At 42.0% G+C, this 72,089-nt stretch overlaps 3 protein-coding genes across 4 annotated transcripts in view; 1 reads left to right on the top strand and 2 right to left on the bottom strand.

Annotated features, from left to right (window-relative positions):
• Positions 1–24,979, top strand: part of gxylt1b (glucoside xylosyltransferase 1b) — a 108,359-nt gene extending 83,380 nt beyond the window's left edge. The window contains exon 8 of the mRNA XM_056425110.1: positions 24,933–24,979. Within this exon, the coding sequence (XP_056281085.1) occupies positions 24,933–24,946 (14 nt within the window). The 3' untranslated portion in view covers positions 24,947–24,979. The remainder of the gene's footprint in view (positions 1–24,932) is intronic.
• Positions 24,980–29,622: 4,643 nt separating this feature from the next.
• Positions 29,623–41,515, bottom strand: cntn1b (contactin 1b). The gene is made up of 24 exons (XM_056424834.1): positions 41,450–41,515; positions 37,804–37,957; positions 37,660–37,695; positions 37,423–37,549; positions 37,114–37,295; positions 36,883–36,978; positions 36,591–36,794; positions 35,825–35,924; positions 35,558–35,742; positions 34,406–34,530; positions 34,181–34,298; positions 33,892–34,042; positions 33,684–33,811; positions 33,432–33,604; positions 33,184–33,307; positions 32,844–33,011; positions 32,526–32,675; positions 32,366–32,436; positions 32,005–32,257; positions 31,761–31,882; positions 31,216–31,405; positions 31,005–31,126; positions 30,719–30,875; positions 29,623–30,640 (listed from the first exon to the last, which is right to left on the bottom strand). The coding sequence occupies exons 2-24, from the start codon at positions 37,856–37,858 to the stop codon at positions 30,558–30,560; spliced, it is 3,120 nt and encodes a 1,039-aa protein (XP_056280809.1). The 5' UTR covers positions 37,859–37,957; positions 41,450–41,515; the 3' UTR covers positions 29,623–30,557.
• Positions 41,516–42,371: 856 nt separating this feature from the next.
• nrcama (neuronal cell adhesion molecule a) lies at positions 42,372–60,322 on the bottom strand. 2 transcript variants are annotated; one of them, XM_056425104.1, is made up of 29 exons: positions 60,257–60,322; positions 59,561–59,754; positions 59,300–59,422; positions 58,997–59,167; positions 58,378–58,434; positions 57,375–57,486; positions 57,015–57,199; positions 56,622–56,753; positions 56,205–56,348; positions 55,973–56,084; positions 55,557–55,723; positions 55,165–55,309; positions 54,918–55,042; positions 54,497–54,526; positions 53,692–53,793; positions 53,280–53,477; positions 53,127–53,197; positions 52,776–53,001; positions 52,453–52,568; positions 51,317–51,521; positions 50,867–50,989; positions 50,556–50,732; positions 50,284–50,316; positions 49,279–49,344; positions 48,503–48,625; positions 48,156–48,311; positions 47,526–47,657; positions 47,354–47,432; positions 42,372–45,905 (listed from the first exon to the last, which is right to left on the bottom strand). In XM_056425104.1, the coding sequence occupies exons 2-29, from the start codon at positions 59,694–59,696 to the stop codon at positions 45,671–45,673; spliced, it is 3,681 nt and encodes a 1,226-aa protein (XP_056281079.1). In that variant the 5' UTR covers positions 59,697–59,754; positions 60,257–60,322; the 3' UTR covers positions 42,372–45,670. The 2 variants fall into 2 exon arrangements, with proteins under 2 accessions (XP_056281079.1, XP_056281078.1); XM_056425103.1 differs by lacking the exons at positions 48,156–48,311; positions 48,503–48,625; positions 49,279–49,344; positions 50,284–50,316.
• Between the last annotated feature and the right edge of the window lie 11,767 nt (positions 60,323–72,089).

Genomic DNA, 72,089 nt, shown 5'->3' with positions numbered 1-72,089 from the left:
TTCTCTCTCTCTCTCTCTGCCGGCAGTGACACAAGGGCACAGGAAGAAACACAGGCCGGTATTGATTGGCTTCAAATTAGCTTCCAGCCCAACTGGCTCCTCTCCACTGGGGGTGAGTGGACAGAGGGGGGAAGACTCTGGTGCTGAGAGCATATATGTATTGCATCCCTGTTACACTATCAATTATAGTCATTTGACATGGCAAATGTTGTTTGACAGAAATGTAATGCTGCCCAGATTACTTTTATATCAGCATAATGAGCGTTATGCTTACGTTGAGGCACTGGCATGCAGCACTTGGTTAAAGTTAGGTCAAAAGACTTGAATAATAGGACACAATGTGTTCACTTCATTAACATTCATTGTTTAAATTTTCCACCCTGATACTGCATCTATTGTATAATGCTGCATTCTTGGCGAGATAAAATAAAATATCTTTTGAACATATTTGTGGAAAAGAGGGAGGCATTTGAAAAACATGCATTGGGGCTGGTTATGCACCATTCATTATTTAAAACGTCTTGTCTTTTCCAAATTTAAAGATGTTGTAGTGCTGTTTAGTTTGTGTTTCACCGTTTACGCAAGCCAGGCGTACTCTTTCCCACGCATAAAGGACCTTTTGTCAACATGAGAACATCCTGATCTCACAAAACACATGAAATGATGAGCAATATATGTGTTTGTGTTCTAAAAATATGTCATATTCAATTCAGTCTATTTGTATAGCCCAATTTCACAAATTACAAATTTGTCTCGGAGTGCTTTACAATCTGTACACATAGACATCCCTGCCCCAAAACCTCACATCGGATCAGGAAAAACTTCCAAATAACCCTTCAGGGGGAAAAAAAAGGGAAGAAACCTTCAGGAGAGCAACAGAGGAGGATCCCTCTGCAGGATGGACAGGTGCAATAGATGTCATGTGTACAGAAGGACAGATTTAGAGTTAAAATACATTCAATGAATGACAGAGTGTATGAATAGTTCATAGTAGGCATATTCCACAATGGAGACCTCCACGATCCATCAGGCAGATGGAGGTAGAGAGGAGGAGTGGGCGGAGTCTCAACAGGGCAGTGGCGTGGTCGGTAGCATGAAAATATGAAAATGTCAGAATGAATTTTACAAAACAACATGTTTTGTCCTGACGGGAGTTCAATTTGCGAGTGCGGCCTTCGACGTCCGTCACAAAGAGAAGCATGGGCGTCGCTTGCTCAATGCTCACCGTGCGTTTTATCAACTCAAGTGTTTATGTTCCATGTCTAAATGTGAGTCATCCGATCTTGACAAGAGGTTAGTGGTTCACACTTTAGTATCATGTTACGATGAAATGCATACATTTTACTGACTAACGGTACTAAATCGAACTTCCAACTGGGCTGCATGACGAATAGCCGTTACCGTTAAGACGATGAGCAGAGAGCACAGATGCGTCATCCTGCTTATCACCAGTCATGCAGGTACAAGGGCCACAGTGGTTCAGTCAAGGACGTCAGAGCAGACCCCGATACAGCCCCCCAGATAACACTTAACCCTTTCTCTCCGCCCACTCTTGTCCCTTTCTGATGAGGTCACCGCTTTCTCTGTCGACCTCTGAAGGCAGCTTCTCAGGGGTGACATCATCAAAAATTAATTTAGGGTTCTCCGATTATTTTCTTTAGTCGCTCCCACTCTTTTTTCAGTGCTGCGTATTGCATTCTGAGTATAGGATTAGATATAACTCTGGACACTGTGATCGTCCATAATCTTGGATTTGCTGTCGGACACAGAGAGCTAAATGTGTCTCCAGAACACACAAAAATATGCACTCTCACCCTCATATACGCGTCAAAAACGTGAAATGTTCCATCATATTCTTTGGACTTTTCGACGAAACGAAAGGAAATCTGGGATGCGAGGCTATTTTTTTTTACAGAAGGTGACATCATTGTGGTCATTTATGGCCTATCACCATTCTTTTTATTATGGTTTATATCACCTACTTTCCATCAACTCGACAATGTCTCCTTCATTTCATCATCCTGTTCTATTGCCTTCGCATGCATGAGACAGCGGACAGATGTCTGGCTTATGTTTTCATATAAAATTGGAGAGACTCGTAGAACTTTAAGAGATGTGGGATTTGAAACCTGCAGAAATTGTGTGGAGAACATTGCACAAACAAAATGCATTTCATCGTCTTTGATGTCTGACAACTGGACTGGCAATGCAGCAGCAGAGTGCTGTCATACCTGTATGCTGAATTAATTCTTTGACAGGTAGTTAACTTTAGGGTGAGGGGCGATGAGGTGGGTTCAAACAGCTGTACCGGTCATTTCATATTTTATGGTAAAGTTCGTCATCTTCCGTCAGTGAAAGGTTAACCAAAAATAGCTTGCTGCAGGGGGAAAGTGTTGCAAAGGAAGCCTGAAACACGGCATTAGCATAATGTCCTATATGGCTGTGATTGAAAGAAAATCGGCCACTCTGCACGTTCCTCTCTGAAAATAGAAACTTGTTACGGAAGCTCTGAGCCATTTCAGTCTTGAATCTACAATAAATCTGAGGAGAAAGTTTGAAAAAGAAAACTCTGAAAAAAGTGAGCGTTTTTGACATTTGGTAATTACGGCTGCGTGAATACCTCAGCGAGATGTTCAAAGGCCACAGTACCCTTGATGACAGGCAGAGCGGTGCGTCATGGGTAGAGAGTGGATCTAATCTTGAACAATGATCACGCATTCGGCCTGAGCTCTGAGGTCTGCCCTGCAGAATACCAACAAACTGCTCTTAAATAAGTTACCAGTGGAAACTTTTCTCTCACGAAGTTGCCTCGAAGCCCCGGACACAGAGCAATGGAAGCACAGGCCGACTGAAAACACCTGCAGGACTCATAAATCTCGGTGTAAAGGCAATCTGATGCAGTGTCCTTTACGATTCGTTTGATCTTGGTTCTTGATGTTAAAAACAGCACCACATTCTACTGCGGAAAAGTCAGAAACAGGACAAGAAGCACATTGTGTACGGTCGTATAAATAGTTTCTGACGTTAACCTTCATTTAGTTGATGCTGAAAAATGATAGACAGCTTTGTCTAGTCCAATGATGGTTTCACTTGCGTCCGTGAAATGGCTATTGTCGTACGATTACACTAATTTCAACCACCTGTGGTGATAAAGTTAGCTCCTAGAGTGACTTTTAGATGTCACGTCATGTCTGGAAAGAGCAATACAAAAGAGCAGCGATTCTGCTGACAGCTGGGCGTCTCAAAGTCAATGGTGTGAGAAGAGCCTGAGGGCGACTCAATAGCCATAACCCATACATTATTTAACACTCTGAACCATTCATCTGGGTAAAACATGATTAGAGTGCTACTTACAGAACACAGCTAAAGGCCGAGGGGAAACGATGCTACGTGATGGTAATTGAAAAGCGGCATCCTTTTCTGTTTTTGGTTCTAGTAATTACATTGTAACTATTCATTACTGTCTAATTACGTTGCAGGAGGCCAGCGTTCAGATCCAATCCTCATAATGACTGTCTGTCCTCCACTCATTGTCTCCTGATCCCAATTGTCGAAAGCGAAACGACTGACTGGGAAAAAAGAAGAGCCCGAGTGACTCCAGTCATTTAATTATCAAATAATGAGGCGAGTTAAAAGAGAAAACAAAAGGCGGTCAAGCCCACGGAAGTAAAGAAAAGACATTCAACAAAACACAGAGGGACCTTTTGTTCATAATGTTCAGACTGCTAGTTGGGCAAAAATCATTCATTAGTGTGTTGTCGTAGAAACAATGTGTTGTAATGTCCAATCTTAGTTATGTCCCCTTTGAGCAGTCGGGCAAAGTGAGGTAGACACATGCACACAAATTCACACATACAGGATACACACAAACAGACAAAGTGTGCGATAATGAAACCGCTCAGAGCGTGGCATCAGACGAACCGGGGCAGCCATTAACACAAGTCCAATCACTGTTGAATCAGTCGCGAACACTTTCTTTGTCACTGCTTCATTGAACACGGCTATTTAGAAAAGCGAATGGAAACATTTCTTGAACCGCTGTGACCGCACACCCAGAGGCTGCGTTTCCCCCTTCCTTGCTCACTATTCAATACAGCAACTTAACCACCACAGTACAGCATGACCGGAGGCAATAAGAGACCCCGACGCTCTCTTTACTCAATAAGCTCGCAGCCAAACTGGCGTCTGACCAGCTGACCTCACACCACGCTCCACGCTGAGCAGGGTCAAGTAGCCCATAAGGATGGAGTTGTCCTCAGGCACTGGGACACAAGTTCAGATTTCTCTCCACAGCTTTTCTTTGACTATTGAGCAGCTTGAATGCACTCGTAAATTCGTAATTAGATTGCGAAGCATGGTAGAGCTTTGTTCAAGTGGAAGGCATTTTACCTTTTTGAAAGAAGCTGCCAATATGATATGAAAACATGATTTCTACGATTAACTTGTGTGAAGTGTAGAACCGGATGTTTTTGTATCTAAAGGTTGTATCTGAATACAAGTACCTGGGAGTACTTTTTGATTCTAATTTGTCTTTCAAATCACAGGTGAAAAAAGTTTGTAATCGGGTAAAATACAATCTATCCAATTTCCGATTCTCGCGCAACTACATGTCAACAGAGGCAGCTAAAACATTCATGCATTCAATGGTTATTTCCCACATGACCTACTGTTTAACAACCTGGTCACATGCTAGTGCCACTACGCTCAAACCATTACAATCATTATACAAGCGGACGCTCAAAACTCTTGATAAAAAAAAAGGTTCTGTCACATCATTGTCCTATACTAAAAAAATACAACTTGCTTAGTTGGGATAACTTGATTAAATATGTGCACGTCTGTCTGATGTTCAAAATCAAACATGGATTGACCTCTCCTCCTCTCAAACAATTTGTCACCACACGAACTGGATATCGGCTCACAAGAGGTGCAGTGAGAGGGGATTGTATCGTCCCTCTCAGGAAAAGTGCTTTCAGTCATGCTGCATTCTCAGTACAAGCAGCAGTTGACTGGAACTACATTCCAGTATCTATCAGAGAGCTACAATCATTCAACTCTTTTAAAGCAGAAACAAAGAAATGGTTCATTACTACCCAGCTCTGTCAGCACTAGACTGTAACGGCTCCTACCTCCTCCATCTGCCCAGGTTGGACTTTCATTTTTTTCTGTCTGTCAGTTGTTGTCTATCTGTCTGTTGTCCGGTCTCTGTATGTCTTGACTTGCTGGTCGGCCGTTTTACTCCACCTGCGTGTCTTCTCTTGTCATTCACCTGTTTGCAGTTATATATCACATTTAGTCTGTAAGCTTTTACGTTGTATCTCTGACATTATGTTTTTATTCTGTCCATTTTAACATTGTTCTCCCTTATTTTATTTGCTTTATCTGTAGATTGTATTTGTAATCTTATGTTTTTAGGTTTGTTCTTAACATCAGCAACATTGGGACTACAGATGAAAAATAGCCTCTTGGCTAACTCTGGCACATTTACTGCAATGTTTTTATCAATGTGCACTGTCCCTTATTAAATAAACCATTAAAAAAAAAAAAAAAAAAAAAAAAACTGGTTCGTACCATATCTACTTTTGGGTGTGGCTCAAGAGCTTTCCCACACTTGGGTTCACCCTGAAGTATACAACAACTATTTGATGGATTACCATGACATTTAGTACAGACATCCAAGGTAACCAGAGGATGAATCGTAACAACTTTCTTGACCCTCTGACTTTTCTTCAAACTTTTCACTAATCCATTGAAATTGCTCATCTGCTTGTTTAACAAAATGCTGTCTAGTGTCATGGTCCCCAGGGGATGAATGCTACTGATTTTAATGACCCACTATCTTCTTCTGGATCATAAACGTGTGTTTATATTTTGGAAGGATTGACTCGAAATTTGGTACAGATGTTGATGAATTTTGGTTAGGAAATATATACTTTGGCCCGTCATTGGCTTTAAGTAATATGACTAAATCCAATAAGCCTCAAATGTAGTGTGTGTTTTGTGCTAATAACGTAATAAACATTAGTATACGAACATTGTCATTTTGAGCATGTTTGCATGCAAATGTTAGCATTCAGCTGGAGCACCGCTGTGCTTAAGTGCATCTTCACAGAGCCGCTACAGCGTGTGTGACTCTTAGTCAACTTAGTAAACTCCTTGTAAACTTGTTGTAAGTCGCTTTGAATAAAAGTGTCTGCAAAATGACATGTAATGTAGTCGTGTTGTGTCTCATTCATTTATACCATGGTTATCATCCATTCCAACAAAAAAAGTGTATCAGAGTTGTTATAACTTAATTACAACATCTAAACCAACTGGAGTTCATCTGTCACACAGCTGAGTCTCAGGTTCCACCCATGAACATCTCATGTGTGCATAAAGGACAGAGAGACATTATCCGTGCCTAGCCTTAGGGTGTAAAAATACACGGATACCCCTTCTGTGCACACACACATTTACACAAGAGTGTTGCCGGACTCGGGGCCTGACCCTGATGTGTTAACCCAATAGCAGAGCTCCAATAAAACTGATTAAAGAAGTCTTCCCCTGCTGCTCCCAGGTCCTGCTTCTGGACTAATGGCACAAGTGGGCCTCTTAATCTTTCCACAACATCTGTGCCAGTATTGAACCATGAGAATGGATGGAGCACCAGGGCTGAGAGTGAGCACCACCAACAACTCCCAGGAGGGAGCAAGATAGACAGAAGAGATAGGTAGATGGACGCAAAGGATATAGACCAATAAATACTTGAGTCTGTCCGTCATATTCTTGTTTTCATTCTTCATCCCATTCATCATCTGAATGCGGTGCACATCATCCTCTCCTCCACTCGATGCAGAGCGATGGAAGAACAAGCCAGCTGTTCCTCCATTGTCCAGTATAGCTTAACAGGATTACAAGTGGGCACAAGGCCAGCCTTACACACACACACACACACACACACACATGTAGACACTTCCATATGAAGACTTAACCTCAAACTTCAAAGAATGATCAAGAAGCACAAGGACGCGCCATACCTCGGCTTAACGGATAAAGGATGGAGCCATGCTTGGCCGAGCATGCAGATATTGTGTCATTGGGGTTTTCAGTGTTAAAAAAAAGAAGGTGTAAATAAAAGAAATACCACATACAAAAAAATGCATTGAATTTTGTTTTTCAACCTTGGTTTCAGTATCATCGCTGCATAATATTGAAGAAGTAAAAGGAAACCTGGGATTTACTAAGTAGCTTGTGCCACCTTGATATTTCTGTCTCTCTTGTAAAGGTAAAGAAACTGCCATTTGGTTTAACACAATATATTATAGTCACAAACAGCACTTACAGGGTTACAAAAAAGGGTATATATAACGTGCTTCAAAGGAAAGGGCCATGTTAACACGTTGATGTTTATGTTTACAATGCTTACGATGTTCACCATTCAGGCTGTTTTCAGTCTAACATTAGCTAATTACCTCTAAACACTAAGTGCAGCTGAGGCTGATGGTCGTTTATAATGCAGGTATTTTGGTCGTGAAATGAAAAAAAACACATTTCGACAGGAGTGTGAGTCTAGATGAGAATTCAGAGCATCATCAAAGTTATTACAATTCATCCTGAGTGGGATATGAGTGTCTGAACCAAATGTCATGGCAATCCATCCATTAGTTGGCGAGACGTTTCACTAAAAAAAAGCATGAATGTCAGTGCCTGAGGAAGAGTCAGTGGATTACCCCGTCATTAGGAATGAATCCTAATGACTTTGAGTACCATGTATATCTTTTCAAAAGTCTTTGTCAAATCATCGAATAGATAAACTCTAGTCAAAATGTAATGTATAGTTACGAGCATTTCTTAGGAGTAATACAGGCGTCTCATTAATTTAGTGTGAATGAGATTAATGTACAATTTAATGGTTATCTCTGATATTAATGCACAAACCTCTTTCATTCACCCCTTTTCTTTCTCTTTGTTCTTTGTTTTGATCTGTATCACTCGCTCAGTTTGGTTTTGAAAAGACCCATTATGCTCTTAATATTGAATAAATACATTAAATTCTGCCTGAAAGGGTCACGTTAAACTTCTTGTCAACCAAGACCTTGACGTGTTAAGCAAAAATAATGTACCCGAATACATTTTTTTATCACTGGGTGGCAAAATATTTCAGTCGTACTCTCTTTCTGTCTCCCACTACTCCTCCTTTTTCATCTTTTGCATGCACATCCTCGGAGAATAACCCTTCCGATTCTTATCAGCGGTGCGGCTGGGTTTAAAAGGGCTTCCCTGTTGTGCACTAATGTGGCCTTAATCTGGCCCCCCACACACAGTGATCAAGTGATGTAAGAGACAGAGCATGTTCGGTCAGAGGACACAAGATTAGTCATAAACCACTGAGCTCGAAGTGGACCCGAGATGTCGCGTGCGTCTCACTTCCTGCTTACAACAGCTGGTTCCCCCTTTCCTGTCTAATCCGAACGGAGGACAAGCTACTGCCTGCCAGGAAGATAAGGAAGTGTTCATTGTCTCCCTGATCCTCCTTGTGTCTGTATATTACGGGGCTTCTTGAGTCAATGTGCCAACTCGAGGTGTGGTCACAGCTAAAGAACACTGGGAACAATGGCTCCTTCTGCACCAGAAACAACAACAAACTCTCTCTCTCTCTCTCTTTTTTCAGTTTGCCTTTTCTTGGTTTCTGGAGAAATGCTCAGATTGAGGCTTACTTTCATTTACTTACACACAAATGTTGAGTCGAGCGCTCTACATGGGGGTCGGAGCCCACATCGAGTTTGTATTTGAATACGATGTGCAGCGAATAAGCACGCGGTATTGATCCAGGGCTCTCTGTGGCTAAGGGTGTGGCCGGCTAACTGGCAGCGGTTGGCCTTACAGTCAATATGCTCAATAAAGTGCAGATCGGAGAACATACGGTCATTTGGCAAATTCCAAGTAACAGATCTATATTGTGTAAATCTATACAGCATGTCTGCAGGGGATTTCTATTACGCAGACATAAATGTTATGTGGACAAATCATTTGTTGAGGTCTTAAATCGCCAGTAATGTGCATTGTTTTAGTTGACATTACAGCTATTTAATTTATTCTGACCTGCGGAATCATTATAATCTTGCCATTCTTCCTTTAGGTGCAATATCTGACCATATTTAGATTTCTTATTCTGAATGCTGTATGTTTGGAAGGTTAACATGTGAAATGTCAATGACGGTAAAAGGTCAAGTGTATTGTATCTTCAGATGGTACGATGGTGTTGTTGGTGAACGAAGCCTTTCAGAAAAGGACAAGCAAAAATGTCTGCATGGTTATTACTGCATCATAACTGTAATAAAATGCCCAGACAAACAAATATAAAGCAGCCCCGCATCACACTGATCTGTTACCTGATCCACAACGCTTTTTATGTTATGTGTTACATCTGTTAGAGAGCCACAGGGCGACTGGGTCGACAAATGTTCCCCCTTGCTGTTGCTTTCTTTTTAGTGCTCACGATATTGCCAGATATTTTGAGTCAGCATGTCTCCAAAAGGATCCACACACAAATAAATGTGATTGGTTGCTTGATTGACTGGGCGTGCTTTGAGCACCCTGCTGGTCCCAATCTTTGCCAAAAGTGACCAATAAAAAATGTACTGTCCCCACGACGGCCATATAACAGAGGGAAAAAATGTTTTATGAGGAGAATTGAATGGGTTCCTTTCATTATGCAAAATATAGTATTTACGTGTGAAAAGAAAACATTTAGATCTTAAAAGCCCAAAATTACCAACATTAGCACTACGCATTCAGTTACAGTTCATGCCTGAAAAGTGATGTTTTATATTTTTGCTTCAGGAGGAATGTCCCATATTTCACAAGACATGCAGTAAAAGCCAAAAATAAAAAAAGACAAAAAACATTGCATAAAAAAGCAAGGTCTTTGTTTTTTAAGTAAGAAATATAATAACATCTGTTTAGCATTGACAGTTAATTTCAAACAATATAGACTTCATGGTTCAAAGCAGACTGAACATAGACACACACTCATAGCACACCCACGCACACAGACACACACACACACACACACAAAGCTCTGACACCAGCTCTGTTATGACCCCAGAGGTCAAAGGGATGCAAGTATCAGATGGCCTGGGTCTTTACAGTGCTAATGAGAATTTGACCCCTTTTTCATAGTTGGTTATTGGGTATTACACACACACACACACACACACAATTATGTTGATCAGTGAGAATATTTTATTGTCTACATTTATTCCATGCCCCCTAACCCTGAATCCAACTCCAACCTGAACCGAAGCCCTAACTTAAAGTCATAATTTAAAGTGAAAGTCTTTAATTTTGCTTCTTAGGCAGAACACCCCCCAGAGCAGGGGAGATGTGCGTCTTGCTGCCATAACTTGTCCACGGGGAGCTGCGGCAGCTGCTCCTCCGACCCGAGCGAGCTGCTGCTGCTTGATTCTGCGGCACAGTGTGACGAAACTAGAGTCAAGGCAGCTCGCTATCGGCAGGCTAAAACTCCCAGGGTTCACGGCTACTGTGACCAGGTCATAACACTATACTTCTCACAAGGATAGAGAAACAATAACATTCACGCGTGAAGTTTACAGCTCTCTTTTAACCTTATAAATCTCTTTGTTTTTTCTAATCCTGCAGCAGCCTTGTCAGTTGTTTATGATCCAATATCAAGCCATTCTTTTTACAACCACCGTGGACAGGGGGAAAGCACAGAAGGTCAGTGTAGGTTTTTATTGGTACATACCAATAGTCAAAGGCATAATGTTGCCAAAAGCAGTCCATAGGACATTAACGGCGTGTTAAAGACATATCAACCTGTCAGGCGACCGATGATTGGTCACATATTTGGGCATTAACACGTGCACAAGATGTGCCATACGTTTTAATCAAATCAATCTAACTTAAAAGTCGGAGGCTGCCTGGCTCTGTTGGGCCGTATTTGTTGCCTCCATCGCTTTGACTTGACACCGTGCTGTGGTTGCCATAGCAACCGTGCAATATGACAGAGCTGATGACAGAGGAGCACTAAGCAAAGATCTGTCACTGAAATAGCCTCATATGGTGCAGCCGTGCCATGATGATGTGTGTACCTGTCTGTGGGTGCACGGGTGAAACAACACACTTCTTCTTCTTCTTCTGCTGCGTCCACAGAAAAGCCAAATCATTTTGGTTTGATTTGACCGGGGAGTTCTCCGAAACCACAAACATGACAAAGAGGCAACGTCAAGTGTGTTTGGACAGTGTGTCATATATTGATGGCAGGCGAATACGGTTCCTCCGTGGAGTGGTACATGACTGAAAGTAACCTGCACGTCTGACATCATGTTTGGGATGCGTCGCGAGTTATTCTTTCACCTTCGCAGAATGGAGAAGGCATTTCTTCATTTCAGAGTTTAAATCTTTACATGTCGCTGATGTCTTTGCGACTGCAACCCTTTATGATTTGGGGAGAACGTCAGAGAAATGAAATCTTGTAATGATGTCCCCCTTTAAATATGCAGCGTAACACAAAAGGCTTTAACTTCAGCTCCTCCAGCAGCGGGCTCCGTCCATCTGGTCCTCTGCATGCCCCGTTGACTTGTCGGTGAGCTTTGCTTTCGTTGTTCTCTGTGCCAGCGGACACAAACAAGAATAGTGAGCAATACTTACCAAATAATCAGGAAAGCAAACAAAATAAGAAAGGAAGTAATTTTTAATTGGCATCATAGATGGAAGAATCATTGATAAATGTTACACAGTAACAGACGGCATGAACGAGCCTCTGTATGTGACGCCCTGGGAATGACAACGAGCCGCATTAGGCATTACGCATTATGTATTAGGCATTAGGGGTTGTTTTCAAATTTCTTTGAACAAATGACATGTGAGTTAAACATTTTTTAAATTCACACCTCATTAAGCATCGTGAACGGATCCTAAGACAGGAGATAGGGATGCATCAGATCCTGTGTTTGTGAAATGCTTTCTGATTCGTCAGTTCAATCTGCGGCTCTCTTGTCATGAAGTAGCACTCTCTTCTCTGTTAACCTTTGCGGGGTCAATTCATCAGAGCGGAGCATAAGGGCATGTTGGGGTCACCCCGTGTCTCAGCGGGGGTCCTCTTCGGTCAAAAAGATCAAAAGGCTTAAAAGGCTTAATCTCATGAGAGGGAAGCTTGTTCAGTGGATCCACGATGGCACAAGGTCAGTAACGTGTCAGAGTTCAGAAGGCACCACTCAACCCTTCATCCTTTCTTTTTCTTCTTCTTCTAAGAGCTGATCAAATCTCACCACGGTTGTCCTCACACATTAGCTTGGGTAAAACTACCAGAATGGTAAGGAGCTGCTGGTCGCAACCCACAGCCATCAATCATACTATTAATAAGACTGTTACTCTACTGTGTTGGTGTGTAAACAATGGTGTGATGCAACACGCTTTCCATACAGTTCCATTATAGCAACTCTGGAAGTGCTCCAAACATATTTCACTTCATCTTTTGACAGTGCAGCTGCAGCACTGTGTGAAGGAATAGCTCTGACTCGCCCCTTTCACTGCTGATATTAACACTATATATATACTACTATATTATTGCAGTGAGAAAAAAGGCTTTTGATTGATTTAGATTATCATGCTTTTTATATGAGGTTTAAAACAGATTGTAAAGAAAAAATTGGAATATCTATGTGAGCAATATGATGCAGGTAATGGAAGAAGAAGAAAAAGGTTTGGCATGTTTTGAAGCAACCAGATAAGAAATTAGTCCAATCACATTGCTGATTATATATGTTATTTGGGTGGTTACTTGATCTGAAAGGCCATGTTTGGGTTTCATGAGAAGTTCAGCTCGGTCTGGGCTCGCAGCATCCATGAGTGTCTTCAAGTGCTGCAGTGGCAACCAAGACCACTCAAAGATTTTAGAGCATAGGATATAAATATGGAGAGCTCTATTAAAGGTACCTGCAGCCAATCATGCCCAACATAGTTATAGCTTGATGTAACAGCCCTTAATGGCTAGGTGCATTCAACAGGCCACTTCTATGGCCTGGTCTCTTCCCCAGCCATTACAACCTCTAATTTTCCAAACATTATGCCTCCATCCATGTCTTTCTCAGGAAAATGTTGCAGCATCATAATGCAACCAAATTGAGAGAGAGAGAGAGAGAGAGAGAGAGAGAGAGAGAGAGAGAGAGAGAGAGAGAGAGGCCGCACATCAAACTGATTTATTTATTATTTATATATGATTATTTATTACTGAAATTGAAAGCCAGTAAATGAAAAGCGATATTTTGTGAAGTGACAATGACAGCAAAAATAATGGAATGCCCGGGCTATTCAATCAAGCAATCAATCAAACTTTATTATAGACTCAAGGTCCAGATACTACAAAACAATTAAATATAATAAAATACTTACAAAAGCACAAAGACCTACCGATGTCATATAAAGAGATAGATGTGCCAATGTCTCCACAGCTGGGACTGGTAGCGTGTAGTACTAAACTTTATGTTTGATCAAATCACGATGATTTCATTTTCTGAGTCATTAACCCGGCAAATATGGCCCTTGATTAAATATGATGTCGTTCACACAATGATTTGAGTACGAGTTGCATCACAGATCTGAGAGCAAACACTTCCAACCAAACAACAGGGCGCGTCGGAGTGGGAATATAATTTAAAGAGACACATGATAGTGGCAGCTGTGGATGTGTCGTTGGTGAAACCTAAAGTACACTCACTGAATCAAAGCGTGATCCCAGACCCGGATCTCCAATAACCTTCAAACCACTTATCTGAATAGTTATAACTTGAAGCAGCCTGTGGACATGGTAACTCCAACCAACTAAAGGTCACTAACCTCAACTTCCTGTTGCAACGTTTCAACAGAAAATACACCATGAGGTTAAAACATATTTTAATAATGACTCGTGGCCATGCTTCAAGTAAACACCCTTCTTAGGTCATGATCAGACAGAGAGCGTTTTGATCATTTGTTTTTCAGGTCACATTTTTTATTATTGTTGCTAGGCAACCACCAAATGAGTGCTAACATTATGCTCTCACAAACATGGGTTGTTCTCCGATGCATTCTGTGGTATTACAGATTGCATTATGTTCTACAATTATATGTTGTTTAGAATTAACAGGGCAGATGCCAAGACTGTAACTTTGAATGTCGTATACTGTATATATTGTATTTGCCCAAAATGCATTTCGAATAACCGGAGTAAATGTACTTATGTGATGAAACACCTATTGGTAACAAATCTATGAAACACAATCATTTCATTTCCGCTCTGTAAGACTGTATAGATATCATCCCATGTTCTGCTTTGAGGTGCTTGAATGATATCTGAACAAAGGATTAGTGCAATAGCAAATGGCTTGACCATTAAAATCATGATTTAGAAGGTTATATGATGTGCTTTAACCTTACTGACCACCATGGCTCACATAATAGCCCGTCTAGGGCGGGTGTGCATGGAAACTATAAAAGAAAAAGTATTGCAGAAAAAGAGAGAAGAGATAGACATAAAGGAGGAGGAGACATAGATATAAAAACAGAGATGGTAAGAAAGAAAGATGGACGGATGAAAAATCCATTGATCAAAAGACAGGGTTGGCTTGTCCCGCTCTGGGTGAGACGAATAGCAGGGACTCTGTCAGTATCAAGTACAGCGTATATATATGGTGTGCCCGTGTCTGCCCGTCATGCTCCCCGGCTTCCAATGCATGACAATTATCTTGCTCCAGACTTTGTAGACAAGAAATAAACAAGGCAACATGAAATGACACCCTGCCAGTGTTGTAGAGAAAAACTTTAGCTGTCAGCTAGCGATTCATGCCAGCAACACTTCTCGAGATTTCCGGATAATTTTATTTAAAAGTTGTAATGTAGGCATCCTACTTGTGCATATTATCTTTTTATAACTAACATCTGAAAATATATATGAGAGCTGTGTGAAAGGTGTTCGGGACTATTTAGCACAATTGTGTTGCCGGGTTCAAAACCACTGAAATGTCGTTTTCAAATCGAAAGAAGTGCTCTATAAAATGTAATAGTCATCATGACTAAATAAGTGACGAGAGTAAATATGTTGAATTCCATTATACAAAACGCTTATTCTATTCAGGGTTGCATGAAGGCTGGAGTCGATCCCAGCTGACAGGGTACGAAGGCAGGGTACATCCAGGATGGGTCGCCATGTTTATCCCATGGCACACATGGAAAAACAACCATTCACACTCACGGGCAAATTCAGAGTCTCCCAATGCACCGAAGCTGCACGTCTTTGAGCTGGAGATCGAGCGCTGGCCCCTCGTGCTGTGAGGTGACGGCGCTGGCCACTCCACCCACGTGCAGCCCTAAAAAAACATCTTTACTGTCATGATTGTTAAGAGTTTAAAAGGGCCATCCACACCGTTTCATTGTCATTAAGTATAATGACAATGAAGGACTAAAAGGGATCTGATTTTTCCTCTCTCCTTTGTAAACCCCAAAAATACATCAGCAACTTTGTTGGCTCGAATCAATAGAATCTCTGTCTCTCTCTCTCTCTCTCTGCACAGCTGGCGAGAGAGAGCCCGCTGTGCAGCGCAGCACGCTTGTGTATTGTTCTTATTCATGTTCTTAATAATAGGAGTACGATAAAAAGCTAAATCCAGTACTTTCTAAATGTTGCATCTGCTGTTTCTGATGAGGATAACTATCAACGTTTTTTCACGTTGGTGCAACCCAAATTGGCTCGTGTTCCCGGTACTCGCCCGATGCAAGATATGAATAATCTGTATTAATTGGTTATCGATCATAAGGGTGCAAAACAGTTTGGTCTTTCTGCAATTCATTTGCCATGTAAAAGGCGACGACTTGTACATTTGGACGGATTTCTATTGGTTGTTAGTGTTTCTATTGTTCCGAAAGTGATATGAACAATATCATATTCAGGGTCTTTACACCACCACGGTCAATGCAAAACCTTTTTGTCCTGCACATGAAGCAGCTGTCAAATATAAAATGTAGCATCTAAAAAAAACCTCAATAACGAATAATAGGGTTGCTCCAATTATTTCCTTCACATGTGTCTAATTTGGATTTATGCCTTTGGTCCGGAGCCTTTGTATCCGTTCACAGGTCATAAACTGGGAGGTCAGATGAACACTGAGGTCACCTCAAAAACACATCACACCCACCCTTTGTGTTCATTATCATCTTTATATGCATAATGTTGCAGGATGTTTTCTTTAAAGTCATACTTTGAAACCTATTTTAATGAACAAACAATTGCAGAGGTCGCATAAGGGAAACCTCTGCGTTGAAAACTCTTCAAAGCTGTAAAAGACTTGGACTGTTTTGCAATTACAAAAGCTTCAAAGGCCACACAGCAGGATATGAGAAATTAGATATTGGATTTTCTGCACCAATAAAAAACAGAAGAGCATAATAAATGGATTTGCTGTAATATTTAATATGTGTTTCTGCTTCACTATATAGGATTTTATATTTTTCCCTTTTAAACTTAGAGCACCCATTTATTCCTCTTATTAGCCAAATAAAAATTGGAGAGGGTAATTTAAGTGGCAACATACATTTCAATTACTGATTCTAATTATCTGCATTTGGTTTCTCCTCCATCTTACAAATAATAAAACAATAAAACAGGCTTCATTACCTTCCTCACATCAGCACCCACCCCCATTTGAATTACACACACTTGTACATGCAGAGACATACCGCATAAATGATATAATCTTACAAATTAATGTAATTATTACAAATATTAAATAAATGAAAGCCATTTGTAAAGAATTATGAGATGCTTCGGCCAATTAAATGACACAGTGGGATTCAGAGGGTTTTTCTCAGTCTCTGATGAGAAGGTAAACTTCACAAACACCATTAAAGAGCTGCCATTGACATTACAGTTTGACAATGTGTTCAAGAAATAGGGCGACATTTTGGGAAATGTGCATATTCACTCTCAATATTTATACTGCTCTGATTTCCCAATTAGCCTATTAGCCCGGCTTAGCCCGAAGACCGGAAATGGGACAAGAGCAAGCCTGGCTCTGTTTCAACGCAGAGTAACAGTGTTCAATTTGTTCTAAACTAAGACTTTTATAATTATATTTTGAGAGTTGAGGTAATAGTTTGACATTCTGGGAACTACATTAGCTTTCCTGCAGTGTTAGATGAGACTCTGTTATCTTAGTTCGGGACAAAGGCTAAAGACAGACTAACACAATTCAGCTGCCAGAAAACTTCTAAAGTTGTTTATATCATTTTAATCTCACATTATTTGTTTTCTATACTTATTAAAAATGTATACAAGTTGCTAGCTTAAGCGGGCGCTTTAAGTGGTGATTTTGTTTTGGTGCTAAGCTAACCAGCTGCTTGCTGTAGCTTAATATTTGGAATGCATATTTCCCAAAATATCAAATTTTTACATTGAACTGCAGTGACTGTCTGCAGAGTATTGTGTGTAAGAGTGTATTAGGATTTTTAAGAGTAATACTATATCTCATTAAAACTCCATTGAGAGATACCAGCATGTCTGATTGTATTGGTTACATATTCCCTATACGTCGGCTGTAATGACTCAAAGTATTAAATAATGTAGCCAAGCACAGTGCACACATATAACTCAAAGGGCAAAATTAATAATGAGTGAACCAAAATACAGATTTCTTTTAACAACATGGCTTTAATGTATTCTCTTGAATAATGTTCCAATATTTGGTCCTCAAGTTAATCTTAAAAGCAATTTCTGGATGTGTTATTCCCTTCACCACATTTTGACAGCACTTAGTAACCTTCAGTCTTTTCCTTAATAATATTGGGATACACTGCAGAAGCACAGTAGACGTGTATTCTTCCTGCATTTATAAGTGTTAGAGTGAACCGTGTTCTGTAAACTCTCATATTCAAATCAATGCTTTACATATCGGGTACGCAGGGTAACTGTTGGTACACAAACACTCAGTGATCGATACCACATCCGGCTGCTGTGTTCAGGGTCTGCAGGTTTGAAGGTTACCTTGTTTGAAGATTCAGCTCTGGAGGTGTGGACGGTGATAGTGATTTGTGTTATATGTTTCGCTGCATCGTTGCAGTGAAGACCTGTTGACCCTTCCGTTCAGCTGCTGATTATCTTTTCTCTGGCAGAGAAAAATATGTTTCTCATTACAAGCATTGGAGATTGATTGGGGTCTTCTTGCTCCAGCGCAGTGTGTCTGATTGGCCTGCGGTGGAGATAATTGCAAGTCTCGTTGTCTGAGGAGCTGGTTCGCAGGCTTGTGAGGCTGGCTGCCCACACTGCAGCCCGGTACTTTCATCCATCTCGGGGTCTTCGGGTCACCGTTTTATTGCTCACTGCACATGCAAATATGCTCCTCTGAAAATCACTTTCTATGTTTTGTTGAGGCAAGGGTTTCAAAAATAACATAATTATAGAATGAAAGGCTGCTTCAATGGCGTGATCGACAACCGCTGTCCGCCCTTTTTCTATTTTAATGCCCACACACTTGCACTTATCTATTCTGTTACTCAATATCATATTATACTTGCCTCTTTTTGTTTTAGAAACAATCTTGACGTAGTGTAGTTTCACTATATTGGTGCACTATAATGGTGCACTATAATGGTGCACTATAATGTCGGACCTGGTCGAGGGATCCGTCTGTTGCTTTTCCTGCGTGCCTTCCTTTGTTTCCACGAAGGACTAAGGAAGAGGGTGTTGTATATTGTACGGATTGTTCAGCCCCTTGGGGCAAATTTGTGATTTGTCGTATTGGACTCCATAAATGAAATTGACTGGACTTGTTTTTGTTCAACATCAGCGAACCCATAACAAGGCATCTGTCTGAATTCCGTCATGTAAGGGAAGCTTTCTCAGAAAATGCCACAGCTTCCTGACGTTTCATTTTTTTCCCCAGGCTTTTTAATCCAGATGCTTCCTCTAATTAAGAACTGTTTCAAAAAGCTCCAGATGCACAACAACGGCTTTGTACCGATCAGCAGCCAAAATGTGATGCATCAGCCATGTGCCATGTAAGATTTTCAGTGACAAGCTCCGCGCAGACAATTTCACAGATTACCCCATTATCTGCAAACAGAAATCTCCAAATTGTGTGACAATGCGTTGGGAAGCAGCAAGATAAAGCAATCTGTGAAGAGTGAAAGATTGTGTTTGCGACACTGTAAATGGGATAAATAACGCCTCTTGTGTATTCTACCGTCTTTTCTCTAAAGCTTTTAACCTTTCAAATATATGGATGAAAGCTGGATCATTCGGCCCAGTCTCTACCGACTGCTAACAACCATAATTACTTTTGGTGACTTGTACCACAAACTCAGATGTGATTGGGGTCATTCTAAAAGGTTAAAGGTCACTAAATAATCACGATGTTCGGCTGGTATTTCTGCATCCTTTTCACTCCAGAAGAGTATTAAAGTCAGTGATAAATAATCAACATTTAGTTCAAATTCAAATTTGATTGCATTACTGCACAACCCAAAAATAAATCAATCAACAAAGCAATCTGTCAAAAGCTTATTGACCATTGGCTTCTATTTATTTTTTAAAGCATACAAATAGGGGTTTAACAGATATGATGTGCTCAACAATTCTATGTCAATGTTAAGTCTTAGATTATAATATCCCAAAACTTCAAGAAGATGAGCACGTTTTGGAAGGCAACATGACTCTAAAAGTGGAAGCTAATGGGGTTTCAAATAAAGAATGAAGATTAGAAAACCGCCAACACCATTGCAACGCTGTACTACTAACTGCCGATGCAACGGGATCTCACGGGGAAACGTAGAAATAACACAACAACCTTTCAGGGCTATTTTGCATGTTGTGCCACGTTCTCCTTGTCGAAACACGTGGTTATAACCGTGAATGAAGAAATCTGTGTGTTATTTATGCCATTTGGTGACATCAGGATGGTGAATATTGACCGAACTTAACAAGTATGTACAGTGTATTAATGAAGTGAATGATAAACAGGTCATAGGTCCGAAGGAAAAACCTTTAAGATCACATGTTTAGATCACTGAGCATACCAATATTAGAGTCTTTTGCATTAAGGCGACAGTAATGTATCACTGTCTGACCCCATTACCCTAAAGACCCTGTGCCACTGCCCTCTGACCTTTCATCATATCCTGACGTTCCTGCACACTGAGGTCACGCCCTCTGTCCATGATTGTCACTCAGCTATTGCATGGAAAGTAAACCATGTACTGGTCACAACCTTCATTCTTTTAGGTTGTTTTGTTATGGTTAAAAGTTGTTGTGAGCGATTGAGAGTTTTTTTTTTGTCCGTATATTTTATTTCTTTTCTTTTCTTTCTGTGGTCATCAGTTCATCCCTTCGAATGCACAGTGTGGTGCCCTGTACATTTTACAGAGAGTGAAAAATGGGCTCAGAAATCAAATCTGACCAAAGGTAGTCTGGACTCGACGGGTGAAGCCTCACTGTGCAAAGGGTTAATGGTTTTTTGAGACAAGGCATTGTACATTTCTGGTTTGTGGGATTTACTCGTCCAGCTCGAGCTGGACAGCAGACAGAGGCGAAAGAGAGGAGACAACAACACGGTGTCGTGTGAACCCAATCATAGAACACGCTCAGAACTTTGAAGCACAGCACACAGTTGGTGGCTTTGTGAGGTGACCCATGAGTGGTCTGGTGTGTTTGAAGAGATTTGTTCCAAAACAAGACATTTTAGTGGAGCTACAATCTCCAAACTACCTGATAGCACAGTATTGAGACAACTCATGGTCAACTCAAGGTCAGGTTGAACATCGGCTTTTGTTTGACAGAAACAGAACACACATGTACACTATGGATAGAGACATTTAGATGGAAATATTGCCAAACTTAAACGGCTTCAACTCAAGTTCTGCATTTCAGAATCAGAATCAGAAACATGTATGAGCTACGTGTGTGCGACACACGAAGAATTTGACTTGGCGGCTGGTCTGTACACACTAGACAGACCAACAAAACAACAACAATCAAAAACAATCAGCAGTCAACATATAAGATCAAATAAATCTGTTTTTCCATTTTATTTCAAGTTACATGGAAAACAAATGTGTCCTTGTGAAGTGTCCAAAATACATTAAATCTCTACTACACTTCACAGATCTAAAAAAGTCTTTGACAATTTGCTTCATACAATCTTTTATACAAACAAATTGATACAAAGTAGAACTGTATATCACTCGTCAAAGAAAAGGCTTATTTAAAGGCTTACCCCTTCAAACAGATATCAGCAACTAATCTGCTCCCACACAGGAGCTCTGGTGACATTAGCAGGGAGCGAGCTAATTTGAGTCATGTTGGGGAACAAAGGAAAGAGGGCCTTCGCTGTGTCATCCGTCAACGACTAATGCAAGCCTGTGAAATAATTTCTACTGGGAATTGACAGGACATGGTTCTTTACATTAAGGTGATGTCATGCTCGTCAAACCCGTCAGAGCGTTTCCTCTATTCATCCGTCTTCTCCATCTTCTCCAATAGTAATGGAGCGCTGGCAATCTCGCACGTTTTTTTTTCAACGTGGCTAAATTTGAGAAGTTTGGGGATAACATTTAAATAAAAGCTGCTTTAGTTCATATTTCTCTATCAGCAGTGGGTAGAATGACTGTGTACAATGTTCAAAGAGTTGCTCCTCCTGAGAAGAGCATTATCATCCCATCAGCATCGTTTCGCTCATTGTTTTGGTTTTACTGGTTCACAACTTACTCCCTTAAACTAATGCTTTGGTTCACTTTAACCAATCTCATCAACCTTGTTTCCAGACACAGTTGGCAGTGAGTGTTGGACTTCAATCTTTATCAGCTGACCAGAAACATAACTCTAAATCAATGCTATTGAAGCTGTATGCGTGTAAAAGGCAACTCTTAGCTACTTTATTAACCACTTTGGTTTTCGAGGTGTGACCTGGAAATCACTTCCAATGTCGCCCTTCTCCTTCGTCTGTACCAGAAATTACATTTTCACTTCTCTGGATTTTAAATAAATAAGACAAAAATAAATAATCGTATTCCAGTCATTTTACTTGTTAAGAAAATATACTGTACTGAGAGTGATTACAAGAAGAGCGACGACTCATTTTGCCAAGGTGCTTTTAACCTTATCGACTTGATCATTGTGAATACTGGAGGCTTTGTTGTAATGTTGTGACATTATGCTAATTGTGTTGTTTCCAAATAGCCACATTTTAATAATAATTACAAGAATACTTTGTATTTATTGTTGTTTTAAAATAACATCAAGTTTTGAGACAACCATAGTTTTTGTAGTGTATAAAGCAACATTTAGTCAGACCCCCCCCCCCCCCCACCGCCTTCCGCTGAGTTCTCTTCTATAGGTCGTGATTTAACTTTCTTCACCTTATGCAGCCCATCCCTCACAACGACAAGCATAAACAGAGCACAGATGTTTCTACAACCAGTTTGCGGGGGTGTCATTAAATCAGTGACATTATTGCATGGTGGGAGCACAGTAAGCATCCTCATGTGGAGTGAAACTGGCAGTCCCATCTTGGAGGCTGGTATAGGAACTTACTAAAAAGCAAACCGAGCATCTGCTATGGTGTTCATTTTAGCACCCAACTGTGGCACCGTCTGCAGCCGAACTCCCCTGAGGCTCCTACAACTGACAGATGGCAGCAAAGGAATCACTCCATTTCCGCGTGTGTGTGTTTATGTGCCCGCCTGTGTGTGTGTACCGTGTTGTCTGCACATGCGTGTAAACAAATGTGTGTACTTGCGTTTCTATCCCTATGTTGTCTATTTGACAAACGGTCCCTGTGAAGCTGAAATGTCTCTGCTTTGATGAGCGCCTGATTTTCTCCAGGTGTTCACAGAGTTAAAATGCCACCTCAGGAGTGCAGACTGAGCTGAAGCTCGGAGATAAACACCATTGAACTGTGACTGGAAACAGATGTTTGCTTTGATGGTTTGGGAGTATTATCATGGATTGTGAAGCCATGAACATTGCATATTTACGAAATGCTTTTGTGTCAAAAGAACATGCAACATATATGAAATATATATTTTTTATTTCAATTCAATATTATTTTCACATTCAGTTCGAATGATAAACTACACCAGCTTCCTCTCAGTGGCAGGTGGACCGTTTTTCAGATTTCACCAAGGAGAAAGGACATTAGTAAAACTGCAAATTGTGTCTTTCAGCAGCGACCTAGAGCCATAATCATCAGCATTTTTCACTTACATGACATAATTTGATTCCTTTCTTGCTCTTGCCAAGGACCGGTCATTAAAAATGCATCTATCTCAATTAAAGTACACATTAACTCTTCACAACACAAGACATTTACTCCTTTAGTATTTAGTACGTGTGTGGGTGAGGCTTCACAAATGTTCATCACAGGTGTCTTACATGTTGTTTTTATGAGGTTGTATGTGAACTAAGACACTAAACTGATTGCAGGCTAATGTTAAGGTCAATTTACTAGTCATAGGGAATACTACACAGCCTGTGGAAACAATGTATAATATCATTTTAATTTGTCCATTACTTTGTTTTTTGTCTAAATACCAGAACAACAAATGACTAATTTCCCATCAGCTTCAGCTTTATAATTTATGTTTCGTGCTTATTTGTAAAAGTTTACTTGCTCACACACACAAAACTAAGATAATAAACGACATGGCTGCTAAACATTTGCATGTTAGCTTCGTCCCTGTGAGTGTGTTAGCATATTGATGATAGTATTTGGCATTAGCGGTATAGCCTCACATAACTGCTTGCATAGACTGTAGAGAGCACCTTGTATGTGTGGGACTATAGGACATTAGTCTCGTAAGGAAGTACAGAAGTTTAATAAAATCCTGTGAAATGATGCCCAATACCTTCAAAAGGACTTGGCCCTCCGGAGGCATTGCCATATGTGTTCTGTTCGATTTTGCAGAACCTTTACAATACAACCATAATACTTGCACATTACATTTATCAGCCTAAGCAGGGCATCACAACTGTTTGTTATCAGTGTCACAGACTCACACAAACAAGGGGGACCATTGTTAAAGCTCACAATGTCAAACGTTTGTTACAATGTGGCCCGCTCAGCGAAGTCATCATTTAAACGGGGCTGACATATTTACTGCGGTGTTGTTTTTTCATTGCAAATAACATTTTATGACTGACAAAGGATAAAATGTCTTGTTAAGATGGGCAGTGTCTGCTGCGTGCAGATTTGTGTCATCCTGGATCTGCGACCTTACTCAACAGCACGCCACCAGTGACTGTTTGTGTGAGAGCTGTATTGACGATATAGAGTCTCACACCAGCCTCTGTGTGAGTATTTTCATGTGCTATATAGTTTGTTGTAAGAGAAAAAAGGCAAAATTCCCCCAAATAATTGCCTTTAATCCGACAAAGGACTGTGCAACACACTCAGATACAGATGCAAAGACAAAACGCAGACACGCACCACAGCGGGCCCATATTGCTCTACATCTGTTCCCACTTCAGATTCTGATAAAAACAAATGTTGTTTGACAAAGACATATGAAGTTGACATTTTCACAGTAGCTCACAGACAGACGTTTTTTTCAGCATAACAAGGAGGATTTGAACAGGGTATTTTTATGGGGTGTAGCTCAGCCATCGTACTTTAATTCTATAGAGGTTTTTCAGAACTTTAACTTTAAGTTGACTTTCATGTCATCTCCTCCCTGTTGGAGAAATCTTCCCTGTGAATAGGGAATGTGTGATGAGTCCCACCGTTATTCTGAGGGTGTGTGGAGGGATGAAGGAGGCGATTGTTGCCTCAAGGGCACTGAGTGATGCCGCACCATTTTCGCGGTGTCTGTCTTCTTTCCCTCTCTCAGTATCTATATTAAGTTGTTTTCTTTTTTTCTTAACAGCTTGTTGTTTCTTGCCTCTCTCTCTGCTTCCCTCTCTCCAGCCTTTCTTTCCTGAAAGAAAAGGTATCACATTCCTCTTGCATAAGGCTGACATCCATCCTTCACTGCATAGCCTCCTCCCGTGTGACAGCTGAGAATGCACTTCGCTAATGGCCGAAGCTCTTCTTTCCTGTCTACTCCAGATACAAGGGCAGCTTTTTAGCTGAGCAGATATCCAACAGGACAAAAATAGACATGCATATTAGCCATTGAACATGTAGGCTTACATTCGTATTGATCTTACTCTAGAAATGTAGATTATTCAACAGCATAGAGCTTCAAGAACATGGAGAACAATACGTATCTTGACAATCTTTCCTTGAAATGTTCTTTTTCACGTGATAATATAATTTAACAACTAAATACTTTGCATGATCAGTAAATCACTTCCAATGTCGCCCTTCTCCTTCGTGTGTACCAGAAATTACATTTTCCCTTCGATGAATTTTAAATAAATGAGACAAATAAATAATCTTATACAGGTAATTTGACTTGTTAAGAAAATATACTGTGCTGAGAGTGATGACTCATTTGGCCAGTGTGCTTTTAACCTGATTGACTAGATCATTGTGAATACTGGAGACTGATTCTGAGCAATTAGAGGCACAGACTACCGTGTACTGCTTCATCCTCTTCAGTCATTTAAGGATGGATGAAAACAGATCAAGGCTCTCCTTGATCTGTTTTCATCCATCTGTTTTCATCCATCCTTAAATGACTGAAGAGGATGAAGTGATAAGAAGTCATATACGCTCTGCAGGTCCCCCAAAGTCTGCAGCCAGGCCCGTGGCTCTGTGAGACTGTTCTTTGAGCTAAATGCTCTCAGTGACAATGCTTAGCAGGTATGATGTTTACTATGATCACCTTCTAAGTATTGTGTGTGAGCATGCAAGTATACAGCTGAGATGCAGGTATGCTCTCATGTACTGGATGAATTCAAATGTGGACCGATACATGGTCTTGGAACCATGAATGCCTTTACAAGATTCTGTGCCGATTCATAAGTTAAAAACGTTGACCTGTTGGTGACGCCAGATGCAAGGTGAGAGAAAGTAATTAGGGTTCAACCTCTGGGGACCATTGATCTACCAAATGACATGGCGATTCTTCAATAGTTGTGGAGACTAGATTTCACTAAAACCCCAACATGTCATCCTGCTGGGGAGAAGGCAAGTGATCACTAAAGTGATTATAAATGACCACCTGTGAAACATGAATATCTGTATTATTTCATGGTGATCCATCCAATAGTCGCCATTGGTATATTTCAGTCTGGACTTTCATTGCCATCGTAGAGTCATACCGTTACTGTGGCTGAAAAACATAGGTGGAAATGTCCCCACTTTATAAAAGAGAGAAAAATAATGTTCTCTTCCACCATATACACCATTGTTTCTGTTTCAGGTAAGTGAAATATCCGATCCAGATCTTGGAATAAAAGTACCCCAGCTGTTGAATGTGCCCTTGTAATTTCTGTTTACCAACACGCCTACAGAAGTCCAACAATGACAGCTGTTGTGGCATCTTTTGTGTGGACTGCCCATTTCCCAATTCAGCAATCACACTGAATGAACATCCCCTAAACTAAAGCTGAAAAGCTATTTAATGCAATAAAGGTCCCTGGCTCTGTAGACATACTGCTGTTAATCTTTAATTGGACTCAAAGAGAATTGAAAACTGTGTTTCTGGCATCAACGATACGAAGCGTCAGGTCTGCCAGCACAAGACAGAGAGGAAGAGAAAGGATTTGCCGAAGCAGACTAGGAGGTCTGGTTACAGGGAGACTGCAAATCTGGCAGGGGGCTGATGAGTCACACACAACCAAGGCACACAATATCACAACGTGTCTGTTGTGATTTCTGAATTTGGACAGCACTGTCAGTTACTGGGTAGGACCTGGGGAATATTTCCACAATGAAGTTTCCCAATTTAGCCAATGGACAGGAAAAACCTTTTCTGTGAGAGTATACAAAGCTCAGTAAGCAATCAATTCCCCTCCAGTGCCACACAATACAGCTAAAATGGTTCCCTTCAGCCTCAAGGTGCACCTTATTTTTGCTCACTAATAGTGAGAGTGCATCTACATCAACTATCAGCCTGACAAGTAGGCTACCACCACCAGACAGAGGGATATGTGGAGTGAGCTATTCTTCACAGGGTAAACAGGCTCATAAACTATCCATAGAAGAGGCAATTACTTCCTGATCTGACATTGCAACCCATTTCAGCCAATCGAACAGCGGGAGGGGCCTCCAACCGCGCTCCTTCAGGCTGCTAACCATGTTAGCTGCGCTGCTAACACAGGCCAGCTCCGCCATGCCAAATTGGTCCGGGAGATTTAGTGTGGCTCTTTCTCAACCCCGGGAGCCATCTGACGTTGCTCCATAGGCTACTGCGTTCTGTGGGGGCAGCAGGAGTGTGGCTAACTAGCTAGCAAGCCAGGGGGCCCTGCCAAATGTGTGTCATTTATGAGCCAGTGCAAAGGCTAATGCAGGCGGCTTTGCATATGTCCTGGTTTGATTCTTTGCTGGCTTCATTTTTTTATCCCTCCCACCATTGGCGCCTATAGTATTCATATCATTGACAAAATGTGAACTTCTCTATTTAAATGTGCGGTTGTGCAAAAACACAGCAACTATATGGATAATTCAGAGAATGATAAGGGGTTGAGAATATTTGATGAAAAAGAAATGCAATGGGTGTTGAGCGGTGGGAAATCACACAGGATGAACCTGCTTTGAGCACCAAGGGATCCAGTTCTATTATTAAATCCATGTATGTGCCTGTCACCATCACAGGACCAACCTGACAGCCAGAGAGCGTCTTCTGATCAAATGGAAAGCAGCAAAGGGAATACCTAATACGTAAATAATCAGCTGCATTCCACTGCACCATGTGAGTTTATCCACTGTACCTGACACCTGGGATTAGTACCTGCTGTCAGAAACAGAGTGAGTTTATTGAGCAAGAATAGGGACAAGTACTTATTATGTAGAGTGGCATATATACAGGATAATTATTAATTCATTTTATTTTAATGTTGTATCACAGCTTATTGGATCTGATTGTAACTGCTTTATAAATTCTGGACAGTTTAATCTGTGAAAAATCATATTTAATAACCAGTCATAGCCTTTTAAATGAGCTAAAAACTGCAGCTGTCAAATAAATGAAGTATAGAAGAGAAACGGATTTTGAAAAAATAGCATAAATGTAAACACTCAAATATAGTACAAGTGTGTCAAAACTATAAGAACAGTGGCCTGAGATGTCATGTGCTGCTCCTGTGCAGCTCTGAGATGTAGAGTGTGCTCGTCTCGTCTGCAGTGTGCCGCATCCCACTGTATGAGCAAAGAGTCACCGGTCACTGTGCTGAAGCATTTTATTTTGATAGCACAGCACATCCCAGTTTAGTTTGCATATGCATCCTTGATCAGGCGAGTTGACCAAATCCCCTTTCTTATTTTCAGTAAGTGCATGAGGGGGTGAGGTGCTTCCTGCACATATCTTAGCACACTATCAGTCAGACCCACCATGAATAAATCCACCCTGATGAAGCAAGTTATTTGCAGCATTACATGTCTTGCATGCACACAGTCCTCCGTGATACTGGCTGTTTTATTTCCAATTTAGGTAACCACTATCACTCAGGGTTTAGTGGCTTGCTCAGGGGTACCTCACACTGGAGAGGTGCTTTTTTATCAGATGCTTGAGATTCAATTTGGCAAATATGTCTGTAAAGGAGTTCCTTTTAACCATAATTCTGACAAAGTCATCGTAGCAAAACGAACACACTGGATAATACCGAGATGCAACATTTGGGAAAAAAACATTTCACAATACTCTGCTGTTTGGAGGAAAACTCACTCACCTCTCACTATCTGCTCTGAATGTTTGTAAATGATGGCAAAATGCAGCCTCACATTGGATTTTTTGTTTTCTAGGTATTTGTTAGACTCGAAGGATGTAAAATAGGAGAGTTGCCGGAACCTGCCATGCAGGGACTACTCTACAGTATGCAAGCGAGGTCCCTTTACTGCACAAACAAAAGCACACTGTTTCTGCTGTGGATATGCTGTCCACACTTTACAGTTAACGAGTGAGTAACTTTAGTGTGGAAAAACCTGGCTGGAGATAATATTGTCGTGAAACAAAGGATAGCCATACATACAGAAAATAAAAAATGTAAATCTTAATATGCACATTTTTGCAATTCTGCAAACCTTGAATGTAAGGAAACCTTCGATGATAAAACTGGGTATGTGACACTTCAGATTAGAAATAAATAAACACTAGATTGGATATGTGATTAGACCAAAATGAGACTGGAAACAGTGGTGAATGGCATGTGGATATACTGCCATCTGGTGATGGAAATCACACATCAGAGAGCTCAAACAGTCAAGAGAACAAAAGAAAATGTATTTCAACCTTCACTACATTTTTTATTAAACACTAAGAAGAGTAATGGCTAAAGTACCAGGGAACCACAGTATGAAATTATGTATTTAAAGTAGTGCCTCCTGATCTCTAAATTCTGCTTTATAGAAACAACAATAAAGGCGGATACATTATTTTCATACAAATAGAAACAATTGATGGTTAAAAGAAAAGAGATGGACAAGCCCACCCTGTTGATGGGAACATCTGTAAATGTCTGATCAAAAATGGACTAAAACCATTGAGACGATATAGATTGTTGTACTATCTTTAATGGTCTCGTAGCCTGACAAAGGAAATTAGCATACATTTATGTGATACTGTACATAGCAATTTCTGTCCAACACCAGCCTCATGGTTCATTCAAAAATTAAATCTTCACTATCAGAAATCATCAATATTCTCAAAGGGAAGGTAAAAATATACACTGAACAAGCATCCTCTAAACCTGCCCCACAGCACCATGAGAAAACATTAATATTAATGTAAAAATGTGAACAAAAAAAGAAACATGATTGTGAAGATTAAGGTTGTTTAAAATATGTGATACACTTTAAGTGCTCAAATAAATTAAATTGATAGGTGACATATGTTAAAAACCATACAGTTCACGCATCCTTCTCTGCTCCAAATACATTTATTAACATACAGTTCTTTACGTATTATTAATTGCTCGACCATCTGAGAGATTTATAGTGCGTGTTGTAAATAACATTTCCCCCATTATATGGGTTACATTCTACTTGGGCAAGCTTTGTTTGTCCAGTTCACTTACACTCTAAACAGGAAACAGTCATTAAAAAATAAAGGAAGTTGAATATAGAAGAGGAACAGCACATATTGTAGGATTGATAGAAGTGTTCTATTCTTGTATTTCTATCTGAACAAAGTGTTTGGAGAACTTAGTCATATCATCCATCAACAAGCATCTGTTGAGGCTTCAGATTCAACCGATGCAGGCGTCCTAGTTCAGTCGTGCTGTTGTGTTGTTTATGTAATGATGACGTAAGTCCGTAAAACGAGTTGGGGCCAGCGCCCGATGCTTTTCTGAGAGAAACAACCTCCTGAGTTGTGTTGCAACACAAAAGATGCAGGATGTAGGAGTGTTTGGAGGTGAATACTGAATCTCTTCTATCCACAAATTAACGTCCGACAGTCTTTTATTTACATGTCACGAGTGACAGCGCTTACATTTCCAATCCCACAAGGCACAGCGCCAGCAGCAGCGAAGACACCAGGCTTAGAGTCGGCGTGATCATTGATGCTTTACCTGAGGAAGCAGAAACACGATGAAACAAATGGGCCAAGAGAACAAAGGGTATCTATATGTTTATATTTGAGCCCTTACCCAAAAGCCTAATCTTCCTGACTGGGCCGTCCCCTCCTTCATAGCGACCGCGTACCATCAGCTCATAGTCTCCAAACTGAGGCATGGGGAAGTCCATGAAGTGCCAGCCAGTGATGTAGACTTCCCCATAGATGTACCCTGTCTTTCTGAACAGGACCTTGAAGACAAAACGCAGGGGAGATTCACAACAGATATTATTCCATGTAGACCTTGGAATTATGCTAAGAGCTAATGAAAAAAACAATGATTCGGCTTGATAGTTAGTAACTTTGTAAAGCACACCCACCTTGTAGTACAGTGGGAAGGAAATATCGCCAAACCAGTCATACTGGATATGTTCCCACCACACATACATCCACTGTCCTGTCCAGGTAACATAACGCCACATCCGGGGAGGGTCTGGTGGGGCTGTTAACACAAAACATTTTTTTTAATCAAGAACACATCTCTCTACTTACTAGAGGTGTTTATTGTCCCTAGATTGTACTCAGTCTTACGTGCTCTCTTTGTGAACATCTCACAGTGTTCACCAGGGGGTCCGAGGCCGGCTCCATTCAATGCACGGACCTCGATGAGGTAGTGAGAGTCTGGCAGCATGTTCTCCAACCTCGTCTGGTTGGTTGTGGCTGAAACAAATATACGATGTGCTCCCGGCTCCGGATCATCGTACTTTCTCCAGTATTTCACCTGGTTAGGGAGAAACACCATTTGTTGTCTTCTTATTAAATCTTGATTACACATCCCAGGTCATATTGATTACCCATTTTTCACCATATGCACCACGGTACCAAACAATTTCAACCATTAATATGATGTTTACTTCCATACATTCTGAAGGCAGAATAATCTGCCATTAAATAAATACACAAGGCCACACTCACTTATTTAACACTTCATCAGAGGAAACATAATTGTTTTGGTTCTGAGTGACAAGCTAGTATGTCTTTGCCTCTAAACCATAATATTATTATAAAGGCAATATAAGTATTATTGAGATTATCTCCAGTTAATGCATGGACCGTATGCAATAAAAGCTCTGTACCTGGTATCCCTCGATGTATTGCTGCAGGCCTGTACCAGTGTCGACCACAGGCAACCACCAGACCAGGGCTTCAGTGGAGGACACCGGCCTGGCGTAGACATCTGTTGGAGACTCTATGGGCACTGAGGTCGGACGAATGGATGGGAAAAGAAAACATGTTCGTCAACTGCTCTAACTTCAGAGTCATCATTATATATCTCTAAAGGAACTTAAGAACCATAAAACAAAAAACAAAAGTCCTCACCATCTCTTGGGTAGTAGATGACAGTGGTGAGGCTGAATGGGCCGCTTCCTTTCACATTAAACGACTTGATCTTCACCTGAAACTCTCTGACCTGGAAATCTTCCTCGGTGGGAATGAAGTTGGACTCCTTGTGAACATAACGCTTCGTCTCGGGGTCCGAAATGGTTTCGAACCACCAGTCGTAAGCATCATGAGGCTTGAATGCGACAATGTAGCCATACTTTTTTCCGGAGAAATACCAAGGCTCCACGGGCTATAAGGTCAGGGGCGGAAAGAGAAACCTCTTTGATTCAAGAAACGTGCCGTGCGTGAGTACTTTTTTGGTATATGATTAAGTCACATGAACTGAGGGCTTACTTACAGTCCATGTGATGATGATCTCGCCATTTCTACCTCCATAACCGGCCACATCAGTGGGCGAAACCACCGGAGCTGAGTAGACAAAAGGCCAGTAAGGTTTTGTTGTACCCCACACCTGTGTTGACTAACCCATGTGTCAGGCATTCGTCCTCTCTCCTCACCAGCATCCCAGGTTTTGATCTTGAGGGAGGGGATGCTGGCCTCTCCGGAGCCATACTCGTTGGTGGCGATGATCCTGAACTGATACTCCATCCAGGGGTACAGGTCTGTCACTTCTACACTCTCCATATAGCCGTCGAGAAAGGTCGGAGCTGAAGAAGACACAAATGGCTTTTAAAACTTAAATCATGCTAGATTTGCTATCTCTTGTTTCAGTGTAAGTACATTTTCCTTGCAGGGTTGAAGCGATCAGATCGCATTAGGTCAGAATGCTGTATTCAGAGCGAGGAGGCCCTCTCCTGGCAGTGAGCAGTACTCACTGGTGCTGGCATCCTTCCAGTCGTCTTCATTCAGGGCCCAGTTGTGTCTGGTCTGAACAGTGTAGGAGAGAATGGGGCTATTGTGATGCGCTCCTTTAGTCCACAACAGCTTCACATACGTATCCCCAATCTCCTCCACCCGGATCACACCAGGAGGCCCGGGAACACCTGGGTCAGGGAGGAGTGGCACAGTGTGAGCAGAGACAGTTGATATGTTGACAGTCAGCTCTGTCTTCTGTTCTGCCGTTGCTCAGGATAAGAACATCTGTGAAATGTAATTCAAAAAAAATTAAATAAGCTCTGCATTCATGATTGCGAGGCGAAACACGCTGGGACTGACCGACAATCTTGAGGTCAGCGTATGCAATGTCGCTGTCCACCACCGTCTGAGTGACGCAGGTGTAGCGACCTTCGTGCCAAATCTGGACGTTCTTTATTCTCAGATCACCGCTTCCATCTTCACTCTGAACAAGAGGAGGGGAAAACAACGAGATAAAAGAGGAAGGGGAAAAGTAACATCTGGAGAAACAACTACATATCTGTCATGAGCTGATGACACCAGTAAGGTGTCACGTAACATCAGCCTACCATCACACGTTCGTAGTGTTGCCACTCAGAGTCAAAGTCGATGACCCTGAAGTCTATGGCCCAGATGAACGTGATGTCCAGCATGGGGTCGTATGAGGCGGCGCACCTCAGAATCACCTCATCGCCAACCATCACCTCGGTGTCTTCTGGCGGCTCTGTGATGCTAGTAGCCTCTAAGGAAAGGAACCAAGTTGTAAACGGTGACTGTGTTTAAATATGTGCACGTGTAACATAAACCACATGTTCACGGACCTGTGATGGTGAGAGAGCCAGAGCTGTTGGCCTTTCCTCTGTCATTCTCGGCCAAGCAGGAGTACACGCCCTCGTCGTTGGTGGTGGCATTGAGGATCTCCAGACTCCCGTCAAACATGATGGAAATGCTAAAATTGAAGACAGTAAACGTCAGCCGCTTGACTGCGGGTGGGGTTCGGAGCGTCGTTTAATGCGGATGTCGACTGACCGTGAATTGTTATAGAGGAGCTCTTTGCCCTTTGTCCAGGTGTACCGCGGTCTCGGAGCAGCTCGGGGTTTACACTCGATCACCACGCGGCCATCTTTAGCCCCGAGAAGCTGCTTCCTCACGGGGTTAAACTCGAATGTGGGAGCACAGGCTGAAGGGAGATTAGAAAGTGTGAATTCTTGTTTCGTCAATGTCCCCAATGTAGTGGTTTTTTTTAAATGTTCCCAAACACAATTGTGCTTTGTAATATTCAAGAAGTCAATGAGAGCAGTGTTTCTTGAGGTCTCACCGATGACTCGCAGCTCAGCGTTGGCGTATTTGATGCCCCAGTAGTTCTCAGCAATGCACTGGTACATTCCCGAGTCATCGAAGGAGAGACTGGAGAACTTCAACTCCCCCTTCCCATACTGGACGAACACACACGACCCAAATAAGTTGATTGCATGTACTGCACACTTTGTTTAAGAAGGCAGGAGACAAAATGTGTGACTTTTATTTTATAATTTGTTTTTACCATGTATCCGTCTTTGTACCAGCGGATGAAAGGGAAGGGTTTCCCTGACGCCACGCAGCGCATGGTGTGCTCTGAGCCGATGTCGATCTGAGTGTTGTTGATGGTTTCTGCCCACTCTGGAGCAGCTGAGCAAACACAACAGGCACAAATAAATTACCACATGCAACACAATAATAAACAGGGAAGGAAAAATGAAAAAGATTCAGGTGGCATTTAATGATGCTTTCAGAATCCTGCTCAAGCTTCCTAAATGGACAAGTGCAAGTCAGTTGTGTGTGCCCCGTAATGTTCTTTCCATGCTGTTTTGAGGAATTTTATATATAAATTTAAATGTCGAGTGAGTGTCTTAGAGAATTAAATTAGAAATTACCAGGTTTTTGTCTTGTTTTTGGAAGCAATAGAACAATTGTTTGTATGTTTTCTAATCACAAGTGACTTTTTAGCTGCAATGGTTGGACCTGTGTCTTCGTACTTGTAACAGTTTAGCTCCACACCTTCCTTTTATTATTAGTTGTTTGCATCCTGTCTCAAACTATCATGTCGTTCCAGATCCTGCTTCCCATCTCATCAGTCCGACTCCCCTCACCTGCCTCTGATCACTCCCTCGTTAGTCCCTCATTACCTTCACCTGGTCTTCATGCCCGTCTCACCTGTTGCCCATTCCCTCATTAGTCCCTGTTAGGTTCCCTCACTTCCTCTTGTCCTCTGCCAGATTGTCTTGTGTTTTCGTGTCAAGTTCTCCAGCGTTATTTGTGTATATTCCTGACCTGCCTGTTCTGACCCTGCCTGTCTGCCCTGACCTCTGATTCTCTGCCCCTTTTTGGACTTGTTTGCTTCTTCGACTGATCTCCCGGTTTTGACCCAGCCTGTTTCCAACTAAAGACATTCATCTTTGTTACTCCTGTCTGAGTCGTGCTTTTGGGTCCACTCCAATAGCACCGTGACAGTACTGTATTGTATTTTATATATTGTTGTTGTATTTGTGTTTGTTGTTTTATGGACCCATGAGTCTGGAATGAAGAAATATACATTCCGATGTATGTGCCACAAACCTGCACCTTGTTGTTGAAATAATCTCTACACTTCGTCTACATCGGAGACTAAATGCTACGATCTACTGCTGGCAAAGCACACGCCAATGAAATCACTTACACTCCACATACAGCCAGGCCTTGTGCCAGTCCTTCCCTTGCGTGTTGATGGCTTCACAGTCGTATCCTCCCACGTCTTCGTACTGTACGTTGTACAGATGAAGCACAGCTCCTGATTCACTGATTTCATGATTTGGCGGGAGGTCTGTGGCGTCCACCTTCCTCCAAACTATTTCAGGGATAGGGCTGAAAAGACAGACAGAGAGACTAAAGCAGTGCCTTTGTGACCTCATCGGTCCACTGAGCAAACACACAAATGAAAACGTACTTTCCCAGTGCAAAGCACTCCAATGTAATATTAGAAGCCAGCATGGCAGTCGTATCTGGGAACTTCACCCTGATGTCTGCTGGGTATTTTCTCTCCTCACCTGAGGCGAATAAAGTCAATTATATCCAAATTATTCAATGGTGTAAATCAGAAATGTATGTGCATGTGTATTTTTTCTTTATTAATTCTGCTCTGCAACATACAGGACTGTCTCAGAAAATTAGAATATTGTGATAAAGTTCTTTATTTTCTGTAATGCAATTTAAAAAACAAAAATGTCATGCATTCTGGATTCATTACAAATCAACTGAAATATTGCAAGCCTTTTATTCTTATAATATTGCTGATTATGGCTTACAGCTTAAGAAAACTCTAAAATCCTATCTCATAAAATGTTAATATTTCCTCAGACCAAGTAAAAAAAAAGATTTATAACAGCTGAGTGTTTGTCAAGGCTCAGGAAACCCTTGCAGGTGTTTCGAGTTAATTAGACAATTCAAGTGATTTGTTTAATACCCTACTAGTATACTTTTTCATGATATTCTAATATTTAGAGATAGGATATTTGAGTTTTCTTAAGCTGTAAGCCATAATCAGCAATATTAAAAGAATAAAAGGCTTGCAATATTTCAGTTGATTTGTAATGAATCCAGAATGCATGACATTTTTGTTTTTTTAATTGCATTACAGAAAATAAAGAACTTCATCACAATATTCTAATTTTCTGAGACAGTCCTGTATGTAAAGAAAATATATGTCTGCTTACCATCCTCAGGGATGAGGGGGATGAACTTGGAGAAGACACTCTTCCCGGTGACGGGGCTCGAGACGAAGCAGGAGTAGTTCCCAACATCCTGAGCTTCCACTTTGGAGATGTACAGGTTCCCCGTCTTCTGGGAGACAAAGCGGCGGTGATCTGTGTACAGGAAAACTGGGAACTCGTTGAAGATCCAGCGGTAGGTCACCTCCTCTGTAAAAGGAAAAGACAGTTGAACGAGTTGTCGTTGCCATCTTCCCAAGACGGGCAACGACTGGCTGACAAAAAGACCTCGACGTACGTGGCCAAACTTTTGGAGGGACGCACAGCAGAACAACCCCCTGCCCTTCTTTGACGTACACTGGGTCCCTTTCGTCTTGAGGAAACTCCTCCACAACTTTAGGATGAGGGATAAAGAAGAAGAAAAAAATAAAGAAGAAGATATGTGGTTCAATAGCTGGAACTGGGCAGGAGAACAACATCCGTCATGAGTACCGCTGCCCTGCTGCACCAACAGGGATCACATGCTCACATCCAAACTTGACCCTGGCCTCCTTGCTGATGACGGTGCCGTAGATGTTCCTGGCCACGCAGACGTACGTCCCAGCGTGCTTCTTCTGTCTGGGGTTTGTAATAACCAGGTTCCCCCCGACGAGGCTGTAGTACTCGTCTGGCTGCTCCATCAGCTTGATTTCCCAGTTATCACGGCGCCACCTAGAGGCGAATTCAAGATGCATTACCAACCCACACCATGTCATACCACATGACATACGCCACTTCTGGTGTAAACACTGTATTGGTTCTGGTGTGTGTACTGTCTGTAACTCTTCTGTGGTGTGACCTGTATGAAGCCGGTGGGTTTGCTCGTGCTCTGCAGTTCATGGAGATTCTCCCATCTGGTGAGTCTTCCATGTAGACGACATCCACAGGCTCCTCCTCAAAGATGGGCCCATATCCAGTAGCATCATCTGACACATTTCACATCACAATTAGCTGACGTACTCACTCATTTTAAGTGACTTATATGCAGCATGACCTGTTTTTGTTCATCAATGACAACAATTTATGAGGAACTCACCTCCAAATATTCGGGGCTCGTTAAATAGCACCGCCACTGCAATACAGAAAACGGGGTCCCGTCAGCTAATTGTGTGCGGGGTTTACACGTGATTTAATTTATGGGTAAATTGGATTATCTCTTGGAAATCACCGGGCCTCTTACCTGTGAGAGCGACTGAGGAGGAGAGGGCCAGGAGCAGTAAAGCAGCGGAAGCCATGACTGTCAACAAATTGACTTATTGCAGCCACGTGATTTCGGCGGATGGCCCGAGGGACACAAGCAAGATGTCAACGGACCGGACATGAACCGGAGAGGGCTGAATAAGAGACAAAAACAAAAGGGGATGTCAGAAACAGATTCACATTTTTTTTTATAACAATCAACGATCTTCCTTTATTGTGTATTATTAAAACAAGTGTGTGACCCTCAAGATATAATACCCGACTGGTGACTATGCATGACTTTTACACACCAGAAACAGTGTGCAAAACTAGCTGGAATCATCCCAGTGCATATCAATTATTCAGGGTGTGAATGTGAATAGCCATGAGGGATGGGGGCATATACACAAGGACATGCACATGCAGGGACCCACTGTCCTGTAATGTGTGTGTGTGTGTCCATGCTGACACACACTGACACACTGGGCCTTCTAGGTAACACTGCAGCACCTAGGCAGTTCCTACTTCCACATCACTTCCGCAGGAGGAAATAGCAGCGCTGCTGTGAGTAACTGCAGTGTTTTGACTCTCACTGTCAGACAGTACACACTGGGAGAGACAGAGATATCAAAACCTTCTGAGCCCCACGCACATCTACTTAGGGGACTGCACTTATAGTTTATGTGTTCACACATTTGTAAATTGTATGCATCAATAACAAATATATCGATGCCACATATCATATGAAACAGCAAAGCCTGGGCTAAGTCATCTACTTCTCCAGGCTCCAAACACACAACTCAACAACCAACGGACATCAAAACCAAATATATAGATGAAAAGGACAGAAACGTGTACCATGTTAGCAAAAGCTGCATGCTACATGAGAATGGATAACACTGTTGATCTCTAGGGGGGCGTTTTGACTTAGAGAAAGGAAGTCAGGTTTATTTTGGTCTCAGCTGATCGAATACTATCCGTCACCAAATGTTGATGCTTGATGACCTTGTGTGGTTAAAAGAGCTGTCAATGTCATTTTTAATGCTATCGAAAGCTCCCATAGGCTCTAACGATTAAAAGGAGGTGGCAGAAGATAGGACAGAAAGTTATGGAAGGTTATGGAAAATGATGAGACATGAGCAAATATTGATGACGATTTGAAGGGCACAAAGGCATTACTTTGGTTTATTTAGTGTATGTTACTGTTTTATGTGGATGTATTGAACATGATGGATGAGTGAAAGCTGGCAAATGTGTCAATTAATAGTTTAGTTTTTTTCTTGTTTCTGTGTTTTCCATACCTATAAAAACAATAGAACAGATATTGCTATATTTCTTAACTCATCTCACATATTTTTTTCTTTATTCTAACACCAACATTATTAAAATAGCTCTCTTGGAGATAAAGTGGTTTTAGTATGGGTATGAAAACCTTCAACATTTATGGGGGGAAATGGGCGGGACTTAAAGAGGGAAGAAATGGTTGGAGGAGGATCATGGAGATATAAAGCAGGATTGCTGAAGATGACCTGGATGAAGGGGGAGGGTTGATCCTTTACTGTGTACAGCCGTAAAGCTCCCGGTGGAAAACCTAACATTTTTAAATCGCGTTGCACTGCAGCATCAAACAAATCTCTTGTGAGGTAAACAGAAGGTTTGGTCATCAAATACAGTATTGACAATGTTTTGTCTCAGGAATGCACAGATCAAACCGGCCGAGTCGGTTTTGTCACAGATACAGACTTGTTTTAAATGGATTGGGTGTCGGACCACGATGGGTCCTCATTGAACATCATTTCTTATCATCATTAACAAATACATTTGCAAAAGCTGTTTTTGACAGAGCAGTAATCCATGGCCTCATGTCACCCGACATAACAATGACTCCAAGGAACTCCACACAGATGAACAGAGGACATGTGTTTTCAGGTACTTTGTTGGGCTAAATGTTCTGACCGATAACCAACATCTGACAACAAACGCACATACTGTACAGGACTGTCTCAGAAAATTAGAATATTGTGATAAAGTTCTTTATTTTCTGTAATGCAATTAAAAAAACAAAAATGTCATGCATTCTGGATTCATTACAAATCAACTGAAATATTGCAAGCCTTTTATTCTTTTAATATTAATATTTTTTAATTGCATTACAGAAAATAAAGAACTTTATCACTATATTCTAATTTTCTGAGACAGTCCTGTATATCCTACCAGTTAGCTAGCAGCTAGGCAGCCTTACAGTTTGTTGCTGAGTCATTCTGGGAATAATGCAGATATGAAAAAGGGCGAGGCAGCCACCGGAGAGAGAGAGAGAGAGAGAGAGGAGAGAGAAGAGAGGGAGAGAGAGAGAGCAGAGGCATATACACCCAGTGTGCAGCCTATCCACATGCAGAGACTGCATCACTTAATCCAGATGGGCTCTCTTGATGACTCAACACTAAAATATCAACAGCGTCTACCTTGCATTTGCACAGCTGTTTGTCTTCATGTGGTTTATCCTTCAAATGGAGTAAGAGCAGAAGAAGGATCGTATTGCATCACAGGTCGAACATATTAAAAAATCATCTGACTTGAGTGCAAAAGCTGCAAAGACACGTTCACATACGGCTGTGTACGTTATTGCAGGAATCTGGTCCACCACTAATTCTGATAAATGTTGTCAGTGTGTTGTTTTCATGCGTTTCCCCGGGCGATAATCCCATCACAGATCCTCTTTGGACAGACCAAAGCAAAATGTAGGTCAGCACATGTATTAAAGCCGAGTGTCTTAGTGACTGCCTGCATGACCATGTTTGCTGTGTGTTTTAGGGCTGCACAAAATCCCATTCAAAGTCATGTTGGAAATCAACAAGAGGTCAGGGTTATAATCCTGTCTCTCCTGGGTTGATTCATTCTGATCAAATTCTGTGGATGTATTTTACTCTGGATTACGATTGTGCGTCGCAAGACCTTGACTATTTCTAAAATGAAGGCAAGACATGGCTTCATGTTGAAGATCAAAAAAGTGGGTTGGGTGTCACTTGGACTTGGACATTTTGCATTTAAGTCCAGGGCACGGGAGAAAGAAAAGTACTGGGAATTATATATTTGATTTATATGGATATATATCTATATATATATATATATATACCATTGATAATACATCCAGTGATATAGAGGTACCAGATGTTATGACAGAAAACAATCCCCAATAGTGTAAGGGAGTGGCCCCTCCCCCAGACTGCCCTGTAACAAACTATGCCATATGGTGCATCCAGCCACCTACTGCGCCCTTGACGCATGCGGTATGTGATACGTTCACCTGGCGTCTCCCCCCTGCATCCACAGAGACGCACTTTTATTATCTAAAGACTGAGCAGCTGAAACAACCTTTTATCAAACAGTGCTCCCTTCGTCGCAGTCATTCCAAAAAAAACGCCAGCCTGTAAAAGTAACTGCGCAGCACCAACATCCCTTCAGCCCGTTGACGACTGAGCGGCACCGGTAATTCGCCGCTCTGCACTGCGGTACTCCTTTTCCGGTCCATATCAGCACTGCAGCGCCGAACACATATCCCAGTGTATCCTTCCTTAGTCTCCACACACGGTTATGCACACACACACACACACACCCACACACACACTCGTATGTGGTGTCGTTCTTACCTTTGAGGCAGAATGGGTGATTTCAGTACCCTGTGAGCGTGGCGCACCCGGACCCGAACCGCATCGTCCCACAGCCCACCCGTCGGAGCGTCCCGTTCAGATGAACTTTTCTATTGGAGGAAAGCGGCTGAGTGGCACCTCTGGGTGGCGGCGAGGATTGGTCCATGAGAGAGGGAGGCTGAGAGCTATCATTGCGCATCCCAGACAACGAAATAAAGTCGTTATTGGGATTATTTAAAGAGGCCGTTTTTAATACATATTATTAGATTACTACACTGACAAAAAAAACACATATTATACAAAAGTTGTTTCCAGACACTAGTTGTATGAGTAAATGACATATGATTTAATATTCAATATTTGGATAAAGAGGCTTGAAGTCAATGGTGGACTATTACACCTTTGCACTGGGCCAATATACACTTAATATTACACGTATTCATGATTTATCTTTGACATTTTAAATACATTCTTACTTTTACTCTTATTCCAATTATTCACTGCACACGGACGAGCTTGTGACAAATAAATAAATGTTGGCTCTGCATCTTAGTTAAACTCTTTTTATTGGTTATCCTTTTGGAAACAAATCAATTGGAAAACTACAAAACGGTTCTTCCCGTATATGAGAATAAAAGAATGATGTCACAGCGCATGTGCACCCAGATATATATAAATCTTCTCAGGATTAATTGTTGGTGTTCTATCTTTGTGGAGGGATTTGACCAATAAAAAATAATAAAACATTTTCATACACTAGGTAGAGCTAAACACACACAAACACACACTCACATACACACACATGCACACACACACACACACATACAGACACACACACACAGACACACACGCACACACACACACACATACATGTACTTGTAGCACTGCATTCAGTACAACAAAGAAATAACAGAAATTATTTGAAATCCTGAAACCAACATTTATTTCATTTTTTAAACTTCATTTGAAATACAAAATATGTTTGCAATATTATATTGTAGAGTAAACCAATTCGACAGCCTTTCATGCTTCTCAATTTAGCTTCAACATTAACCAGAATGTCATATTGTATCATATCATATTCTATATATCCTAGTGTATGTTCACCAGTCACTAACATTGTTTCAGGGGTATTCACACTCTAATATGCCGCTCGCTTATCCGTCCATGCCGGCCCTCCTTCTGTATGATCCAAATTACACTTTCGTGAGTTTTTTTTAAATGTGTCCACTCTTAAAAAGGATGCGTCGGGTTGATCGGATGTCTTCCAGCTCCACTTCCACATTTAGTCGTACACTAGTTGAGATGCGTTTGAAATGACATTCTGTTTAAGTGTGTGCCTTTTTATAAAAAATACAGAAAAGGTGCATGAAGTGTCAAAGAAACTATACAGGTGTCACAAGAGCTCAGTCACAAGTTAAATAATCTCCTTTGAAACCTGATAGGCTAAACATTTGAGCTAGCAAATTCACCGGACAAGTTCAAGAAAATTGAAGGAACGTAAAATATGTTCACAGCAAATGAAAGAGTGAAAACTGTAAATAGTGTCATCCCAACCAACGCCCTCCTACCCACAATGCAGTGGGGCCAATTGAGGTTAAGCTCTCACCTTTGACCTCAAAGAACTCTGCTCTCAAGTCAAGCCATTATTTACAAAAGACAACACAAATATCTACACGTGGAAAGCGGACACATCGCAACGTAAAAACTTGATGCAAGTTATGATTAAACCTAAGACGTGGAAATGTTCTCTGGAAAAAAAAAAAAGCTCTTGTATCTCCCATTGAAGGAAGACACACACATCAGAATTAAAGACTGTTATCCATGGAAAAGTGATATTATACATCACACACGCTGTAACACAGTAGCATGCATGTGCTGCACACACACACACACACACACACAGTACGCACACTTGTGCACCCAGACATTCGCACACAAGCTTCATTCATTTACCGGAATAAAAAACTCACTGAGTGCTGTGCTCAGAACGAGACAACATACACAGATATAAGGTTAAATGCATAAACCAAAGTCACCAGTGTGTATACCATTTGCAGTGAAACAAGCAATATTTTCATTCACATAAACAGATACACTTGTTTCCACATTCAGTATCATTACGCACATTTTCCGAACCCCTTCATTTCTAAGTGCTACCAGTGACAGTGAGTCTCGTTCGAACAGTGGTCTGGACCAGATGGTGAGTCTGGCTCCCGTTGGCAGTTACCTGGTGAGTAGGCTGGCAGTAGTTTAGTGCTGCTGGAGCAGGGGCTCCACCTGAAGATGAGTGTCAGGGGGAGAACGCTTGACGTGAATGCATGAAGACGGTGTCCATGCTCTGATCTCATGTTTCCTACACGTTGTAATATTCCTCACATTTGCTTTAACTCCGAGCTGGATCGTCCTGTATGCTCTGTCGGTGTGTTTGAATACCATACGGGCTGATGATAACTGGGTGTGTGATTGTCAACGAGGCACTAACAATCCGTAGCTCAAAATAAGTCCTCACAACTAATGCCGGTCTACAAGCGTGAAAAAGGTCATTTTTGAAAAATCCACTTTTTAAATAGTTTTTACGCCTGTGTAGGAACCCTGGACTCCAAAGTGAGACTCAAAGAGGCTATTGGAGGTTAGTACGCCGACGTGGATGCTTCACAAACTGAGCTCACACAAGATAAAGCTGTAACGTGATATTATAAAATCCCAGTTGTCTTTTGAGTCATATGGGGTGGTAGGCTGAATGCAAAAGAATCACGGACTGTTAAGAACTGATCCCAGGTCTGTCCTGTGTGTGAAGAGGGATCTAAATCTTTGGATCCAAGTCCCTGTTCTCTACGAAGGCACTAGATACTGTGCTGAGAGGTTCTCACCAAAAAATCGAAACATCCAGAAACTAAAGTGTGTGCCACTTAACCCTGTTCAGGTGCACCTGTTGTACGAAACCCTCTCTCTCGTTCTGCCGTTACATGAGAGGCATTGGACGCAATGTCGGGCCGCTCGGGCAACGCCACGATCGCCTAAAAAGAAAAGCCTGCACGGGGGCCGCGATTCGGGAAAGGGGGGTGGAAGCGCTTGATAATGACACTGGAACAATCACAGCTCCGCTTGTGTTCAGTGGGTGCTCAGGAAGAGGAAGCATAGGCTCGGTGAAAAAGGAACGGGTCGGGAGGGTAAAAGCCCCAACAAATAAATGCTCGCGATTAAATGAAAGCTTGAGAAAATATGTGGCTGAAAACCGGCTGATTGGAATAAGTGTGGGAGTTCTGGCTGGCTGGTGAGCGAACGCTGAGTTCAAAGTGTTTCTAGCCAGGTTTCCAACGACTACAAATGGATAACCCCCGCTTTTTTAATATAGCTTCTTATTCTATTCGATATATACAAACACTTCATCCGTCTCAAGAAGACATGCTAGCCTCTGTTTTGAGTCACGCATTTCACGGCAGTATCCATAAACACCCTGCCAAAGACCACTTTTTCCACTATATATCATACGCCATTTAACACTGACTGAAACAATAAAAAGGAATACCCAGTCGCTAGTCGGCGTGCACCATATACAGTCTGAACACACAGCTAACCTCTCCAACACGAAAGGTGGTAAAATGCTGACTAGAATCATGATTTACTCCATGCAGATGTTTGTGAACGTGAGTCGATGCATATTTGCCTGCCTGCGGGTCACGTACTGTACTTTGAGAAAATATATATTTGGATTCATCATGTTTAGTATGATCGCAAAGGAGATCAAATGGCACTAACACACACACACACAGGCACACACACTTCTGCTCAGTCTGAGTGGTAAAAATCTCTTGTACATTCCTTCTGCTTTTCTTTATATTGCTTCCTCTCTCCTTCCCTCTTCTCGGAGTTCTCGCATCCCTCGCTTCACACCTTCTTTCAATGCTTATGGGTGATGTGGGTGTCTTGGTCGTGTTGAGTGTGTGTCGATACGAAGAGGTTGCGGTGTGACGGGGGCTGGCGGGTGTGGAGATGAGGCCGTGTCAAGCAGTCTCGGTGACAGGTGGCCAATGGGGAGGAGCCACCGGGGGGACGGCCACCTCGCTCGAAGTAGGACGCCCACGACGACCGTCACCGTAGCAACTGCCACCACAGAGATGGTCACACTTGCCAAAGGGTGACGAGGAGCGGCTGCAGCATCCGTCGCAGCCGGGCTGCGCGGGTGGGGGATGGGGGGGGGGGGGTTGCTGCCCGTCGTTAGACGAACGAGTTCATGGCGTTGACGGGCGACGGGGCCTCCGAACTCTCGTTGCCTTCGTGCGTGTCTTTCTCTTTCTTGCCGCTGTACTGGCCGATGAAGGAGCCGTCCTCGTTGAACTGTCCGTCCCCGCCCTCCCCGTAGTCCACCAGGCTGTCGTCGCTCTCGTCGCGGCGCACCGTCCCGTTGGACGGCGTCCGGCTGCCCTTCAGCGGCTTGTGGTCCTCCGTGTCACTACAGGGGGCCGGGAAAAATGTTACCGAGGAACCAATGGAGGCAGTTAGTTGAACTGGTTTTCTGCAGTGGTCAGTAACCCTGATGTCACACAGGACTTTTATCCAAGCATTAGCGGTTTACATGAGTAATCTGGCTTCTCCACTGCACAAATACCACACATAAACTATCTGTGACAGAATACGTCGCTGTTGTGTCCACAATTTGGTGCAAATGTGCCGGTGGAGCAATATCAAGTTCAACATATACACAACTGCTCATTATAAAAGGGGGTATTGCGATGCACAGTTACAATGGGAGGCCGAAAACACTTTGGAGTACTTGTTCAGTGGAGCAGCTCAGCTACATCTATAGTATTGTATAGAGTTATACATAGTGTTAGTGCTGTTTTACATCTGGGTGCTGTTATTTAGGGTTGGTGACCACTGTTAAAGATTTTGAAAAATGCGTGCGGTTCAGTCTCTTGCACTACTTTACCTTTATGTACAGTTTCTGTTATGAAATCAACCAGTATGCACTCATGCATAATCAAAAATGCAAAATGTCCTTTTCCAGAGATAAAATGTACATTTGTTTAAAAAATAAAAAAAATAATCCTGTTGCAGTTAATACTAGGCAAGCTCAATGCATTTGTATTTAAAATTTTAAAAATGAAGGAAGCTGGAGAACTAGAAGCAGCCGCTTTTCATGTTAAATCTCAGTGTTAATGTTGGAACTGTGGTTATGGTTTTGACTATGTCAGTGAGTACGATGAGATAGTAAACAAGATCAGTTGATGTGCTTTCTCCTTGCTTTTCGTCGAACTCAAGTCAGAGACAGAGCTTGAGGTGTTTTATAGAATTGCATGCTGGTTTCAGCGTCATCTCGTCTTACCTCTCCATAGACCTAAACCCGTCAAATAACAAAGATAAGAATGGAAGGGTACATGAAAAGCAATTCACGGACCACAATAAGCATCTATTTTTGTATGCACAGACGAGACAGAAGCATGCGTATGAAAACATCGAAAGCACAATGGCATCCATGTTAAGCTAAAAATACATTTCACTCAGAGCAACTACTTTGGTTCATCTGTTTATGAGGAGCCGGAAGTCATAAAATCCTAAACGTTCCCACCTTATATGAAAATGTTGCAATTAAAAAAATGTAACTTGTTTTGAGAATGGTTAGTGTACATCTGCCTTGTTAAAATGAACATTTAGAAGCATTGTACAAAGCCTTTGTTGATTAATGTCAGTGTGAGTTGGTCAATGTAAGAATTAAGAGTAATGCTGATTTATGCCTTGCCTCTATGGAGTGTTTGGTAATGGAGTCTGGTGGGGAGAGTGTCTCTGCAGCCTGGGAAAATATTCTACATACAAACAGTCAATTTAGAACACAATGAATCCAAAACGCATCTCTGTATGCTGTGGTCCTATTTCAGCCGTATGTTCTAATCCATCTCTCACCTGTACTCTCCAAATGTCCCATCATCCTCCTTCATAGGCTGGATCTCTGGGTCTTGGTGAGCATCTTCTTTCTCTTTCACTGTCGGGTCACACACATGATTTTAAAAAACTTGTATTGAATAATTCCCCTCCATCCGTGTGATAAAGCTCGAAATGACTTTGTGTGCATTACCTGGATATTTGCCACCCTTGTTCCTCTTGATAAAGCACACTATGAGGAGGACCAAGATGAGGAGAGCGATGGCACACATCAGGCCAATAAACCAGCCTTGGGTGGCAATGTCTACCTGCCGGCTGGGTACAGCTACACACACACACACACACACACACACACACACACACACACACACACACACGCACACACAGAAAGGAGGGGAAGATGGAGACAAGCAGTGAGCATAACTATCAGTCCACATCCAGGCTGCTTTAATGATGGAATCTCTTTTCTTCATGGTGAGCGACACTGAGATTAAAAGAGGCTGTAAACACAAAAATGACATTTTAAAAAATGGGTTAATATGCGATGGTCATTAGGGCACTGTAAACTTGACAAAAAAACAAACAAACAAAAGTAAAATAATGGAACTTTCACTTAAATTTAAAAAAAAAAGTGAAATCAGAACGACTTGATGGCACCTCCACGCATGCTTGTACACTAACTAGCGAACTAACTACCGTACATTCATGTCTGAATGGAGCATTGTTGGTATGAAAATGAGACAGTGCTGCAACAGAAAGGCGATGGGTAAATGAGACCGAAGATGAACCACAGAGACGTCGATCCTGAGGCATGCCGCCTCACCTGGCACCGCAACCAACACCTCGTCCGTGCTGTGGACCGTCGGGTCAGCCGGGTCTCTAGCGACCACACGCACCTTATAGGACGTCCCCGGCTTTAAACCTTTTATCATATGCCAGTGTGAACCGTTTACCAACTCCTTTTCCCACTCCGCTTTACCTGGAATTAGTGGAGCGGATGGAAAGGTGTTAAATTCAGCGAGCCTTTGGGAGGAATCGTAATTTGAATGATGGTATTCAAACATCTGTTTTGATGGTTGAATTATTACGGATGAGATTGATTGCGTTATAATCAATTCAATTCATGCACTTGTATTTTGAGATGACAGTGAATACAAAGTGAAGCCTTACTGTTTTCTATAATATACTCCACATATACATTCTTATGGTGTCCAAAGTAATCCCAACTGATCACTGCACCGTCCTCCAACATGGACGTGTTAACTTTGCCAAACGCAGGGCCTACAGGCGGCACTGAGCACACAGGAGAGGAAAAAAACAGTAGCTTTAATTCCAAAGACTTCCCAATTTTACAAACTCCTGTAAAATAAAAACCTTTCAAATAGTGCGATGGACCTTAAGTACGGGAGCGAGTAGAAATAAAATAACAAAGACATAAACATCACACATTACGTCTGTGTTGAGGATAAAGTTGGTGTCTACAAATATCAAACTAGTTGAAAATCAGCTACTTTAACTTTAAATTCTTCCAGCAGCCAAATTCAACAATGAAAAGGAAGTCCATGTTGGTTATTAACAGTTTGAGGATTAGATTAAAAATCCCATACATCTGAGGCTCGATTTACCAGCATTTGGTTGTTGGCTTTCTGACCCACCTTGCATGTCAAAAATACTATTCAATAAATAGCAGCATCGCTGTTATTACATAACAACAACAAAATGAAAGTAGTGTCAGATCTTGAAAAACGGCCGTCTCAGCGAGGAGTGTTAGGTGAAATCAACCTCAATTAACTTGTGAAAATTGCTTTTTTCACCTTATTCCTGGTAATACATCTAGTACTTTTTCACCACTTATGCAGAGATTGAACATTTTTTACAGGGCGGAAAAATAAGATATATTATTAAATATTATGGGAGGTAGATGGGGATACAGGGAGTGCTTGTACCCTTGTGTAACGGGGGATGCGGAGACTGAGTGATGGGGGAAGTTGGGTGAGGGGGCTCTGTAGGGCCTGAAAGAACATGGAAAATAGTGAGACAACACACACAACAGACAGCAAACAGTGAACTGCCGAGCCAGTGTTTTGCAGAGAAGGTCTAAAGACATGCTGAGTAAAATCATGATGCAACACATTTTAATCCTGAGATTCAGAGAGAGCTTAAGTGCCTCGTTCAGCATGCGAACAAATTAAACTCTGAATTACAGCACTGCAGCATGCATATTATCTAAATGTAATTAATGCAATGCATATATATATCATCCATCAGTTTATAGCAGCAGCAGGTATAAAGTTTGTGTTAGTGCTGGGCTGAACAAGCATCATGCGTGAGACTTTAATTTGAAGAAGGCTAATATGAGCGCTAAAGCCTACGAGCACGACCAATTCTAAAAGATCTTGTATTTTAAAGCTACGACGAGGAACTTTCATGTTGTGTTGAATTTGGCGGTTCCTGTGGTCAAACGGGGTAGTCTTTCTGAGCGCCAGAGTCCCAAGAGAATTCCTCTTATTTTACAGTCTGCCTCGCGCATTCCTGGTTCTGGTTCTCCTGGTACGTGATCGGATGGCAATAACTATATAGAAAAATATCCTAATATAGACAATATTCTCACTGATGGTCTGGTTCACTTATGTAGGTCATATGGAGGCATCGGTATTACATCGAGACTGTTTCATAACCAGTTAAAAGTTCCTCACAGTAACTTTAACTTGTGTTACAGTTCACCTTGTTCTCTCAGAACCGGACACCACCATGGTTTGTTTGCAGATGTCATGGAAGTCGATCACATTTACAGTAAAGTATTTACTTTCACATTTCTTCGACATGCTACCTTAGCAACATGCAGAGATAATCGATCTAAAGACAAGTCACGCTAAGCTCTTTTTTCTGTATCTAATCCATCTGATGGTATGAATAACATGCAGATGCTTCCAGTGGCAAACTTGGGTTACCTTTGCCCGTCTCTAAAGTGGGCTGAGTACGAGCTTCAGAGGGAAGAAAAAAGAGAAAGAGATGGCAAGGGTATAAGGTGTAGAATGCAGTAGGACCTCATGGTGGTGCGTTTAAGCTCACGGGAATCCTTAATATCTGTCATAGCACTGTGATTCTGACTCATGCACTTCATGGCTATGCTTAAATCCCACTGATATAGGACGTTGACCTTTTTCCTCCAATACTGCTTGAAATGTATTCCAGATGAAGCTAAATGGCAACAATAACTTACTTGTGTCCATGACTGTGAAGGCCTCCTCTGTGATGATGGGCCCAGAGCCCTTGATTGTATGTGCACTTAAGTAAAACTTGTAGAGCATGCTGGAGTTCAGGTTGCCCAGGGTAATGGTGGTCTCGTTGGCTAGGAAGGTCATGACCTTTACTGGCCCCAGTTCATTGGTGTTGTTGACTGCGGAGACGGTGTTTCGAAAGGAGAAAAGGGTTAACGTTAGGAATGCACAGCACATTCTGTCCTTTACACAGATGCCTCAATATACTTGGTAAAATACAACAGGAATTGTGTCGGGCAGCTGGTAAGCCTACCTAGTTGGTATTTCAGTGTGTACCCAGTAAGCCGTCCATTGTTGTTCAGTGGAGGGCCCCATTCCAGAGTGAGAGAGTCTAAATCAGGCTTAATGGCATTCAGAAAAGATGGACGCCCTGGGACTGAAAACAAAACCAGAACCACAGTCAGAATCTGGATGTTGAACAGGACAGATCACGACTCTCAGCATTTTTTTTTGCATTAGAGAATAAGATGTTCTGGACTGTTTCAGGGATGTAATGGTTGCTAGGAGGCTTCAGGTGGCATATTTTGAGGTAAAAAGAAGTATGACGAAACACATAAAAAAATTGCTTAATTGTAAGATTAGTCAAAAATGCAGAAGGAAAATAACATGCACGTTAAACTGTCAAGAAATAAAACATCTTCTATATGCATGACGTTTTAGGCCCGCAGAAAAAAACACGTCGGCCAACATCAGCCATACACACCTCCCTCAGGGGTCTTGAATGTCTTGCTGGGGCTTGGAGGTCCTTCTCCTTTGTTATTCAGGACTCTGATGGTGATGTTGTAGAGGCTGTAAGGCTGCAGGCCTGGCAGACGTCCCTCGCTACGATTCCAACTGAACGTCAAATCCTGCTCCTGCTGCTCTGTGTCCTCTGTGTCTTGCACGCCGCGCTCACGTTGGTAGTATACCTTGAGGAAACACACCGGTTCATTTCTATATGAGCACGAGAGTTCTTCGATTGCCTCACTATTGTCCTCATCCATGCAGGAAGGCAGAACGAAAGTGGAAAAAGGTTGAACGCTGACTCCTGCTTTGCTCAATTGAGACCGTGTCCACATTGTGTTCAGTGCATTTGAAAGCCTATTGAGAACTAATACAGTGCAGATACTTAAGATTTATAAAAAGGTCACAGAGATAGATTTTGGGATAAATTTGATGTGCTGCCATTTCACTCCGACTTCTCTCTTCCCAGTGCAGCAGTAATGAGGTGCTACTGGGTAATAACTTTTAGTATGGTGAGTAGATTGTGAAGCTTATGTGAAAAAAGGTTTCCCCGAACAACTGTGGTCAGATCTATTTAACCCTTGTGTTGCCTTAGGGTCATTTTGACCCGAATCAATATTACACCCTCCCCCCGCCTTAGGATTAATTTGACCCATTCAATGTTTAATGTCGGTGTTCTTTCGGTAGTCAACAAACAAACATAAAGTGCCTCACACTTAAACTTGGAAAACAATATTAATTCTAATAATTTTCTGGAGGTTTTAATTGCTGGCGTCAAATTGAACCCAAAGGGTAAAATATGTTAGTAAATATAAAGGTAACAGGAGGATGAAACATTGAATCGGGTCAAAATGACCAAAGGCGGGGGGAGGGTGTAATATTGATTCGGGTCAAAATGACCCTAAGGCAACACAAGGGTTAAACCACCTTATGAAACAAAATTCCCTGAACATAAGCCTGAGTTCCTGAAGTACATCTGGCCCAAAAGGCAACACTGCTTTATAAAACACCTCATTGAATGATTGTGTGTGCTCGAGCTTCATCATCCTGAAACACTGAACCCCTACTAGAAACCGCCAAAGACATGCTGGAGACAAGACATTTATCAAACAATACCTTGTATCCTTGTAGTTTTCCTTGAACGGAGAGCAAAGAAACCGGCTCCCAGTGCACTTCTGCAAGTGTGCTGTTGTGAACCATGATCTGCACACTCTCAGGAGCCGACAGAGGCACTGTAGAGACGAGAGAAAGAAGCAATTCTTTAACAACTCATTTCAAGTCGCAAGACAAAAAAATGTACTTCTGCCAAACCTAGTGCACACGTGTTTGTAAAATGTTTAGAAGGTTAAAAAAAGATCAAAGACAATGGTCAAAAGCAGTTGTGTGAACTCTAACGCACACCCCGGAAAAATGAAATGTTAAACACGCTGTTCACTCACAGTCTTCTCCAGAGTATCCATTCACTACTTCAGGGTCAGGCCCGCTGCCGTAGTCATTCAAAGCGTAAACCTTGGCCTCGTAGGGCACATAGATCGGAGTTCCAGACACAACGAACTGTGAAACGTTGGACACAGTCTTTGAGGACCAACCCTCATCCATGTCCTTCTGTCTCCACTGCACGTTGTACTCCAGACTCGGCCCGTTAGCCTGAAATCCTGTCAACGGCTGAAAAGAGATTGTTTTGGTCAGGTACTGAAAGAACCTGCTGAGATTTTCCAACTTGACTTTGGATCAAATGTTAAATAAGCCTCACATAGCGGCCACAATAATAATCTTAAAGGATAGCTTACTGTCCACGAGATGACCAAGTTGCCCGGTTTTGTTCCTGCACACTGAACATCTGATGGATTTTCATTGGGAGCTAGGAAAACCCCAAAAGATGGTTCAATGAAAAGAATGTTTGTTTATATTTTGGATATTGTCGTGTTGACCATGATAACCACCTGCTGGGTTGGTCCTGTATTGGCTTGAGGGCTGGCTGGGCCGGCTGTAGCCAATGTGATTCATAGCCAGGACTCTGAAGGAGTAGTAGACGTATGGAGAGAGGTTTAACTGTGCCGTGGTGCTCGTACCGGCAACCTCCGTCAGGTTGATCCACACCCCGGGCTGGTGGAGCAGATCCTCGAATTGGATCAGAAACTCTGGGGAAGAAAAAAAAAAAATTCAGAGTTCAAGAATCTTTTGAAGACTGCCTAAAAGAAACTGGACGAAAAAAACGTTCCTCAATGACAACTGGTTATTCATTCTGTATGTATAGCCATGGAGGCTCATGGCTAATCGTGCCGTTTCTGTCTTGTTTATTCGCAAGAAAGTGTATAATTTCAAGTGTAGCGCAGTTTGATAAACAGTTCATACTCTGTGTGGGACTGTTGTGTTCGTCTCCAGGGATCCAGGTGAGCTGCACGCTCCTTTCTGTCTGGTCCGTCAGTTCCAAATCCGTTGCAGGGTCAGGTTTATCTGCAAACACAATATTGAGCCCAGAAGCGCACAACAAATGAAAAGTCTTTCTCTGCTGTTGGATTACAGCGAGTCCTTGCAACAGTTTTGACTAAACATGTTGACGGTGGGACATGAGTTTCACATGAAATGAGGTGATGGGTAATTCACTTAATTAACATAAATATATGGAGATAAATATTAGCTTTTATCAGAATTCCAATATGATAAAGGACATATGGGTACACTTTATCACTGTCGTATTCTGATGTTAATTCAATAAAGCACAGGAGGCAGTTTTTCATTTTTGGGTCAAGACAACTTTGTTTCTTATCTCTTAAAGGTGCAGTATTTTATTGTGCAATTAAACATTTTAAAACCACGCACTCCAGGATGATTATACCACTGTAATCATGATAACCTGCACATGCCCACTAATACCTGAGAAGGAGTCTAATCCAGCAAGTTAGGTGAAAACTCCTGTGTGTGTGTGTGTGAAAGGCTGTGTAATCTTTAAATGTCAGGGATTTCACAATAAAATCATTAAAAAAATACACACCACATTATAAACATATAAAACGGGTCAAAATGGTTGTAGGAAAGCAACAAGAACAACTAACATATCGTAAACATTAAGGTGAAATGGAAAGTTTTACAAACAGAACTTGATGTTTGGGTGACGAACATGGAAGCTACAAAATCCTAATCTGTGGACATTGTTTACCGTAGACAATAGCTGGAGGAGGAGTAGCCTCTGACAAAGCAAGCAGCAAGAGTAGAGTACAAAAAGAGATTAGATGTTAGTGACGGATATCAGAAACGGCAGAAAAGCAGCAAAAATAGTGACGTAGTGTTCGATTAGAACTGCTACCCATTGTTGCTGAAATTTGAAAGTGATGAAGAATGAGTTCGGTGCACTTCAATAAAACTATTTTTGGACAAATATATATAAATCATAAGCAGGACAGAAGAGAAAAGAACCCATGTGGACTTTTGCCCTTGTGTCGAGTTCATAAACAACATTGTCGAAGGAGAGCATTTACCACGTTTCACTGCGTTACAATCTCTTTAAAACATAGATGTACCTGACCTCTGATAACCTGTTGAATGCAACAACAACAACCTTGAATACACTGTGAACGTACCTACGATAGTCAGCATCGCACTGGCTGAGTCCTGGTCCAGGGTGGTGTTCATGATGCAGGTGTAGGTGCCCTCATCTTCATCTGTCACATCTTTGATGGTCAGACTGTCAACGTTCACCTCAAACCTGATGACAGGTGGTTTTGCAGAGAGATGATAGATTATTCTTTTCTGGGGTTTTTTTCACGGTGCCACATGAGTCTCAAAATGAAATAGATTAATCTCTTATGAGCCTCAAGGTCGCTGTACCTCCCATCAGGCAGCTCTCCACCGTCTTTGAGCCAGGTCATGGTGGGAATGAGGGACGGGTCGTGTTTGACTTTACACTCGAACACAGCGCTCATTCCTCTCTGCACCACCTTGTACTCTGGCTGCCTCAGGATGCGGGTGGGCTCTGGACGATAGGAAATAAAGAGTTTATACTAGGAATTATTACAGCTTGATGGTCATGCTACCAAATGGTTATAGTGTAGTTAAGCCCTTTGAGGCAAATTTGTAATTTGTGATATTGGGCTATACAAAAAAAACCTGAAATGAATTGAATTGAATTAAGGACAAATACTTTTCCACACACCTACAATAGAGACCTATAATATATCTATTTCTGAGCTATAATAGTCTATTTATTATCCATGTCTGACCTTTAACTTCCAGGTAGACGTGGTTCTCCTTGATCCCCAAGTTGTTGGTGGCAATACATGTGTACTTTCCACTGTTTTTTGGCTGTGCCACATGAATATCCAATGTGCCGTTCTCATGGATCACGTAAGGGTCATCATTCTTAACGCTGGTCTGACTGTCTTTGAACCTGCACGGAAAAAAGCGAACATTGGGTTTAAATATTGAATTGGAGCCGTGCAACAAAATCGGTTTTAAAAAGGAAAACCGGCGTTACCCATGCACACGTGTATCAGCCTTAAGTACAAATGTGCGTTGAATTTTCATTTGCAGTAATAAAATAAACGTACTGAACTGAAATGAAGTCTTCGTCTAATAATAATAGAAGCTTCAAGACTTTTTATTCTTCAAAATTAAAGTCACCTGATCTGAATCTTACCATGTGATAGTCGGTATTGGTGAGCCGAATGAGGCGCAGTGAAGCAATGCACGGTTGTTGGTGATGACCTGGTACACTCGGTTAGGTGGAGTGAGAACCCTCGGTGCCTCAGCTATGGGAAGAAGCACAACGTTATCTGAATTCAGCATTTCCCCTTCATCCACAGTGGCCCGTACATCCACAATGTCTTATCAACTTGCATATAGATTTGCAAAAAAAATTTGAAACTCACCAAGAACGTTGACAAATGCATTTGCCATCAGGTAACCAAACTCATTGGAGGCGTTACACTGGTAGACGGCACTGGACCCCGTTTGCACGTTGCTAAGAATCACAGTGTCATGGTCCACTTTCCGACTGTGGTCCTCAGGTGCGTCTGTTAGAAGACAAAAGACAGGAAATATTATACATAGAAAAAACATCCCACTTTTTCCAGCACTTCAACAGCATCATCACAGTTGTGTGTATGTAGAATTCACTAAATAACATGACTAGTGCATTACAAGAAATTGTATTGCGTACCATGCTGGGATTGAAGTTCAATTCCACCACAGCCCTGCAGGTCTATTTATACTCTCTGCTGTCAGGTACTTTGAACATAACTGTGCATAAATTAAGTATATTCTATCTTTGGACTCGTTTTACTTACTCTCTAAGGAGACCCCATTGACAAACCAGCTAATCGCAGGTTTGGGTTCTCCATTAACTCGACAGGTCAGGATGCCGGTCTCGTTCGGGGCGAGGATCAGGTTCCTGGGAGCGCTGACCCAGAAAGGAGCCGCTGTGGATGTCAAAAAGGGAAGACAGTAAGATTTATGAGAGAATGACAACAAATAAATCCTTTGCTTGAGCTTCACGGTGCATCTGTGTAAATGCAAGATTAAAATGTGTCAGTTAAAGCCGACAAAGAATAGAGTCATAATAACAAAGAATTGAATGAAAAACCAAAAATACAGAAGAGACCGTTAAATCCAATTCTGATGTCGTGACATAACTGTAATGTTTCTTTTTAAGACGTGATTGAAAGAATCAAATGAGGTACCTTTGACAGTGACCTTGATGATGTGGGATGCGGTGCCCAGGTTGTTTGTGGCTGTACAGCGGTAGTCCCCACCGTCGCCTTCATTCACATCCGAAACCTTGAGCGTTTTCCGGAAGTTATAGAAGGACAACCTGCTGCTCGGCAGCTCTCCTCCAACCTTCTCCCAGGAGATCTCTGGAGTGGGTCTGTGACAGAAGCCAAGACAAGATGATGTGTGTTTTTGTGCCGTGCCTTCGAATACTTTTGTGTGACCATATACTGTGTATACCACGCTTATATGAACACCATGGCAGCTTCTTATAAAGCACATAAAAAGGGTGCATTTCTTCTCTGTGTCGATTATATCCACAGTCGACTTACAGGCCGTCGGCAACGCACTCCAGCTCCAGAGTCTCCCCTCTCAGAACCATCTTGGTGCTGGTGGCGCCCAGAGGCATCATGAAACCGGGGCGACGCTCCCCCTCTGGGCTATCTGAAAACACGAGAACCAATCAGAACCAGACTGCAACATGAATTTGAGGGCCGTTCATCGTCAAACATACACCAACAAGGGAAGAGACATTATGTGATTTGCTGAAGGGGATAGAAGGGACAGTTAATGAGTGGGGTGATGTAACAATGTTTTTTTTCTTTTTAAAGCCTCGTCGCATACTGTATAACAAGAGGAATCCCCTCTAGCCATCCGTTTGTTGCTATGGCAACACTTGGGTGTCTTCGCTTGCCCGTCAGCCCCATACACATGCATCAGAAGTTCTTTATGGAAGGATCTTGAGATATTTAACATTACTTTGAAGAAAAGGTTTAGACAATAGATAACGGACGACCCTGTCCCACTTTGAAAAAAGGTGTAGAAAGAGCAATGCCATGTCAGAATATAAATAATAAATATCATGCTGCATGACTTAGTGTTGCCATCTTGGATAATCATGGATGTTGTGCTTGATGTAGCAGATCATGAGATCAGTATTAAGTGAATTGAAGATTCCAGGGAAGATGCAGTCAGCTGACATGTAAAGTTATGCATGCTTTGAAGGCTGCGCGACGGCTTTAATATGTCATCTGCATTCAGAGGAGGTTATGGACGTTGCTGCTTTGCCATTTAACAAGTATTATATCATGCAGTACAGTCAAGGCCTTTGTGTTTATATTGACTACAAATCTCTATCCTGAAACCCATGAGGAAAAACTGCAAAAGAAACAAATAGAAATGAGAGAAACCTGAGGAAGAATTTGATAGTCACAAGGGAGGGGTTAGGTCAAGTTAGAGGTGAGTGTGTGTGTTGGGTTCGGTTCGGCCCGGGAGTACAAGATGGACTGGGTTCACACTGAAGGGGCTGAATGGGAATAAACCAGCAGCACTCACCACTATAGAAATCAGTGACATTGTATAAAGCAGCCACTGTCTCATTCATTGTTTCCACTGTAATATAACAAGAAAATCATAAGCATGCAAAACTAGCAAAGAAAACAGGAAATGTGTAACTTTACAAGGTATAAACCAATGCATTGAGCTTGTGGAAATGCATTGAGCTTGTGGAAATCCATTATAAATACAGAATACTCTATATATAATACTCTACAGTTATGATATTGTGATAAATGCACTTCATAAAGCAAGGAAAGGTAGAATACAGGAAGAGCAGCACAAGCATTCATTGACGGCGACGCAATTCTGCAGAAGCAACGCATGGATTTGAAACATGACTCAGAGTAAAGCAAGATCCTAAAATATCTATAATGTGAAATAAAAGAGACTGTAAAAGAAACAACTTTTCAATAATAATCAGAGGACAACAATGAAAAGGTGACTGGTCATACAACCAATACTCAAATCTGCAAGTACAGTTTCGTCTTTCAACTCGATATATTAGGACAATTGGTATGAACTATTTGAAAATATATTTGTGTTCCAATTTTGTGGTGAAATGTTAAATGGAAAAAAGAAAGATTGTCCAGCAAATGCATTCTGCGTCCTGACTTACTGTTCAGCACGGTGACTGAGATGGGCTGTTTCTGCTGGATGGTTTGTGTGTGAGGGAAGCGAGCATAGCAGATGTAGTCGCTCCTGGTGTCTTCTGGGAGAACATTGGAGAAGTACAAGTCTCCATTCAGAGCCTGGGACACTCGTTTATCCAGCGGGAGCCTCTGGAAATCTGAACAACGGGGACGGAGAGGGAATTGGACATGAAACGGCATGTACACATGTACAGTCCTATTTATTCTGCTGTATGTGTGTGTCCTTGTGCCATGTGTGCAGATAATATGTAACCATGCAAATGACTCACTGTTATCCATCCAGAAGATGATAGGAGGGGGAAGCCCTGCAGGGGGTCGGCACTGCAGCACCAGGGAGACCCCCATCTGCACCGCGATCGCCTCGTTTCTCTCCTTCGACCACAAGGGGGACCCTGCGAGTCACATAACCGTCAAACAAAGGTACTGGAGGCTCCCTACACAGTCGCTAGTGGAGCTCAGGCCTTTATAATATATTATAATGTGCAATAAACAATGGACAAAATGTCATTGAAAATAATCAGACTCCTTACTGGACTGTCTGATGACAATGGCGTTGGATACAGCGGTGCCGTGCTCATTGTGTGCCGTACACTGGTACGTTCCCTCGTAGGCCTCAGCCTTTTCTCCGCTGATGTCAATGTCGAGAGTTCCTGAACCGGGCTTCATCAGGACTTTGGAGTCCTTCTCGACATCAAAGTGAGTCCCGTTTCTTGTCCACGAAAAGCTAGGATCAAAAAGAGCGATAACTATCACTTTTTTGAGGTTAGGTGCCACACAGAAACACAAAAGTGAGGAAATAACACAGTTTTGTAGCTCGTTTCTTCAAATTGCCACAGATGCATTGTGGTCCATTCCAGCAGACTGAATGGAATCGCTGATTTTGTCGCAGGGAGTTTGTGGATTCTAACTTGATTGAGGGGCAGGTGGGAAATCCAAACTGTGTCTAATTCCCCCGGCCAGGTGTTATTTCCCAAGTGGTCGCTATGACAACAGTTGCGATGCCGATTTATATTTCCACCCTGCTCCAGGTCAAGCTGGCCTCGGAAACCAAAGGACCATAAAAGTGGGAATTGGTTTGCTCTAAATTGTTGAAACTCTCAGGTCGTATTGTTTTACACGTTGTTGTCCCTGTCAACTGGAAAAGCAACAGGGGAAATATCCTCGCGTAGTTTGCATTCGGGATGGATAAACAAGCGTCAACGGGATGGGAGGAGTGATGGTCTCACCTGGGATGAGGCTTCCCCTTGGCCTCACAGTGGATGACAATGTTCTCCCGCGGATCAAAGATATAATCCTTGGGGGACTGTAGCGTTATAGTGGGGGGTTGTGGCACTGGAGAAATGTGAATAGAACCATAGTTCAGGCACGTACAGGGAAACAGAATCACAGCACACTGAATTACAGCATCGTGCAACATGCAAGAAGCGTTCACACAGTTGGTGGCGTAACGCCATCGCGAGGCTCCAAACTGATCTCTGAACCCGATAGCGTCTTACCGGGCCACGATCTGACATAAACCAAGCACCACTCCAAAACAAGCAAGTCACTTCACACAGAAGCAGCGTTGAGTCAACCGCATGCACATCTAACATTGCTAGAACACACACATTACGTTTTAGAGTGCAGGAACTCAACACTCAAAGTCACAGCACTTTTTTGTAAAACAACTTACATCCTTCCAGTACTTTAGCTTTTGGTCCAGCGTGACACGCCGTACCACAGTGATAGAATATTGAGGAAAGGTGTTAGTTTTTGCAAGGAGTAAGTCACTAATCCAGGTGAAATAGTTGCCCATTCAAGTATTGTTAAGCATGTTATTGAGCCTGCCTGAAGTTTGGTAGAAATATGATTTCCCCTCTTTTTTGTGTGAATACTTCTATGGCTTTAGTTTCATTAGGCAGGTGCAACCAATGCAAGACAAGTAGTTGAATACATTATAATGTCACACAGGATGTGTGATATGTATAAAAGGGAGACAGAGTTCTTTAGGATTGTGTTTCATAACAAAAAGATATAAAGTGACGTCATGCTGAAACGTGCAAAGAGGAAAACCAGTAAACTGCAGCTCAGTCTGCAGATGCTCTAAAACCCTTTAGTGGTCCATAGAAGCTGTAAAGTTCTTCATTATGCACCACAGTATGAAAAGATTGAGTGTAATGTAGATTAAAGTTCTCCATAGAGAGTGATGCAAGTGTTGGGGAATAGTTGAGAACCAGTTTTGGGAATTTACTATGCTGGTAAATACAGTGAATGTGACAATGATGTGATGGGGACACGACTTACGATCAAGAGGCACCTCCAGTGCTGAGGTCATGTGACTCAAGAGGATCAATAGCACGGCTCCGAAGCCCGGCACCCACTTCCTGCTCCTGTTCATGTCCGTGTGTCGGGATGAGAAGCCCTTTGTCCAGATTCAACAACGCGATCGGGCCGGTCGACAGATTGACGCACTCTGGATCCACACTGCAGAGGAGACGCACACAAAAGAAAGAACAGATTACCACACGGCACTAAAACTGTAGCTACGTTTTGGATTTATTTAGACGACAAAGTCTCAAAATGGGAAATGTATATAAAATCAGTCCATAGGAATGAAAGATTTGGGTACTCTCAGAATATTTAGTCTGAACCACAATGGAAAGTTTACTTTGCAAATTCATCCTCCATAGTCGGGTGTGTAAGTCACCGTCTAGGTGAGGCTGCTGGACGGCCGGCCGTCCTGCCAACGGAAAGACTTTGGCAGGAGAAGTCCAAACAAACTTTACTCCATAGTTGTAACTTAAACAACTTAAGCTGCGACGTCAGCCTTATATTTTACAAATAAGACACAGACTCATATTTTTAGGTATTCTATACATGTGGTCAGACTCATGAGAGACGGCCACGGACGACCAGAACATCTGTGCGTCAGAGATGCCCCGCCGTCCTCCACGTGTTCGCCTGTACACGTACGGCATGTGAGTGCGCTCGGCTGGAAAAAAACGATCACAACTCTCCTGCAGATATAGCTGCACCCGGAGTGGCACGTGCATGCACAGACCCGAATGCATCACTGTCAGTGTGTCATATGTCCCAAGTTACACGTGAGTGCGGGCTCAAAAGCGCAAGCTTCTGTTGCACGGTCCACGAGAACGAGGCACGGCATCGAGCCACACATGGGACACATTGGACACATTGGACCGCGTTGACATTAAAAAGGGCTCTCGTAAACTGCACCGTGGGGGGGGAGCAGAATATTGTGTTGGTTTTTTCCCTTTTTATGTGCTCCGCCTTGCAGTGCCTGAGCAGCTGGCAATGATTTATTCGCAAATTGGTATTATATCACTACTCAAATGGCATCAAGACACCGCTGTGCATATCATGTGGTTGATGAATGTCTGCGTCTTCTCCACAATTGCACATTTTTTTATGTTTTGACAGGCTAGACATTCATTATGAGCGTTGGCCGAAACTAATTTCTCTCCGCTGTGAGCCGGTTGAATCATGGTAGCCAAAGAGGGGACTGTAACTCTGTCAGCAGGCTGAGATGGATGTGGAGGTGGAGCAGTGTGCTGCTGACAGGTAAATGGCTCAGTCCACCCTGAGGTCTTCATTATTCATGACTAGCACACGCATCTTTGCACATAAGCACACACACACACACACACACACACACACACATGTGGATGCACAAGCAGAGCACACACACACACAACAAACACACAGATACACACAGATACACAGGGGGGTTGAAGTCTTCAGAGGCATTTGAAGGTGAAGATATTTAAGCTCGCTGTTAGATTCAGGCCTGGTACGTCTCTACTCTGCTGGAAAGGAATCACGTATGATGACATAGGGTGAGCATGGTAATGAAAACACACACACACACACACACACACACGCACACACAGAGTATAGTGTGTCAGATTATATCTAGCTGAGCTCGGCAGAGTGTGTGAGCCAATACAACCCCAGGACACAGCTAATTACGCCGACACGTCCTATTGGATATAACTCTCACTAGTTAATAGAGAGAGAGAGAGAGAGGCACAATGGTTTGCACTCAATGCATTAAATGCAGGCCATGCATGCTAAATATGCTAATGTCATTGTGGAAAAAGCAATGTGCTATCATGCAAATGTAACAGCCCATCTTCAGATTAATAACAATAATGCTCCATTCGGCTGCAGCAGAGGCATTTCACCTGGCCGGGCTGCCTTTTGTCTAAAGTATTGAGTGATAAAAAGAAGAAGGGGAGATGGATGATGGAGACTGATGAATGTCCAATACTGAGGAAGACATTGAAAACATTACAGAGGATGGGGAGGAATGGGAAAATGAATTGATATCGCCTGAGAGAAGAGTGTGATAGAGAATGTGTGAAAAATATAATGCGGCATCAATTTCTTTATTCGTCTTGGCCTAACCAATTCTGGATTATTTTGATGCCTCTATGAATGATTTGTAAACTTTATATGTATTTTTTGTAAACTATTTATTTATTTATAAATTACCTTTAAAGGTAGTTAAAACATTCCCTTAAAAAATCTCCCAAAAAGGAAATATAACACTGTCTGTTTTTAAGTCTGACCTGTATCACCACTCCACAGGCAGTGAGAGATTATCTGCCTGAGGGTAAAAAAATTTAAATAAAAAAATTAATCAGTGGACAACACAGCTGACTCCCCAAGCTCGGACGCGAACAGCAATCAGACACACACATAACATAAGCTGCCATGTGCAACTGTCAACAGCTGCAATTTCACTGAGTGAAAACTGGCATAAAGTGCTTGGATGTTCCCGTCCATAATTTTTTACGGTCTTGGATTACCATGATCATGAAATATAAAACTGATCTCTTCACCTTTTTATGTGAAGAGGATAAACACGTTTGTACCAGTTGCTATAAAGTGCTTTTTAAGCCTGTCGAGGGAATTTCTCACTAAAAAAAGGCTACATCACCACGCTGTCCAGTGGGATGGAAGACATTTCTCTGTAAGTAATATTCAACAAAGATCCTGAGAAATTCACACATATACAGCTGGATATCCATCCTGAAGATACGTGGGACACAATCATTTCCCATTGTTTATTTCCTCAAGAAAAAAGAAACAAAGATGATGACAAAGAAGACTCACAGAAGGATGAGTGGGATGACTCTTTGGCTAGTGGGCATGTCACCTCTCATCCTCCTCTTTCTCTCTCTTCTCTGACTCAGAGGTCAAAGCCCAGAGGTCAAAGAGTCGCCCTTGAGCTCTGCTCTGTCCACGTCTCAATCTTTGTTTCACTTCCTGTCTTCTTTCCTTCACGTCGTTTTCTATTGTTTTCCCATCCATGCAGTGGTGACTGGTTGTCACACCCAAATGGCTTTATTGAGGTCTCAAGGTTACATTTGCACCTGCGAACAGGAAAGTGTTTCGTGGATCTTTTAAAACGGACATTTTAATGGACGATAATGGCGGCCGTCTACTAGCCCATCCTTCATCTCTGGGTAAACCCTTTTACTCACACCTTCTCCCATTAGATGGCGTCTTTTGTCACTCCTTTTAAGCTCAACAGTGTGAGTGTGCAATGATATACCGGGAGTCTTCATTAATAGATGAGTCGATGTTGCTTGCTCCCATACAGAACGCTACCCTTATATAAGTGCTTCTGGAAATATAATTCAGTGGCGAGGACGAACAGCAGTTACCCTTTTGATTTAATCCGGTCTGTTCCCATTCCCACCACACATCGACTTTCTGTAACCTCGACCGATTCCCTCTGTTGCTCTGCGCATGTGGTCTCAGCTGAGTATTCATCACTTAATAAGAGGCTATATTGAAACTAAATGGCTGGAGATCAAACTGTCAGTGGTTCAAATGATGGCAGTGGCTTACTCTACATATTGGATACGATTGACTTCCTGCCATGAACTTTACCCAAATACTTAATACATCTATCTGTTCACAACATTTAACCAATACTCCTTCTTTAATCTCATGCAATTTAAAAAATTGCATCTTATCATATTGTTAAATTATGGGGAATACTTATGTTAAGCAGATGTTGTGTAACCAAATAGTTGTTCCCCCCCGTTTCCCATCTTTATACTCAGCTAAACTAACCTGCTGGTGGCAGCAGCTTCATGTTTACTGTACAGATATGAGAGTCCTCTTATCCAACTCTCCGCAAGAATGCTAGTAAGCATATCTTATCCCAAAATGTTTGATTATTCCTCTAAAACAACCGGTTGTTCAAACCGAGTTTTAGCAATGCCGCGTATTTTCAATATTGCAACTCCTGCCTTGAACTGCGTTGTCCCTTTGGTGACATGCCGGCGTCATCGAATAACGGTTAAAACCAACTTGTCCATTCAACCATTTGTGTTGAGCTCAGTTTTCTGGACCAAAAAAAAAAGATAGATATCTTCCGTAAACATGAGATGGACTTTAAATACACTACCGTTCAAAAGTTTGGGGTCACTTAGAAATGTCTTTATTTTTCAAAGATTTTATAAAGATAACATTAATCAAAAATACACACTATACATTGTTAATGTGGTAAATGACTATTCTAGGTGGAAACGTCTGGTTTCTAATGAAATATCTCCATAGGTGTATAGAGGCCCATTTCCATCAACTATCACTCCAGTGTTCTAATGGTACATTGTGTTTGCTAATCGCCTTAGAAGACTAATATCTGATTAGAAAACCCTTGTGCAATTATGTTAGCACAGCTATGCTGGTGATATAAGCTATACAACTGGCCTTCCTTTGAGCTTGAAGTTTGAAGAACAAAATTAATACTTCAAATATTAATCATTATTTCTAACCTTGTCAATGTCTTGACTATATTTCCTATTCAATTTTCAATTCATTTGATAAATAAAAGTGAGTTTTCATGGAAGACACGAAATTGTCTGGATGACCCCAAACTTTTGAACGGTAGTGTATATTCGATTATTAATATATAACCAGAGCGAGCAATTCCCAAACTACAAAGGACGACGTGAAGCGTGCTGACACGAACCCAGCAGTGTTTACTGGCTCTCGGTTTGCCGACCCTGAAGCGATGCGCTAAGTTGGTCACTCCGCAGCCTTCAGTCACGCTGAGGCATGACCGTCTCTGACTCGATGGATGAGGGGGAGGCAAACGGGGAGTGGAGTGGAAACAGTCATATGCAGTCACATCCGATTCCAGAGACAACAGACTCTGAGTCAGACTCTGAGTGGATGCTCTCATCTGTAGCTCGGACATGAACACACTCATGCCACAATGACCGTATGTAAAGTCACTTAAATCTAACATAGTCTGAAATCCTCATCCTCATAACACACTAACCACACTAGCCTGAAGTGCAATGGCATCCGTACCGTCTGTCTGCAGGAACCGGGTCACTAGAACAGGAGCTGTGAGCCAAGAGAGTCCCCGCAAACACACGGAGGGACTGCAGCCGACATGTGAAGCCACCGTAACTCCCACTTCATTGCTGACATTTGAGAGAGGAGACTGAGGAGACTTTCGCACTTTTGTTCGGGGAGATATGCATCTGAAAGTTTTCTTTGAGCTTTGAATTGATTCCACAGCAATTCCTCGAAGTAAATGTCTGTCTCTTTAGCGGCTAAACTGATACTATTTTCGCCTGTTACTTGTTAAGTTTAACGGTAGCCTATAGCTTAGTGCTCGCTATTGGAGATTTTGCCTTCTGTTGTTAAAAAAACGACCTGATGGGAGCTGTGAGAGTGAACCGCGAACATAAAGTCGAAGTTAACACAAATAACACACTAGTAAAGCTCCGTGGAGCGCAGCAGAACAGTAGAGTCTAGCGATACTTCGGTGAGCTCATCCCTCCCTCTAACCTCGTTCACATGAAAGTAGGCACGTGATTCAAATATTGACTATAGCAGCTTTAAATGAATGTGATTAATACAATAAAAAACAAGATAAGGCTGGGGCTTGAACACCCCTCTAGTGTGTAAAGTAGGGATGCAAAATTGGATTCGAGACAGAGATGTACAGAGACATAAAAACATGCTGACATGGCAGTCCTTTCTGTAAACACATGAAGAAAGGGTTGACCCTGAGGAGAAAAAAACAACCTGCGATCACTCCTTGTCACTATATCTGTCAATTGGATAACTTTATTGGCCGACTGCACTGTATTTGGTTCCTCGTCTCTCTCTTTCAATCTCCTTCCTTGGCAAACCCGCAGCAAGCGACCAGTGTGCCGTGAACAAAGCTCATTGAAAGGGGAGAAAATGTCCCCACTTCTTTGGGGAAAAGGCTTGACTGGACTTTTTGGTTTAAAAAGGAAAACAAGAGGTAGCGGGGCCTCACTTCTCCGTCTTGATGGATGATCCACTATTCATGCATGTTTTATATCTTTTTACCAATTGAAGTTTTATTTACTGAAGCACATTTGTGCTGCAGACAATAGGTGGATCGTGTTACCTTCCTTACCTTTCAAGGCAAGAAGAAAAATTATATAAGGGATAGGAATAAAGCACTCTGGGTGTTATGAAAAGTGTATTTCTGTTAAAAAAGACACTTGACGCCGGGAGGTTTGGAGTTTATAGTAAATAAAGACAATAACTTCTTGTATCGATGATGTAATGGCTTACTTGCATTACTGGCGTGTGTTTCTTCCCAGTGAAATGCACCAAAAATGTCCCTGGATAAGATTGTGCATCTGATTCCTTTTTACCCATGGGACATAGTGTCTGCTGTCCTGACATTGTTTCTGACAAAAGCACCATAATTACAAACAATAAGCAGTTCAGCTGTTACTCAGAAGCCCTTCCGCCAGGTTTCCGTGTCATTATTGAAAGCGGCAGCGCTTCAGTTGCAGGTTACAACTGTTTAATTCAAGATCGCCTCATGATTTAACTGCTGACTTCATCAGAAGCCGTCCACTACACTGGAAGTTATTTTAAGAGCGGCTTTCCCCGACACTAACACCACTTCTTTGCAGTCTCTTTGTCTCTAGCAGAAGCCAAACTACACACAGCATTACACACGGCCACCTAATCGGGACAAACTATCTCATCTTTTTGCACGTGCACACATACAGACAGAGGGCCTTCCCTTTTTGGGGTCAGTTTTTCTAGCAACATCAGCAGATTCCCCCAGCGCCTGCTTTTCTCTTAAGCTTTGTGAAGTGCTGATGGTCAGCATGCCCCCACCCATCACCGTCCGCAACTCTACAACCCACCCCATGGGGGCCGTTGTCCTTCATGTTGTTACCTTCGCATTGAAAATGCAGAAGGTAATGTTTTGATCGCCGTGTATTTATTTATTTATTTGTATGCGTGTATTGCATGCATAAGTAAAAAAGTATTAAACCGAATCGCATGAAATTTGGTGGGATGATTGGTTATTATCCGGGGACCATTTGATTAGATTTTGGGATCGATCGGGTCAAAGGTCAAGGTCATGAAAAGGTCAACATCTTCTTTTTACCATAGCACGGTCAATTTCTATCCAATTGGCATGCAACTAATGCCAAAATGTTCATAATTCAATGCCCAATCTTGTGATATGCGAAGGTATGCGCTCTACCGAGTGCCCATTCTAGTTTACCACTGGGATAACGCTGAAATGGCAGCGCAAGGCAACGCCTGTGAGAATAAAAACAATATGCCCACAGTTCAAGCGGGTACATACACACATCGAGAGAGGGCATATCATGATAGAAAAGAAAATGCATGAATACATGATGGAAAAGGTTCTCAAACCAATTCTGCTCCGAACACAAGATTCCTATAAACACGGGGCGGTGTCATCTGCAAAAGCGAATGCAAAAATCTTCAATTAAATATAAACTTGGGGTGTGTTATGGTTATGGTGTTGGAATAGTCTCAAAACACAAATGTACATCTATATTTGACTGTTTATGTGCAATAAAAGAGAAGTTTATGTTGCTTGTGTTGTGATAGCACAGGAACAGGCCTGTATCTTGCAGAGAACTAGAGCACTTAAAGTGACATTTATATTTATCTCCGCGCTGTCATCCTGTGTACTTCTATAGATTACAATATGATATAGAACTACACAGGCTGGAGTCTCGGGTAATGGTGACGATCAAAGATTAAGAGCTGAAGATCTGCCGGGCACTCCTACCATAAATAACTCCTGCTGCAGTAAGTTTCCATACAACCCCAGCACTCTTAAAGCCCTGATATGAATAACCTAAGAAGTATCTTACAGTCATTTCCTGCTCCCTGCTTGAAACGTGAGCAGACCTGCCTTCCCATGAACTGCATCTTAATCATTTAGCTCCAGGCACATTCAGGTCACAGATGGATTCTCTCTGAAAAAGTGACACATGGGAAATATACTTCACCTGATAAGGTCACACACCCCTCCTCTCGCCTAATAAAGCATTGCATGCTTTGACACAATTAAGTAACCTATTTGGAAACTGAAGGAAAAAAAAAAAGGATTTGTATTTATCCCAAATATAGGCAATGGACATTCAATTTAAATTTCTGGAAATTGTGGTTTTGTTAAATCAATAGGATTAAACTGGAACTGTTTTGAAAAATGATAATTGCTAAAAAACAAAGCACTGGACCCATCCATGTGTAACTAATCAAACATCATTACTGATAGCTGCCATTACAATTCGCTTCATCTGACATCCAATTATAGTTCTGTGATATTTGGACAATTGCACACATTTTGCCAAGTGTATGGACCGGTTCGTTGGCTGCCTTGGTTAGGTGTTGGGTGCGTGTCCATGTGTGTGTGTATGTGTCTGGGGGGGGGGGGGGGGGGGGGGGTCCGTGTGTTTGTCTAAGGCACAGAGTGTGTGTTTGAGTGGTATGTACAATATTATATGTGTGGAATTAGAATTACAGACAGAATCTGGTGTCTCGTTATTGTATAGCCAAATATAGCCATACACTATTTTTTGGGAAACAGAAATGGGTTTGAGAACCTTTGTTGCATTAATAATTTTTTTTGCAATCATGTCATTTCAAGTTGAATTCTTATAGTCAAGTCTAATTCTTATAATCTTTTTAATTGAAACCAAGCCAGAAACCAGCGGCTGTAATAACATGACAATCTAGCTAGATTTGATATCTTCACAATATATAGCAAGTACAGTATGTTTCAGATTATTTTAGCAGAGATATGTAACACACAACAAATACAATGTGAGTGTGTCAGTGGCCACATGTCTCTGTGCATGTGTGTGCGTGTGTCCTTCAGGGAGAGACTGTTGTATCTTCATGGATAACGTTTACTACACATCTTTTTCCTCATAGAGGCCTGATCAATTTCTGAATACCTTGTTAATTTGCCTCAATACACTACACTGGTATGGGACTTTCAGTATACCGATGTTAGGCTACCATTCTTCGGGCCTGTTGGAGAGATATACATTTAAAAGATGCCAGATACGAGATTGGAGCATTTACATCACGGCTCCTGATTGCCAACAGCGCAAAAGACAGCTAACAACACATTTAACAGTATTTAACGGCGCGGCGCTTTTTCTTTTTACCACAACTGTCTGGACGGCGCTTTCAGCCTTCACTGCATATGAGTGGGGCACACTCACACTCACGTACATGCACAAAAAGCACTGACGTCCGGCCCGGCTCGGTCAACAAAAGCAAGCAGAAACTCGGATAAAAACACACTACGTGCATATAAAAAGCACTGACGTCCGGCCCGGCTCGGTCAACAAAAGCAAGCAGAAACTCGGATAAAAACACACAGTGAGTGAGGGCGACTTCATTTTTTCACTACTCCACCACATCTTTACATCGAAAATAGTGGTTTGCCGCTATATTCACGTTCAGTACGAATAAAAAACCCAAAGTACTACTGATGGAACTTGCGTACAAATGCAAGGCTAGATTGATATGAGGGGCGGAGTGGATCGGGGCTGTGTGTGCAGGAGGACAGGGGAACAGGAGGGGGGACTGATCAACACGTTATGGCAACGCAACTAGCTGGCATGCCTCTATTTGTTGATCGGGATGAGGAGAGAGAGGAAGCTGGAGGAGGGGAGGAGATCCATCATCACAACTTACACTAACTGAATTCAAATCACTTCTCTGTGAAATAAACTGCGATGAGAAAGACTCAAATAAAGAGTGCTGCTCTACAGGGCTTTTCAGGAAACAGTGTGTGTGGTGTGTTATGTAATACTGCGCTGCAGCGCCTGCTCTAGTTACGAAGACAGAGCTCCCGACTGACAAATATGCTGGGGCCCGTTTTTGTGTGTAAGCTTATTGTGTTAAGCAAAACATTTACATTCAATACTCCTCATCAAAATCCATTGTGTGCATCGTTGAGGTCTAATTGTGGACTCGATTTATTTCTCGAAATAGATGAACAATGCAGGAAATTATGCAGTTTTATGTCATTTATGTGTGTGTTCAATAGCATCTGTGCGCGCTCTCTGTTTGTGTGTTGTCAGCGTTATATTTTACACAGACATTTAAATACAGTCCTCGTCCTGTGTTTAAATGCTTTTCACTTCCTTCGCAAGTAATTCTTTTGCATCTGAATAAATGTACTTGTACGGTTATATAATCAGCCACGAGGCAAGTAAACCAGGCTAAAACCTAAACGACAAGCGACAGCAAAATGGAGTAAACTAATATAATTGTTGTCTGTGATTCATTTCTCACCTCCTTGACCGTGAATATTTAACATACCCATCGGCTGGATTTTTCTTTTCCTGCGGACTGACACTGTGCAAGGCCCCGACTGATCATCGGATTAAGAGGAAGGCGAATTTCAGGCGACGCATTGTTCGGACACACCCGTATGTGTTCCGCCATGGATGATGCTGGGAATCCTACAACAATCATTGAAACACGGCATCCTCCGTGGTATCCAGAAACCTACATTGGCCACCCCGTACCCCCCCCACCCCAAGGGGGGGTCCCATCCCAGCAGCAGCAGAGCAGCAGTTCCCCCTACCCTCTTGGCGAGAGGACTGACGGAGAGACTAACAAACAGAAAGATGAATAACAAAAATAACATGCGCTGATGAAGAAAGAAAAGCAAAGCGGCTAAAACACCACAGGTACACGCAGTACGAACAACACCGTCAAGTCTCCATTATGTCTGTACAG

Source organism: Pseudoliparis swirei, chromosome 10, assembly GCF_029220125.1.
Source record: "Pseudoliparis swirei isolate HS2019 ecotype Mariana Trench chromosome 10, NWPU_hadal_v1, whole genome shotgun sequence".
NCBI classification, from domain to species: domain Eukaryota; kingdom Metazoa; phylum Chordata; class Actinopteri; order Perciformes; family Liparidae; genus Pseudoliparis; species Pseudoliparis swirei.
The sequence above is the reverse complement of the archived record's forward strand: the minus strand, read 5'-3'. Positions and strand labels throughout refer to the sequence as shown.

What these genes read in the sequence shown, in the direction of transcription:
- cntn1b (XM_056424834.1), bottom strand. Translation starts at nt 37,858, where the DNA reads ATGGCTTCCGCTGCTTTACTGCTCCTGGCCCTCTCCTCCTCAGTCGCT. An exon ending in GGCCTGGCTGTATGTGGAGT is followed by an intron (nt 34,531 to 35,557) that starts GTAAGTGATTTC and finishes GTGTTTGCTCAG; the next exon opens with CTGCTCCAGAGTGGGCAGAA. An exon ending in CAGGAAGATTAGGCTTTTGG is followed by an intron (nt 30,641 to 30,718) that starts GTAAGGGCTCAA and finishes CTGCTTCCTCAG; the next exon opens with GTAAAGCATCAATGATCACG.
- nrcama (XM_056425104.1), bottom strand. Translation starts at nt 59,696, where the DNA reads ATGAAGCCCGGTTCAGGAACTCTCGACATTGACATCAGCGGAGAAAAG. An exon ending in CTCAGTCACCGTGCTGAACA is followed by an intron (nt 58,435 to 58,996) that starts GTAAGTCAGGAC and finishes GTTATATTACAG; the next exon opens with TGGAAACAATGAATGAGACA. An exon ending in ATTCAAGACCCCTGAGGGAG is followed by an intron (nt 50,990 to 51,316) that starts GTGTGTATGGCT and finishes TTTTGTTTTCAG; the next exon opens with TCCCAGGGCGTCCATCTTTT.